Source organism: Triticum urartu, chromosome 1, assembly GCF_003073215.2.
Source record: "Triticum urartu cultivar G1812 chromosome 1, Tu2.1, whole genome shotgun sequence".
NCBI lineage: Eukaryota > Viridiplantae > Streptophyta > Magnoliopsida > Poales > Poaceae > Triticum > Triticum urartu.
Window position 1 is genome coordinate 496,381,849 of NC_053022.1, and position 71,181 is coordinate 496,453,029.

Consider the following 71,181-nt stretch of genomic DNA (forward strand, 5'->3'; position numbering starts at 1 on the left):
TTTATAGCAGAGAATGGTTATATGCTCTCTGCTTATCGAAAAAGGCTTTCACCCCGCTTTATATATAAAGCAAACTGCCAGAGCACAACCACGAAACAAGGTTCAACCCATGCACGCACACGCAGGCACAGAGGCACACACACAAGGTAGCAGACGACACAAGTACGGGGTACTGCTGAGGGCACAACTCAACAAGCCCTACACAACACACACGCCCAGACCCAGCACCGGGTGGGGCAGCCACAACAGGCTAATCAGGCTCTGGCGGAGGCGGTGGAAGCGGCGGAGACAGACGACGCGCCATCGAGCGAAGGTCGGCGATGAAGGTGTTGACGGCGTCCTGGTCGGAAGGGCGGCTAAGCGGCCGCCAGAGCTGCAGGTAACCACACAGTTTAAAGACAACGTCAGTTGCACGTCGAAGGGGAACGCGCTGAATCACAAGCTTATTGCGGACCGTACAAAGAGTCCACGCGAGCGCGCCTACGGTGAGCCACCTAATGTGGTGGACCGAAGGGGGGGTGGCCTCAATCTCCGCGAGGAGGTCGGTGGGGTTAGTGTGGCACCAATGGACGCCCACGGCCTCACGAAAGCAACTCCATAGGAATTGGTGAAGGAAATATGCCCTAGAGGCAATAATAAAGTTATTATTTATTTCCTTATATCATGATAAATGTTTATTATTCATGCTAGAATTGTATTAACCGGAAACATAATACATGTGTGAATACATAGACAAACAGTATGTCACTAGTATGCCTCTACTTGACTAGCTCGTTGAATCAAATATGGTTAAGTTTCCTAGCCATAGACATGAGTTGTCATTTGATTAACGGGATCACATCATTAAAGAATGATGTGATTGACTTGACTTATTCCGTTAGCATAGCACGTGATCGTTTAGTTTGTTGCTATTGCTTTCTTCATGACTTATACATGTTCCTATGACTATGAGATTATGCAACTCCTGTTTACCGGAGGAACACTTTGTGTGCTACCAAATGTCACAACGTAACTGGGTGATTATAAAGGTGCTCTACAGGTGTCTCCGAAGGTACTTGGTGGGTTGGCGTATTTCGAGATTAGGATTTGTCACTCCGATTGTCGGAGAGGTATCTCTGGGCCCACTCGGTAATGCACATCACTATAAGCCTTGCAAGCATTGCAACTAATGAGTTAGTTGCGGGATGATGTGTTACGGAACGAGTAAAGAGACTTGCCGGTAACGAGATTGAACTAGGTATTGAGATACCGACGATCGAATCTCGGGCAAGTAACATACCGATGACAAAGGGAACAACGTATGTTGTTATGCGGTTTGACCGATAAAGATCTTCGTAGAATATGTAGGAGCCAATATGAGCATCCAGGTTCCGCTATTGGTTATTGACCGGAGACGTGTCTCGGTCATGTCTACATAGTTCTCGAACCCGTAGGGTCCGCACGCTTAAGGTTCAATGACGGTTTTATTATGAGTTTATGTGTTTTGATGTACCGAAGGAGTTCGGAGTCCCGGATGAGATCGGGGACATGACGAGGAGTCCCGAAATGGTCGAGACATAAAGATCGATATATTGGACGACTATATTCGGACATCGGAAAGGTTCCGAGTGATTCGGGTATTTTCGGGAGTACCGGGGAGTTACGGGAATTCGTATTGGGTCTTAATGGGCCATACGGGAAAGGAGAGAAAGGCCTCAAAGGGTGGCCGCACCCCTCTCCATGGGCTGGTCCAAATTGGACTAGGGAGGGGGGCGCCCCCTTCCTTCCTTCTCCTTTTCCCTTCCCTTTCCTTCCCTCCTACTCCTACTACATGGAAGGGCTCCTAGTTCTACTAGGAAAAGGGGAGTCCTACTCGTAGGACTCCCCTAGGGCGCGCCATAGAGAGGGCCGACCCTCCCCCTCCTCCACTCCTTTATATACGGGGGCAGGGGGCACCCCAAACACACAACAATTGATCCCTTGGATCTCTTAGCCGTGTGCGGTGCCCCCCCTCCACCATAATCCACCTCGGTTATATCGTAGCGGTGCTTAGGCGAAGCCCTGCGTCGGTAGAACACCATCATCGTCACCACGCCGTCGTGCTGACGAAACTCTCCCTCAACACTTGGCTGGATCGGACTATGAAGGACGTCATCGAGTTGAACGTGTGCAGAACTCGGAGGTGTCGTGCGTTCGGTACTTGATCGGTCGGATCGTGAAGACGTACGACTACATCAACCGCGTTGTGCTAACGCTTCCGCTTTTGGTCTACGAGGGTACGTGGACAACACTCTCCCCTCTCGTTGCTATGCATCACCATGATCTTGCGTGTGCATGGGAATTTTTTTGAAATTACTACGTTCCCCAACAATTGGGCCGTGACACAGACAAAGAATATGTGGTTCGCATCCTCTATTGTACAGCAGAGGGGACACATTCCGTCCCCAGGGCCATTACGTTTGAGCACCTCCACCCCAGAAGGTATCCGACCCCTAATCCATTGCAATAGGAATATCCTTATCTTGAGCGGCAGCTTGATGGCCCAGACAACAGTGAAAGCCGCCGGGGCCGTCGACGGGGCGATGGCCTGGTACAAGGACCGAGTGGAGAAACGGCTCGAGGGCTCAAGGTGCCACGACATGCGATGCGAGACCCTGTCTACGTCGGGGGTGTGGAGGGAGATGCACTCGAGCATCTCATCCCAGGCAACAACATCTGGGGGACCAAAGGGGCGCCAGAACGCGAGGCGCCCAAGGTCCGAGAGAGCGACCTCGACCGAGATCCTAGGCTCCACCGCGGTGGAGAATAAATCCGGGAATCGAGCGGCAAAAGGGGCGTCACCCGCCCAACGATCGAACCAGAACAATGTAGCAGAGCCGGAGCCGATCGAGATGGACGAACCGATGCGAAGGACCGGAAGCAGCTGGATGATGGATTGCCAGAACTGGGACCCTTCGGAGCGCTGGCAAAAGGCTAGCGGCTGGCCCCGAAGGTACTTGTTTATAATGATGTCAAGCCAAAGCCCGCCCTCACCGTTGGCAATCCTCCAGAGCCATCTGGTCAGCAAGGCGATGTTCATGCGTTTGGACGACATGATGCCCAGACCATCCTGATCACATGGCTTGCAGATGTCGGGTCAGCTGACCATATGGTATTTCTTCTTGTCACCCTTGCACTAAGGTTAGTCTGGTTGTCTGTTTTGTTATTAGGAATCGCAGCAATGCACCTGTCAGCTTCGCAATGCAAACGTTGCGATCGATCGGTAGGCTGATCACGGGACCTGAAGTTGGATGTTTGGATTGCGACTAAAATTGGCATGGTCATGATTTTGGATGGTCAGCAAGGAATTGGTTTGCCCATACCCTTTCCCTCGGCGGTTTATTCTTCTTGCAAAAACCAAAACACGGAACAATTAACGTCAGCTTATCAAAGTGTGTTCTTACAGTTCAGAAGAAGAAGAAGAAAAACTATATTACATGCACATCACTATGTGAAGAGCCGGATATTCATTCAATTTGGCTCTGGCCAAAACCTCAAAATGAAATGGAAACATGCCAAAAACGTAAATTGCATAAAAGGCGTGGGGCATGGACAAGACTTACCTGGCGTGCTGCTGCTGGAGTGGGAATCTCATACTGTACTGCACACGCACGCACGCACGCAGCGCCAAAGGAATCCAAAGGGGTTCAGAGTCATGTCCATCATATCCTGGTGAGAAGAGACTGAAGCAGATTCTGCAGTTTTGGGTGTCACTTTCTTCAGCACATGGTCACGGGATCAGACTGTACAAGAATGCATCAGTTACAAGGGGTGTTAGATGAACAGGCACCGGCAGCTGCCGCTCCACTAGGCACAGACCTCTGTCCGGCCTGCGCCGCTCTGCTAGATCGCCACCTTCCAGTACGCACCTGCGGTCACTGCCTTGAGTGGGCTCTGGGAAGGATGGATATGCATCGGCAGCAGCGAGAAATCAGTTCAGAGTTTTACTGATGGTCAGGAAACTTGTGTTCAAGGAGCAATCCAACGGCAGACTGTGCTGCAGAGAAGACGGCCAGGTGGGGCACGCAGGTGCAAGGTGATCTTCTTCATTTCCTATCCTTCTTTCACGATCCACGGCCGCGTTCCTTTCATGGACTCATCTTGTTCTTCTGTATTTCAGTCGGACAATCTCTTCTAGCTTTCAGGGCAATGCAGCTTCATGCAGAGGAGAAATGGGAACAATTGAAGCTAGTCAGTTGAAGGTAGTGTCTCAACAACACATAACTCAAGTTTCCTCTAAATGGTTGATGCAACTCACAAATATACATTGCTATGCTAGCCAAATATTTCACCTGATCACAGTTTTGGGTTGCTCTGAAGCAAGACAATGATATGCACTGACTTTGACTTAGAAAGAAAGAAACATGATTGCCTTAGCTCATGTAGGTAATAACACGGGTCTAATTTGAACATTTATAACATCGTTCAGCACTAATTCAAGCTGTTGCCAACTTCTGCGGGCCCTGACTTGGTTTGCTAACAAAATAATAGATCAAGGCAGCTCTTGTTTTTTCCCAAACAGACACCAAGTCTCTTATGCTATGTGATCACAATTTTTTCTGCAAGTACTGAATTTGACTCGTGCTATTCGTAAGAGCTGTGGAATTTTTCTCCAGCCTAAAAGATCTGTTGTGTCATGTTTTTCTCACGTGTGTGTGCAGGAAAATAATGCCCATCAGGGCCAAAACAATTAAAGCCAGTCAAAAGAATCAGTAGAAATCTTGAAGGGGGAAGAGTGTATGACCCGAACTCAGAAGCAGAAAGAGCAGCAAGATAAATAAAATCAAGCATCGGTACAGAACTAATCTGATGAGCAAGAGAAAAAAGGAAGAGCGAGACCATCAGCGCAAGAGGCCACTAAGTGTAACAGATACAGACCTGATGGGAAAAGGCAAAGGAAGAGATGCCCTACCTGCCATCAGCTATACAGATCAACAAATACCTTTTTGGAACTTGCGTACAAATCATCAACCATTGCAACTCAAGGAACCATGCATGTGCAGGTGCCGAATTTGCAAGGTGTTACGAGGAAATTCAAATCATCAACCATTGCAACTCAAGGAACCATCAGCTGTACACAGTGCAGTAACTGTGAAGCAAATTACCAAACAAAGACAAGAAAATGAATTAGCAAGAACAGCAAGGATGAAGAGGAAACTTGTGTTGAAGGAGCAATTCAACACAAATACTGGTAGTAAGATATGGAATTTTGAGGAGGCAGCTATAAGAAAACAACAAACACTGGGCTGGAGATTGCAAAAATTATGCACTTGCCAACGTTGCCACACGTTCGGGGCAAAATCAAATTATCAACCAGCACAAGTCATGGAATCATCAGCTGTAAACAGTGCAATAATGGCTGACCAGATGATGAAACTAAGACGCCAGGACGACTTAACAAGAACGGCACGAATGAAGAGGAAAGCACGAATTCAACTTAATAAGAGCAGAAAACGTGCCAGAATCAATAATGGTGAAATAGACAGGGTTGACAATTCTAATGCCAGTAAGATATGGAACTTTGGGGGGCCAACATGCATCTGCCAGCACTGCCATGCACTTATGTGGCATGGAGAAAAACTACAATCTTCCAGTAGCACACAACCATCCTTTGGACAATGCTGCAAACAAGGGAAGATTATCTTGCCGCCATTTAAAGAACCACCGCCTTACCTTACAAGTTTATTGACAAGGGGTGGAGGGGAAATATCAGCAAACTACCGAAAAAACATTAGGTCTTACAATTCCATGTTTGCGTTCACATCAATGGGGGGAACTTTGGATAAGGAAATAAACAAAGGGCGTGGACCTTATGTTTTCCGACTGAATGGTCAGAACCGCCACCAGATAGGAACCCTGCTACCTGAAGAAGGAAATAAGCCTCGTTTTCAACAGTTGTATATCTATGACACAAAGAATGAGATCCAGAACAGGATAGAAGCATCAAGGTCTGGTAAACGTGATGCCTCACTAGATGAAAAAATTGTCAGTGGCCTACTAACCATGCTCGACAAGAATAACACATTGGCACAATCGTTCCGGATGGCAAGAGATAGATTTAAAGAAAATGACTACAATAACTTGACTCTAAGGTTACTCGGTGATAGGGATCAAGATGGGAGACAACACAACATGCCATCAACATCAGAAGTTGCCGCGTTGATAGTCAAAGATCCAACCCAAAGATATGGACGTGACATTGTTCTTGAGTACAAAGATAAGAAACCTAAAAGGATATCAGAAATCCATCCAAAATTCATGGCCATGCAATACCCGTTGCTCTTCCCATATGGAGAAGATGGTTATAGACTTGGAATAAAATACAACAAAAGGAAAGGTTTAAGTAACAAGAAATACATCAGCATGCTGGAATACTATGCATATCACCTCCAACAGCGCCCAGGCCAGTCGATGTTAATGCTAACGTGTGGAAATCTGTCAATGCAGTTTGTGGTTGATGTCTTCACATGCATCGAACATAATAGGCTCCACTGGATCAGAGAAAATCAAGGAATTTTACGAACGGAACTTTATGACGGACTACAGGATGCATTCAGAAAAGGAGACACGCGGACAGAACAAGTAGGCAGGAGAATAGTACTCCCAGCAAGTTTTACAGGAAGTCCTCGAAACAAAGAGCAAAACTACCAAGATATGATGGCAATATGCCGTTGGGCTGGACAACCCCAATTGTTCATAACATTCACATGCAACCCTAATTGGCCAGAGATTCGGTTGATGCTAAATGAAGCTGGGAACCAGAAGCCAGCAGAACGTCCTGATATTATAGTTCGAGTGTTCATGCTAAAACTGAAAGAGCTAATGTCTGATATTAGCAGAAAACAGCATTTTGGAAAGACTAAAGCAAGTAAGTATTTGTAAATCATTTCCCGCAAAAAAAGAGTATTCGTGAATCATCACTTATCACTTTATCAGTATCAGATGCTTGCATTTTTTTTTCATGGCCAGTCATTTACTAACACAAATTTTAAAAATGCAGCCGTCTACGCAATAGAATTTCAAAAGAGAGGACTCCCACATGCCCATATTCTAATTTTCCTTGAAAACGGACAAAAAAGTCTCAAGCCCTCACAAATTGATGAAATAATATGCGCTGAGATCCCGGACAATGACAAGGATCCAGAAACATTCAAAGCTGTCAAGAATTTTATGATGCACGGACCATGTGGAGAGGCAAATCCAAAGTCCCCTGCATGGAGAAATATATGTGCACCAAGCGCTTTCCAAAAATATTTTCTGAAGAGACGATCATAGATGAAGACCATTTCCCACGATACAGGAGACGAGACAATGGGCGACAAATAGATAAGGGAGGAGTCAAAATGAACAATGGTTTTGTTGTACCATACAACAAAGATCTGCTGGTGAAATTCCAAGCGCACATAAATGTGGAGTGGTGTAATAAATGCATGTCAATCAAGTACCTCTTTAAGGACATACACAAAGGAGATGACCAAGCAACAGCACTGGTTCAAGAAAAAGTACCATCAAAGACTGATGATGAGATTAAAATGTACCTAAGATGTAGATACATAACAGCGACTGAAGCATGCTGGCGAATATTCAGATTCCCTCTGCAATACCAAGAACCATCTGTTGAGAGGCTAACGTTTCACCAGGAGAACAAGCAACTAGTAATTTTTCCTGACTCCAGAAACCTAGATGAAATCATTAGACACCCAAGATCAGGTGTCACTATGTTTACCGAGTGGATGGAGACGAACAAAAAGCATGAAGATGCCAGAGAATTAACATATTCAGAGTTTCCTACAAAATGGACATGGAATCACACAGAAAAGAAGTGGACACGGAGAAGAGGAGGAAAGAAAATTGGCAGGATCTACAATGCACATCCTGCAAGTGGAGAAAGGTACTATCTTAGAGTTCTCCTCAACACTGCGAAGGGTTGCATGACATTTGAAGACATCAGGACAGTCAACGGAATTGTGCATTCGTCATACAAATCAGCATGTCGTGCGCTAGGATTTCTGAACAATGACAATGAGTGGATTGAATGCATCAAGGAAGCATCCAACTGGGCATCTGGGGTGCAACTACGACAATTGTTTGCAACTATACTGTGCCACTGTGAGGTTACTGACCCAAGGATGTTATGGGAATCCAACTGGGAGGTTCTCTCTAAAGACATACAGCATACACCAAGCTGGATCTTGGACTTTCCAGCCCCCTTCAGTCCTTCACACAAAAGGGAATGCAGTTTAATGGAAATTGAGAAGCAAATGGGACAAGCTGGAAAATCACTAAAGGAATACCCTGGCATGGAGCTACCAAATATGCCCGGGTTACATGAAACTGAGAAAAGGCTTATAAATGAAGAGATGAACTATGACAAAGACAAACTGAAGGGTGAGCACGTGCAAATACTAAAGAATCTAAATTTTGATCAGAAGAAGGCCTTTGATGCAATAATAGAATCAGCTGATCAATCATTAGGGAGAATAATATTTGTGGATGGCCATGGTGGGACAGGTAAGACATACCTTTGGAAAGCTATCACAACAAGGCTAAGATCAGAGGGGAAAATCGTACTTGCAGTGCATCTTCTGGCGTCGCAGCACTTCTGCTTCAAGGAGGTAGAACAGCACACTCAACGTTCAATATTCCAATCAATCTGACAGATCAATCTACATGCTACATCAAACAAGGTTCAGATGTGGCGGATTTATTAATGAGGACGTCACTAATACTGTGGGACGAAGCTCCAATGGCAAACAAACAATGCTTTGAGGCACTTGACAAGAGCCTAAGGGACGTGCTGAGGTTCACAAATGAGAATAGTTGTGCCAAGCCCTTTGGCGGCATGACTGTTGTTCTTGGAGGGGACTTCCGACAAATCCTCCCTGTTGTGCCAAAAGGAGGACGGGAGCACATTATAGATGCATCAATCAAATGTTCATACCTCTGGCAATATTTCGAGGTATTTAATCTGACAAAAAATATGCGGCTCAAATCTCTATCCAGTGATCAAGCAGAGCAGCAGAAGACTGCGGAATTTGCGGAGTGGATACTACAGATTGGCAATGGAGACACATGTTTACTAGATAAAAAGGACTATCTAAGTATCCCCAGTGACCTGCTGCTAGAAAATAGAGATGATCCAAAAACAGAAATCATCCAAAGTACCTATCCTGACCTGCAAGACAATCTCTGCAAACACGAGTTCCTGGAAGAAAGGGCGATACTGTGTCCATTGAACGAGACAGTCAATGAAATCAATGAGTATATTATGAGTCAAATCCAAGGTGACAAGGTGACGTACCTGAGCCATGACAGTGTGAGCACATCGATGAATTACAGCCATGAAATGGAATTGTTGTATACTACAGAGTTTCTAAACAAGTTAAAGCATCCGGGATGTCCAAAACACCTACTTGAGCTCAAAGTTGGTCTGCCAGTGATGCTTCTCCGCAACATCAATCAAAGTGCAGGGCTGTGCAACGGTACTAGAATGATAATCACAAAACTTGGAGAAAGAGTCATCGAAGCGCAGATCATAACTGGAGCACACGTCGGTGCTAAGGTGTGCATCCCTCAGATCATCATGTTGCCATTCGAGCCTAAATGGCCATTTGTTCTAAAAAGAAAGCAATATCCTCTCTCTGTGTGCTTCGCGATGACAATCCACAAGAGCCAGGGACAATCTTTGAACAAGGTCGGCCTCTACTTGCCCAGGCAAGTTTTTGCTCATGGGCAACTCTATGTGGCAGTCTCCAGAGTAACAAACAGGCATGGCCTGAAGATCCTGATCACTGACGACGAAGAGCACGCAAGCAAAGGAAAGGCGAAAAACATAGTGTACAAGGAGATCTTCTAAATGCCTATCTGTAGCAGTGTAGTACTGTTCTATGTAGACTGTAGTAAATAATGTTATGTCAAAATTGGCCGTTCTGCTGTTCCGGCCATTAATAATCTAGTGTTCTAGAGCACGGTTGCAGCGCAACTGATGCCAAGACTCTCAACCGCGGATATGTGCTTTGGTTAATCTCATGTGTTACCATCTATTTGCTCAAATATCTGTTTTCGTCTCATCACTCAGACTGGATTACGGGTCAACAATTCGAGGTTGCGTCCGAGCTCACGCACCTCGAACAGTAGAGAATGGTGCATTGACGCAAAAAAAAGGGGAGGCGGTTGTAGTACCGGCGCATTGAAGTTGATTCGCACGAGGGCGGAGTGGATGGCACGTTGAATGTGAGTCACAGCTCTGGCGGCGGCGGCGAGTTCCGGTGGGCTGCGCCGAGTCAATGGCGGAGCCAGGAACAATAGTAAGCACCGGGCCAGAAACAAATAAATTCAGTAACATGGGAAAATGTGGGCACTTATAGCTACTCAAAAACACATCATAACGTTCCCTTAGTTCTACAACATGAAATAAAATTGACATAAAAACGAATCAATTTGAGTACATACACTGATTAAATCCATCGATTATTTTCAGTTCAATTTCACTAGTTCAGTACAACGTTCGAATGCAGAGGAAAGACAGGGGCTAATCAAATGCATCAATTTGGCAGAAAAAAAATACCCAATCTTGGGCGCAGCCGCGCAGCAGAGAGACAGCAGCAGCACGAGTGCAGAACGGCACGGCGAGTCGGCGACAGGCGACAGCCACAGCACACAACAGCACGGCGGCTACTCTGGGGCTCTGCCGCTCTGCGCTGCAGCTGTGCAGCACGGCGAGCCGGCCGCTGGCCGGGGCGGAGCCTTGAAAGGCAACTCGGCTCGGCAGTAGGGGGTCGGGGCGGAGCAGCCAGTCAGCAGGCGCAGGAGGGAGGGGGACGCGTGGGAAGGCCGGGTGGGACGGAGACCGGAGGGTGGGTGACGGCGGCGCCGGCGCGAGCGTGTGCTCTGGGCATACCGTGCAGCATGCGTGTGGTTCAGGCCTTTTTTGGTTGGGATGGGCTGTGCTGGGCTCAAATCAAACTGCTGGCCAGCAGAAAATATAGGCTGTTCCTATGAGCCGCTCGTTGCGGCGAATTGCCGAGCGGACGCACAGGCGCGACTCCAGCTGGGCCGGCCCATTAGCGTAACACAGTGAAAAATCCCAAAAAAATACTGCAAGCGGGAGGGATCGAACATGGGAGCTCACGTTGCTCCCGCGGCGAGTCTAGCCAACAAGATAGATAAGCTTTCAGGTTTCACTACGGCGCGCGAAGCTAGAAGTTATGTAGATCCGAACATTTTGTCAAATTCCGAACTCTATCATTATTCTGAAAAAGTGTTTTTCTTAAAAAAGCGAACACTTTTCAAATTTGAGCAGGAAAATAAATAGCTCGAATATTTTTTGAATATGCGAAGAATTTTTTGATAAAACGGAACACTTTTCTGAAAATCACGAACATTTTTTAATATGTGAACAATTTTTTGTTAAAGGGAACATTTTTTCAAACTCTGAACAAAAAATTGGAAACGCAAATATTTTGGAATCCGTGAACAATTTTTGAACCAAGAACATTTTTTCAAACTCAGAACAAAAATACGAAAATTAAAACATTTTTAAAAATTTCAAACATTTATTGAAAAACATAATCAGTTTTTATGAAATCAAGAACATTTTTTAAAACTGTTAAATATTCTCAAAAATCAAAAAAGGATCGGTGAAAATAAGCAGAAAACCGAAAAAAAGAAGATGAACATTGTCAAATTCCAGAACAAATTTTGGATACGTGAATTTTTTTTTGAAAATTGAAAAAAAATGGAAACTCCTCAAGAAAATTGGAAAATGTAAACATTTTGAAACATTTGCAAACATTTTTTAAAACTCCCAAACAAATTTAGAAATAGACACATTTTCGAAAATTGCAAACAAATTTTGAAATGGAAACAATGTTTGAACCTACCGAACAAAATTGGAAAGCACACACATTTTCTTGAAATTGTGAATGAATTTTGAAAGAGGAAAAAAATTCAAACTCCTGAACAAAATTCGAAAACGCGAACATTTTAATAAGAATGGAGGATATTTGAAAGGTGAACTTTTTTTCAAATATGCAAAGATTTTTGTAAAAAATGGAGAATTGATTTTTGAATTTGTTAACAAAATATAATAACAGAAACATTTTTAAAATTTCTGAATAACTTTTTGAATTTTTGAACAAAATTTGAAATTCTCAAGAACAAGAAAGAGAAGAAAAATGAAATACAAAGAAAAAGAAAAAAATGAAGTAAAGAAACAGAAATACTGAAAAGGAAATGTTTTTTTTAAAACACAAACATTTTCTGAAACTACGGAAGAAATTTGAAAACGTGAACAATTTTTGCAAACACAAACATTTTTTGAAAAACAAGAAAGTTTTGAAACTCCTAAATTTTTGTAAATGCAAACTTTTTTATAAATTTGAGAAGAAAACTCCGAATATTTTTTGAAATAAAAACGAAAAATAAAGAAGAAGAAACAGAAAAAGGAGAAAAAATAGAAAAAAGAAACAGTAAAAAATAAATTGAAACAGCAAAAAAACGGTTCAGGAAGCTTCTAGAAAGTTCCCAAAACCGAAGAAAGCCGGTTCAGGAATTCCTGGAAGGTTCCCAAAACCGAGATGGCATAGCGGTGGGCGGGCCGGCCCAGGTCATCCCTCGCTGGCGAACCTCTGTGCGAAAGCTCGACAAGACGCAAGGTGCGTCAAGTAGGATTTTCCGGAAATACCCCACACCCTCCTCTCTTCTCTTCGGCGCTGCCCCCACGCGCCCATTTGCGCCCGCCCATGAACGGAGCAAGACGCCCCCTATTTTCTTTTTTAGTTTTGTTTTTTTTCATTCTTTTTCTTGTTTAAATAATTCGGGATTTCAAAAAAGTTCTAAAATTCAAAAAAATGTGAATTTTGAAAAAGTTCGGGGAGCCAAAAAATGTCCTTCAATGCGAATAATGTTCACGAATTTGATAAAAATGTTCGTGAATTTGAATACGGGCGACGCTACGCGTCCGCCGGTCGATGTTTAGATTTTATCCGTCGCCGCGAGGGCCATTGGATACCCGAGCTGATAGCCGTCTGATCTAGTGCCCGCGTTCCGCATGCCCACTCGTTATTCCCGCAACAAATGCTTTGTTGCAGAAACAACACTCCTGTCGCTGGCTCCGACAGAGCTGCGCCCCACGCGACGCCGCGGCCAACCCACCGCAAAATCTGCCCGCCGCCGGCGTGCGGGAGCTACTCCAGCGCATCATATCGTGTGTCAGATGGTTGGACCTGACACAAATTGAGCTCACCGAGGGGCCCTGCTTTGAGCACAGGTGCGACCTCTACTTCGGCATGGCGGCAACGAGCTCCCACGCCGGAAACTCTTTTGCGATTTCTGCAACTGAAGCTATGTTTCTAAAACACGCATCGTGTTGCAATTCTTGGCCTTGTACGCTCTAAGATCGTGTGCTTCTTCAACGCTTTCTGTAACCGGGCATATGTTTCTGAAGCAGGAACCTTGTTGCAGAAAAAAATCTTTGCTTTTTTTCTGAAACAAGACCTGTGTTGTAGAAACTTTCTAAAAATAGACCCTGTTGTTGAAAAAACACTTCACCCCGAATAGTTTTTTATTTCTGAAACAAGGTCTTTGTTGCAAAAAAGGATACACACCTGCTGCTTGTGCAGCCGTCAGCAACCTCAGATCCCGTCGTCATCGCCATCACGGCTGGTCTGCCGCGGTTGCCTAGCCACCGTCGACCACCCAGTCGCCGCCTCTGTCCCAACCGCACGGTGTTCCGCCTCCTCGCTACTGGATCTAACCACCACAGAGCCCCGCAACGAGCGCTCTGTTGCAGAAAGCGTTTCTGAAATAGCAGCTCAGCTGCAGACCCGTGCGCGTGGGTACGGGTGCTATCGGCCGTTGGATCAAAAGACAATCCGACGGACACGGAGCCGACGGACGTGGGCTCGAGATCGGCCGACAGAAGGTAAGCCTTTCCCTTTGAATATTGATGAATATTTTTTATTAGATGAACAAACTTTGATTTGATGAACATTTTTATGAATTTGAGGAACAAATTCTCAATTCTAGAACATTTTTTGAAATTTTTATGAACTTTTAGAAAATGGATTAACATTTTTCAAAATTGTGGTGAACAAATTTAAGATACGATGACTAATTTTGGATCTCACAAACATTCTTGATTTAGATGAACATTTTTTTAATTCAGTGAATAAAATATTCAAAAAAACGAGAAAAAGAAAAAACAAAGAATACAAATAAAATAAAAAGCGAAAGAAAATAAACAAAAACTATAAAACAAAAAGGGGCAATGGAAAAAAGAAAATGAAGAGGGAGAAAAACCCGGCTTAGGAAGGACCTTCCCAAAACCGGACATGATCTACGTGGGTCGGCCCACTTATGCACAACGGGGAGTGGGGCGGGGGTATGCGCGTGGTCGCTTCGCGATAGCATATGCGCCGAACAGGAGCTGCCCCGGCTTGGGCCATGGGTGACCGGGGACCAGCGCTGCCCCGACGACTGAGAAAGTGGTGCCGACCACGATGGGGAAGGAGATGGCTGAGGGCAACTAACTGGAGGTTCCGAGAGTTGCTACAAAACTGGAGGTTTCTAGACTAAAGAAACCTAACTGGAGGCTATCCCTTGCGGGGACCTCCTCCAGGGCTTAGAGCACGCGAAGTGGTGTCTTATCTCCTAGTGAATCTCCTAGTCAATATAGCTCGACTTCACGGGGTGTCTGGTCTGGTAGAGACTGCGCGTTTTGTGTTTCGAGCGCAATGTACTAATTGGAATTTGTAAAGTGCTTGATTGTTCAGTGTCCTTACAGAATACAGAGAGGAGTACATAAATAGGGGAGCCGGGCGCAACCGCGGTAGGACGTGGGGAGAGACGATCGTGCAACGATCGTGCAATCCAAGTGGGAAGCGAGTCCACGCTCTAACACCCCCCGCAGTGTCAGCGGCGGCGTCGACGACGTTGAGACTGGAGCGTATGTCGAGGAAGGCTGCTGTTGGAAGCCCTTTGGTGAAGATGTCGGCAAACTGGGCGGAAGTAGGAACATGCAGAACTCGAACCTCACCTAGAGCTACCTTCTCGCGAACAAAATGGATGTCTATCTCGATGTGCTTAGTTCTACGATGCTGCACGGGATTACATGACATGTACACTGCGGAAATATTGTCACAATAGACAATAGTAGCATGGTGCAGAGGTCGGTGAAGCTCGCTGAGTAGTTGTCGAATCCAAACAGTCTCCGCCACTGTATGAGCGACCGAGCGATACTCAGCCTCCGCAGACGACCTGGAAACAATAAGTTGCCGCTTCGACGACCATGAAATCAGATTATCACCCAAATAAACACAGTATCCCGAGGTAGATCGACGTGTATCTGGGCATCCCGCCCAGTCTGCATCCGAGTAAGCTGTGAGAGAGGTTGGAGAGGATGGAGTGATGGAGAGACCGTGATCAAGAGTACCTTTGAGGTATCGAAGGATGCGGCGGACATGGTTCATATGTGGAAGACGTGGGTCATGCATGTATAAGCATGCTTGTTGAACATCATAGGTGATTTCAGGCCTTGTGAGAGTGATATACTGAAGGGCGCCAGTAATGCTACGATATAGGGTGGCGTCAGGAACGGGTTCTCCGGCGGAAGACAATTTGGCACCGGTCTCAACAGGTGTGCGTGTAGGATGGCATTCCAGCATGCCGGACTTGGAGAGCAGCTCAATAGCATACTGGCGTTGGGAGAGGAAGAGGCCAACGGAAGAGCGTAAGACAGCTATACCAAGAAAGTGGTGAAGATGACCGAGGTCAGTCATGCAGAATTCTTGGCGCAGAGAAGAGATGATGTGAGTGAGAAGAGAGTCGGAGGAGGCCGTCAACACTATGTCATCAACATATAAGAGTAAATATGCAGTGTGGGTGGAAGAGTGGTAGATGAACAGAGAGGAGTCAGAACGTGAGGGAATGAATCTGAGACTCTGGATGAACGAGGCAAACCGTTGAAACCAAGCTCTGGGTGCTTGCTTAAGGCCATACAAGGATTTTTGGAGATGGCAGACGTGATCAAGATAGGAAGAGTGGGAAAACCCAAGCGGCTGCCGGCAGTAAACGTTTTCAGTGAGAGAGCCGTGTAGGAAGGCGTTTTTGACATCGAGTTGGTGAATGGGCCAGGAGGAGGAGACGGCTAAGTTGAGAACTACACGGATGGTGCTAGGTTTGACGACCGGAGAGAATGTCTCATCGAAATCGATGCCGGGTTGCTGGGAATCGCCACGACAAACCCAGCGAGCCTTGTAGCGGGAGAGGGAACCATCCGAATGGAATTTGTGACGAAACACCCATTTCCCATAGACTACGTTGGCACCAGGAGGTCGAGGAATGAGCGACCAGGTGTTATTGAGAAGAAGGGCATCATACTCTTCTTTCATGGCTTGGAACCAGTTTGGATCGAGAAGGGCTGCTTTGTAAGAGGTGGGAATGGGGGAGATAGGAGATGTGGAAGCTGTGAGGTTGAGGCGATCAACAGGTTGGGCAAAGACAGACTTGCTGCGTGTGCGCATGGTGTGGGCGTTACGAGGAATGGGAACGGGAACAGCAGTCGGTGGCATGGAGGGGCCAGCTGAATCAGAAGGAGTCGGGATTGGTGGCGTGGCGGGGCCTGGAGAGCTGGTTGGTGGAGTGGCGGGACCAGGTGAGCTGGTTGGTGGAGTGGCGGGGCCCGGGGAGCTGTGTGGTGGAGTGGCGGGGCCCGGGGAGCTGTGTGGTGGAGTGGCGGGGCCCGGGGAGCTGGGTGGCGGGCGATCCGAGAGATCGCCGTGGCTGGGTTGGTCGGTTGCGGAAGCGGTAGTGGGTGGCGAATCTTGGGCATGCAGTGGGTGAGTAGGGTCCAGATGAACAACGCCATGCACGTCAACAGCGCCATGCACGTCGATCGCTGAAGAGCGTGGTGAAGGGGTGACGGCGCCGGAAATTGGGGCAGAAAAGTTTGGGGTAGCGTGAGTGGCGAAAGGAAAAATGGTTTCATCAAACGTGACGTGGCGAGACAGAATAACACGACCTGTAGGAAGATGGAGGCAGCGATAGCCTTTGTGGGAATCAGAAAAACTGAGCAAGACACAGGGCAAGGAACAAGGTGAGAGTTTGTTATCAGTAGTGGCAGATAAGTTGGGAAAGCATAGACAGCCGAAAATACGAAGATCGACGTAGGTGGGTGGGGCTAGGAAGAGAGACTCATAGGGAGAGAAGCGAGGACAAGTTTTGGTGGGCCGGACATTAAGTAAATATGTGGCATGCCGAAGCGCTTCAACCCAATATTGAGGAGGCATGGATGCGTGGATGAGTAGGGTACGGAGAATGTCGTTGATCGTGCGAAGTGAGCGTTCAGCTTTCCCATTTTGGGGCGAGGTGTAGGGACATGAAAACCGGAGAAGAATGTCGTGGTGAAGAAAAAATTCACGGTTGCGGGTGTTATCGAACTCGCGACCATTATCACATTGCAAGAAGCAAATGGGAAGAGAGAAGTGAGTGAAAACATAACGCTGGAAGTTGACAAACAAGCTGTGAACACCAGATTTCGCTCGTACGGGAAAAGGTCCATATAAAGTGAGAATAATCGTCAAGAACAACAAGATAGTACTTGAAACCGAATACACTAGGGATAGGTGACGTCCACAAGTCACAATGCAACAGTTCAAAAAGGAAAGAGCTACTTGTAGTAGAAGAACTAAAAGGCAGCCTAACATGCTTGCCTAATTGACACGATTGACAAAGAGACGAGTCATGAGAGTCACGACTGTAAGGGACCTAAACGCGTCGAGGAGGGTGGTTGTAGTAGCATGGTTGGGGTGGCCGAGCCGTCGATGCCACAGACTGATGGAGGCGAGCATGGCATGGGGCGAAGGAGTGGAGGCGCCATGGACGGTGTACATATCGCCCGAACTATCAAAGAGCGCCAGCTCCATCCGGGTGCGAAGATCCTTCACAGTCAATCCAAAAGGGTCAAATTCCACAAAAACTTGGTTATCAATAGTGAAACGACGAACTGAGATGAGGTTTTTAATGAGGGCAGGAGCGACTAGAACCTCGCGAAGAAGAAGAGGGGAGTGAGAGGAAGGGATAGAGGAAGTGCCGACACAAGAGACAGGGACAGTGGAACCATTACCAATAGTAATGGAGGGAAAGAGAAGAGAGGGATGAATGGAAGAAAGCGAGCTACTAGATGCAGACATATGCGTAGATGCACAAGAGTCGAAGATCCACTCGTTACCTGCGTCTTGGGTGGTGAGAGAGTTCATGGCGGCGATGAAGGCGGCCTGATCCCAGGCCGGCGCGGTCGAAGATGAAGGAGCAGTAGCAGTAGCGGGTGGCTGAGGTGGCGATGGCGCTGGTGATGCAACGCGCTCCCAGGTTGATGGTGTGGGCACCCCGTAGGGGTACAAGGAGTGCGCCGTTGGCGCCGCCACGGCCTGGTACAGAGGAGCATAGGCGGTGTAGGCCTGCTGTGGTGGACGAGAACCCAGGATCCCAGGAGCGCCGGCGGAAGGGCGAAGGCCGGGCACCCAAGCGTCGGTGTAGGCCGGCGGAGCACCGTACGGGGAGGGTGCGGGCCATGGCATGGGCCAAGCCTGCACGAGCCCCGTCCAGGGATCGTGTGGAGGGCGCCATGTCGAGGGAGACGGTGAGGAAGGCGCAGGAGATGGTGCAGCGGTTGGCGGTGCAGGAGTAGAGCTCGACGAAGAAGACGCCGATCCCTGCTTTGGTGGCCGATAGATCGGGTTTTTGCCCTTGTAGTTGGGGCTGGGGCACCAACCCGGCGGCGGTTGAGGTGCTGGAGGCGCCGGAGAGGAAGCCGCGGACGAACCCGCAGGAGTCGGAGCAGGGCGAGCCGAGGTGTGGAAGAGGCGAGGCGTGCTGGCCTTGCGCGCCTGATTCTGCTCCTCCATCTGGAGCATGGAGCGCGCCTCGGCGAGCGTTGGCAAAGGTCGGAGCATGGGAATCAAGGTCGCCTGCTGGGCGAAGCGGTCGTCGAGGCCACCCATGAGCGCATGAAGGAGGGAATGGTCGGCAACCACCTCACCGAGCTCACGCAGCTCGTCGCCCGATGGCTTTGATGCGTTGGCAGAAAACGTCGATAGGGCGATCACCTTGAGTGATGGTGCGGAGCTCCGTGTTGAGCGCGGAGATGCGAGCGTCGCGGTTGTCCTGAAACAGCCGGCGGAGCTCGAGCCAGATGTCACGGGCGGTGGCACCATCGGTCACCACAAGGTTGAAGAGCTCGGTGGAGATGCGGGTATACAGCCACTGAATAATGGCAAGATCATCCTTGAGCCATCTGGGATTGGCGGGGGCCGGTGGTGTGTCGCCGGGGATGTGATGAAGGAGAGAACAATGGCCAAGATGGATCTCGAAGAGATGCCTCCAATGATAGTAGTTATGGCTGTGGAGATCAAGAACAATGGGGATGAAAGGAGTGATGTCAGTGATCGTATCGCTGAAGGAGAGAGCGGAGGGAATAGCAGCCTAGATGACTGGGGAAGGAGGTGTGGGTTGGCCGACGGTGAGGGGAAGAATAGGTTGGCCGCCGCAGTTTGGAGGTAGGGTTGGCTGGCCGCCGGTGTTGGGTGGTTCGCCTGGATTCTGTTGGGTTACGTAGTAATTTCAAAAAAAATCTACGCACACGCAAGATCATGGTGATGCATAGCAACGAGAGGGGAGAGTGTGATCTACGTACCCTTGTAGATCGACAACGGAAATGTTAGCACAACGTGGTTGATGTAGTCGTACGTCTTCACGGACCGACCGATCAAGCACCGAAACTACGGCACCTCCGAGTTCTAGCACACGTTCAACTCGATGACAATCCCCGGACTCCGGTCCAGCAAAGTGTCGGGGAAGAGTTCTGTCAGCACGACGGCGTGGTGACGATCTTGATGTTCAACCGTCGCAGGGCTTCGCCTAAGCACCGCTACAATATGACCGAGGTGGAATATGGTGAAGGGGGGCACCGCACACGGCTAAGGAACGATCACGAAGATCAACTTGTGTCTCTAGGGGTGCTCCCTGCCTCCGTATATAAAGGATCAAAGGGGGGGTGCGGCCGGCCAGGAGAGGGCGCGCCAGGAGGAGTCCTACTCCCTCCGGGAGTAGGATTCCCCACCCCCCTTTCCTAGTTGGAATAGGATTCAGGAGGGGGAAAGAGGAGAGAGAGAAGGAAGGGGGGCGCCGGCACCCTCTCCTTGTCCTATTCGGACTAGGGGGGAGGGGCGCACGGCCCAGCCCTGGCCACCTCTCCTCTCTTCCACTAAGGCCCACTAAGGCCCATATACCTCCCGGGGGGTTCCGGTAACCTCCCGGTACTCCGGTAAAATCCTGATTTCACCCGGAACACTTCCGATATCCAAATATAGGCTTCCAATATATCAATCTTTATGTCTCGACCATTTCGAGACTCCTCGTCATGTCCGTGATCACATCCGGGACTCCTAACAAACTTCGGTACATCAAAATGCATAAACTCATAATATAACTGTCATCGAAACCTTAAGCGTGGTGCGGACCCTACGGTTCGAGAACAATGTAGACATGACCGAGACATGTCTCCGGTCAATAACCAATAGCGGGACCTGGATGCCCATATTGGCTCCTACATATTTTACGAAGATCTTTATCGGTCAGACCGCATAACAACATACGTTGTTCCCTTTGTCATCGGTATGTTACTTGCCCGGGATTCGATCATCGGTATCCAATACCTAGTTCATCTCGTTACCGGCAAGTCTCTTTACTCGTTCCGTAATACATCATCTCACAACTAACCCATTAGTTGCAATGCTTGCAAGGCTTATGTGATGTGCATTACCGAGAGGGCCCAGAGATACCTCTCCAACAATCGGAGTGACAAATCCTAATCTCGAAATACGCCAACCCAACATGTACCTTTGGAGACACCTGTAGAGCACCTTTATAATCACCCAGTTACGTTGTGACGTTTGGTAGCACACAAAGTGTTCCTCCGGCAAACGGGAGTTGCATAATCTCATAGTCATAGGAACATGTATAAGTCATGAAGAAAGCAATAGCAACATACTAAACGATCGGGTGCTAAGCTAATGGAACTGAAGAAAGCAATAGCAACATACTAAACGATCGGGTGCTAAGCTAATGGAACGGGTCATGTCAATCACATCATTCACCTAATGATGTGATCCCGTTAATCAAATAACAACTCTTTGTCCATGGTTAGGAAACATAACCATCTTTGATTAACGAGCTAGTCTAGTAGAGGCGTACTAGTGACACTCTGTTTGTCTATGTATTCACACATGTATTATGTTTCCGGTTAATACAATTCTAGCATGAATAATAAACATTTATCATGATATAAGGAAATAAATAATAACTTTATTATTGCCTCTAGGGCATATTTCCTTCAGTCTCCCACTTGCACTAGAGTCAATAATCTAGTTCACATCGCCATGTGATTCAACACTAAGAGTTCATATCACCATGTGATTAACACCCATAGTTCACATCGTCATGTGACCTATACCCAAAGGGTTTACTAGAGTCAATAATCTAGTTCATATCATTTATGTGATTAACACCCAAAGAGTACTAAGGTGTGATCATGTTTTGCTTGTGAGATAATTTTAGTCAACGGGTCTGTCACATACGGATCCGTAAGTATTTTGCGAATTCTATGTCTACAATGCTCTGCACGGAGCTACTCTAGCTAATTGTTCCCACTTTCAATATGTATCTAGATCGAGACTTAGAGTCATCCAGATCTGTGTCAAAACTTGTATCGATGTAACTTTTTACGATGAACCTTTTGTCACCTCCATAATCGAGAAATATTTCCTTATTCCACTAAGGATAATTTTGACCAATGTCCAGTGATTTACTCTTAGATCACTATTGTACTCCCTTGCTTAACACAGTGTAGGGTATACAATAGATCTGGTACACATCATGGCATACTTTATAGAACCTATGGCTGAGGCATAGGGAATGACTTTCATTCTCTTTCTATCTTCTGCCGTGGTCGGGCTTTGAGTCTTACTCAATTTCATACCTTGTAGCATAGCCAAGAACTCTTTCTTTGACTGTTTCATTTTTGAACTACTTCAAAATATTGTCAAGGTATGTATTCATTAAAAAACTTATCAAGCGTCTTGATCTATCTCTATAGATTTTGATGATTAATATGTAAGCAGCTTCACCGAGGTCTTTCTTTGAAAAACTTCTTTAAAAACACTCCTTTATGCTTTGCAGAATAATTCTACATTATTTCCGATCAACAATATGTCATTCACATATGCTTATCAGAAATGATGTAGTGCTCCCACTCACTTTCTTGTAAATACAGGCTTCACCGCAAGTCTGTATAAAACTATATGCTTTGATCAACTTATCAAAACGTATATTCCAACTCCGAGATGCTTGCACCAGTCCATAGATGGATCGCTGGAGCTTGCATATTTTGTTAGCACCTTTAGATTGACAAAACCTTCTGATTGCATCATATACAACTCTTCTTTAAATCCATCAAGGAATGTAGTTTTGTTTATCCATTTGCCAGATTTCATAAAAATGCGGCAATTACTAACATGATTTGGACAGACTTAAGTATCGCTACGAGTGAGAAAATTTCATCGTAATCAACACCTTGAACTTTGTCAAAAACCTTTTTCGACAAGTCTAGCTTTGTAGATAGTAACACTACTATCAGCGTTCGTCTTCCTCTTGAAGATCCATTTATTTTCTATGGCTTGCCGATCATCGGGCAAATCCATCAAAGTCCATACTTTGTTCTCATACATGGATCATATCTCAGATTTCATGGCCTCAAACCATTTCACGGAATCTGGGCTCATCATCACTTCCTCATAGTTCGCAAGTTCGTCATGGTCTAGTAACATGACTTCCAGAACAGGATTACCATACCACTCTGGTGCGGATCTCACTCTGGTTTACCTACGAGATTTGGTAGTAACTTGATCTGAACTTACATGATCATCATCATTAGCTTCCTCGCTAATTGGTGTAGTAGTCACAAGAACATATTTCTATGATGAACTACTTTCCAATAAGGGAGAAGGTACAATTACCTTATCAAGTTTTCTACTTTCCTCCCACTCACTTCTTTCGAGAGAAACTCCTTCTCTAGAAAGTTTCCGAATTTAGCAACAAAAGTCTTGCCTTCGGATCTGTGATAGAAGGTGTATCCAATAGTTTCCTTTGGATATCCTATGAAGACGCACTTCTCCGATTTAGGTTTGAGCTTATCAAGTTGAAACTTTTTCACATAAGCATTGAAACCTCAAACTTTAAGAAACGACAGCTTAGGTTTCTTGCTAAACCATAGTTCATACGTGTCATCTCAAACGGATTTAGATGGTGCCCTATTTAACGTGAATGTAGCTGTCTCTAATGCATAACCCCAAACAATAGCGGTAAATCTGTAAGAGACATCATAGATCGCACCATATCAAATAAAGTACGATTACGATGTTCGAACACACCCATTACACTGTGGTGTTCCAGGTGGCGTGAGTAGTGAAACTATTTCACACTGTTTTAACTGAAGACCAAACTCGTAATTCAAATACTCTTCTCCACGATCAGATCGTAGAAACTTTATTTTTCTTGTTACGATGATTTTCCACTTCACTCTGAAATTCATTGAACTTTTCAAATGTTTTAGACTTATGTTTCATCAAGTAGATATACTCACATCTGCTCAAATTATCTGTGAAGGTCAGAAAATAACGATACCTGCCGCGAGCCTCAACACTCATCGGATCACATACATCAGTATGTATTATTTCCAATAAGTCAGTTGCTTGCTCCATTGTTCCGGAGAACGGGGTCTTAGTCATCTTGCCCATAAGACATGGTTCGCAAGCATCAAGTGATTCCAAAATCCCATCAGCATGGAGTTTCTTCATGCGCTTTACACCAATATGACCTAAACGGCAGTGCCACAAATAAGTTGCACTATCATTATTAACTTTGCATCTTTTGTCTTCAATATTATGAATATGTGTATCACTATGATCGAGATCCAATGAACCATTTTCATTGGGTGTGTAACCATATAAGGTTTTATTCATGTAAACAGAACAACAATTATTCTCTAACTTAAATGAATAACCGTATTGCAATAAACATGATCAAATCATATTCATGCTCAACGCAAACACCAAATAACACTTATTTAGGTTCAACACTAATCCCGAAAGTATAGGGAGTGTGCGATGATGATCATATCAATCTTGGAACTACTTCCAACACACATCGTCACTTCACCCTTAACTAGTTTCTGTTCATTCTGCAACTCCCGTTTCGAGTTACTACTCTTAGCAACTGAACCAGTATCAAATACCGAGGGGTTGCTACGAACACTAGTAAAATACACATTAATAATCTGTATATCAAATATACCTTTGTTCACTTTGCCATCCTTCTTATCCGCCAAATACTTGGGGCAGTTCCGCGTCCAGTGACCAGTCCCTTTGGAGTAGAAGCACTTAGTCTCAGGCTTAGGACCATACTTGGGCTTCTTCACTTGAGCAGTAACTTGCTTGTCGTTCTTCTTGAAGTTCCCCTTCTTCCCTTTGCCCTTTTATTGAAACTAGTGGTCTTGTCTACCATCAACACTTGATGCTCTTTCTTGATTTCTACCTTCATCGATTTCATCATCATGAAAAGCTCGGGAGTCGTTTTCGTCATCCCTTGCATACTATAGTTCATCACGAAGTTCTACTAACTTGGTGATGGTGACTAGAGAATTCTGTCAATCACTATCTTATCTGGAAGATTAACTCCCACTTGATTCAAGCGATTGTAGTACCCAGACAGTCTGAGCACACGCTCACTAGTTGAGCGATTCTCCTCCATCTTTTGGCTATAGAACTTGTTGGAGACTTCATATCTCTCAACTCGGGTATTTGCTTGAAATATTAACTTCAACTCCTGGAACATCTCATATGGTCCATGACGTTCAAAACGTCTTTTGAAGTCCCGATTCTAAGCCGTTAAGCATGGTGCACTAAACTATTAAGTAGTCATCATATTGAGCTAGCCAAACGTTCATAACGTCTGCATCTGCTCCTGCAATAGGTCTGTCACCTAGCGGTGCATCAAGGACATAATTTTTCTGTGTAGCAATGAGGATAAACCTCGGATCACGGATCCAATCCGCATCATTGCTACTAACATATTTCAACACAATTTTCTCTAGGAACATATCAAAATAAACACAGGAAAGCAACAATGCGAGCTATTGATCTACAACATGATTTGCAAAATACTACCGGGACTAAGTTCATGATAAATTTAAGTTCAATTAATCATATTACTTAAGAACTCCCACTTAGATAGAAATCCCTCTAATCCTCTAAGTGATCACGTGATCCAAATCAACTAAACCATGTCCGATCATCACGTGAGATGGAGTAGTTTCATTGGTGAACATCACTATGTTGATCATATCTACTATATGATTCACGCTCGACCTTTCGGTCTCCGTGTTCCGAGGCCATATCTGTATATGCTTGGCTCGTCAAGTATAACCTGAGTATTCCGCGTGTGCAACTGTTTTGCACCCGTTGTATTTGAACGTAGAGCCTATCACACCCGATCATCACGTGGTGTCTCAGCACGAAGAACTTTTGCAACGGTGCATACTCAGGGAGAACACTTCTTGATAATTAGTGAGAGATCATCTTATAATGCTACCGTCAATCAAAGCAAGATAAGATGCATAAAAGATAAACATCACATGCAATCAATATAAATGATATGATATGGCCATCATCATCTTGTGCTTGTGATCTCCATCTTCGAAGCACCGTCGTGATCACCATCGTCACCGGCGCGACACCTTGATCACCATCGTAGCATCGTTGTCGTCTTGCCAATCTTATGCTTCCACGACTATCGCTACCGCTTAGTGATAAAGTAAAGCATTACAGCGCGATTGCATTGCATACAATAAAGCGACAACCATATGGCTTCTGCCAGTTGCCGATAACTTGGTTACAAAACATGATCATCTCATACAATAAAATTTAAGCATCATGTCTTGACCATATCACATCACAACATGCCCTGCAAAAACAAGTTAGACGTCCTCTACTTTGTTTGTTGCAAGTTTTACGTGGCTGCTACGGGCTTAAGAAAGAACCAATCTTACCTATGCATCAAAACCACAACGATAGTTTGTCAAGTTGGTGATGTTTTAACCTTCGCAAGGACCGGGCGTAGCCACACTCGGTTCAACTAAAGTTGGAGAAACTGACACCCGCCAGCCACCTGTGTGCAAAGCACGGCGGTAGAACCAGTCTCGCGTAAGCGTACGCGTAATGTCGGTCCGGGCCGCTTCATCTAACAATACCGCTGAACCAAAGTATGACATGCTGGTAAGCAGTATGACTTATATCACCCACAACTCACTTGTGTTCTACTCGTGCATATAACATCAACACATAAAACCTAGGCTCGGATGCCACTGTTGGGTTACGTAGTAATTTCAAAAAAATTCCTACGCACACGCAAGATCATGGTGATGCATAGCAACGAGAGGGGAGAGTGTGATCTACGTACCCTTGTAGATCGACAACGGAAGCGTTAGCACAACGTGGTTGATGTAGTCGTACGTCTTCACGGCCCGACCGATCAAGCACCGAAACTACGGCACCTCCGAATTCTAGCACACGTTCAACTCGATGACGATCCCCGGACTCCGATCCAGCAAAGTGTCGGGGAAGAGTTCCGTCAGCACGACGGCATGGTGACGATCTTGATGTTCAACCGTCGCAGGGCTTCGCCTAAGCACCGCTACAATATGACCGAGGTGGAATATGATGGAGGGGGGCACCGCACACGGCTAAGGAACGATCACGAAGATCAACTTGTGTCTCTAGGGGTGCTCCCTGCCTCCGTATATAAAGGATCAAAGGGGGGGTGCGGCCGGCCAGGAGAGGGCGCGCCAGGAGGAGTCCTACTCCCTCCGGGAGTAGGATTCCCCACCCCCCTTTCCTAGTTGGAATAGGATTCAGGAGGGGGGAAAGAGGAGAGAGAGAAGGAAGGGGGGCGCCGGCCCCCTCTCCTTGTCCTATTCGGGGGGAGGGGCGCACGGCCCAGCCCTGGCCACCTCTCCTCTCTTCCACTAAGGCCCACTAAGGCCCATATACCTCCCGGGGGGTTCCGGTAACCTCCCGGTACTCCGGTAAAATCCCGATTTCACCCGGAACACTTCGATATCCAAATATAGGCTTCCAATATATCAATCTTTATGTCTCGACCATTTCGAGACTCCTCGTTATGTCCGTGATCACATCCAGGACTCTGAACAAACTTTGGTACATCAAAATGCATAAACTCATAATATAACTGTCATCTAAACCTTAAGCGTGCAGACCCTACGGGTTCGAGAACAATGTAGACATGACCGAGACATGTCTCCATTCAATAACCAATAGCGGAACCTAGGATGCTCATATTGGCTCCTACATATTCTACGAAGATCTTTTATCGGTCAGACCGCATAACAACATACGTTGTTCCCTTTGTCATCGGTATGTTACTTGCCCGAGATTCGATCGTCGGTATCTCAATACCTAGTTCAATCTCGTTACCGGCAAGTCTCTTTACTCGTTCCGTAATACATCATGTCACAACTAACTCATTAGTTGCAATGCTTGCAAGGCTTATGTGATGTGCATTACCGAGAGGGCCCAGAGATACCTCTCCGACAATCAGAGTGACAAATCCTAATCTCGAAATACGCCAACCCAACATGTACCTTTGGAGACACCTGTAGAGCACCTTTATAATCACCCAGTTACGTTGTGACGTTTGGTAGCACACAAAGTGTTCCTCCGGCAAACGGGAGTTGCATAATCTCATAGTCATAGGAACATGTATAAGTCATGAAGAAAACAATAGCAACATACTAAACGATCGGGTGCTAAGCTAATGGAACGGGTCATGTCAATCAGATCATTCACCTAATGATGTGATCCCGTTAATCAAATAACAACTCTTTGTCCATGGTTAGGAAACATAACCATCTTTGATTAACGAGCTAGTCTAGTAGAGGCGTACTAGTGATACTCTGTTTGTCTATGTATTCACACATGTATTATGTTTCCGGTTAATACAATTCTAGCATGAATAATAAACATTTATCATGATATAAGGAAATAAATAATAACTTTATTATTGCCTCTAGGGCATATTTCCTTCAGATTCGTCATGGCGATCGTGGGAGGGGAGGGATGGATCGGATATCTGATACCATGTAAAGTGCTTGATTGTTCAGTGTCCTTACAGAATACAGAGAGGAGTACATAAATAGGGGACCGGGTGCAACCGCGGCAGGACGTGGGGAGAGACGATCGTGCAACGATCGTGCAATCCAAGTGGGAAGCGAGTCCACGCTGTAAAGTGCTTGATTGTTGAGTGTCCTTACAGAATACAGAGAGGAGTACATAAATAGGGGAGCCGGGCGCAACCGCGGCAGGACGTGGTGAGAGACGATCGTGCAACGATCGTGCAATCCAAGTGGGAAGCGAGTCCACGCTCTAACATAATTGCCTCCGGCCTTGCATACTCCATACTGAATGTCCCAAGTGCATTGTGCATAGAGATATCAAGCCAGGAAATGTAATGCTAGACACGGACTTCAATGCCAAACTGTCTGACTTTGGGCTGGTGACACAAGTCAACCATACCCAAACCTCACGCACAAGGATGAATATAATTGGGAGTCGATCATACATCGGCCCGGCATATATTGAGACCGGAAAGGCATGCAGGCAATCCGACGTCTACAGCTTAGGCGTGATGTTGCTCGAGATTGTCAGCGGTGAAAAACCAACCATACAGACTAATGAGAAGAACAACCTTATTGAGAAGGTCCTGAAATGTCAAGCGAACAATACAATTCTCGATGCAGCTGACAAAGGGCTGAGGGGCCAATTTGACGGGGGACTCAAAAGTGTGTTGGAGATCGGGCTCATGTGTGTGCGCCGTCCACACATCGGAAGAGTGAGTGATTTCTTGATGCAACTGCTACTTTCATTGTCCACTTCAAACCCCACCATCCCTTCCGGAGCAAATGGGGGGGGGGGACCAACTAGCTCCAACACGTACCCTGCACATTCACCGGCTGATGAAGAAGCCGGTGATTCACCACTTCTAGTCTAGCCTCGATATGAGGTACCCCCTCCAACGAAGGCCTGCCAAATGAAGTTCGTAATTTTCAAAGAAAATGAATGAAGTGAGGTTCACCATGGAAGATACTTCCCCACTCTTGTTAACTATATGATGCATCCGTCCATTCACCCATCATGTATGCATGTAGTATTACCTCTTTCTTTATGTGTGGTACAGTAACAAACATATATATGATGTGAAAATGTATTCAATGATGAATCCAATAGTGTTGATTTGGTATTATAGATGTCGATGATTTTTTCTATACTTTGTTTTAAAATTTATGTAGTTCAACTTAAGACACAATACTAATATGCAAAGTAAATCCGTAAAAAAAACATGCTAAGTAAATTGAAACGGCCGGGTGCGAAAAATATCCATTTTCAAATCCTACCGATTTCACTAACCAAACCAAGGAAGCAGCGCACCGGATTTGCGCTGGCAATGTCTTTGATACATGTGCAAAATCGTCGTTAAAGCAATTTGTGTATGCATACAATACATACATACAACGAAACAAACGCAGCATACATATTGCAGCCAGGACTTCGCGTATGCAGAGCATTCGCATCCAATCCAATATTACAGCAAAACCAGTAGGAGTACATCACCAAATCAAGAAACATGGCACCATTTCCTCACCGGAGGACAACACTTCACCGGTCCCCAGATCGGCCGATCGATCGACGCATCAGATCAGAGAAGCTCGCCGATCACTTGTTGTTCATGAGCACCTTGACGAGCTCCTTGCACTGGACGCGGCCCTCGCCGCGGGGGTCGGCCTTGCGGACCAGCTCGTCGGCCTCCTCCTCCGTGAGCCGGTCGCCGTGGGTGAGCATCACCTGCCGCAGCTGCTCCGCGGGGATGACGCCGCTCCCGTCGTCGTCGAACGCGTCGAGGCACTGGGCCAGTCCCTTGGCCGATACGCCGGCGTTGGCCTTGCGCGCGGCCACGGCCAGGAACGTGGGGAGGTCGATGGCGACGGCGCCGGCGCCGCCCGCGCCGGCGTCCTCGAGGAAGCCCCGCGCCTCGGCCTCGTCCACGTTCTGGCCCAGCGAGCGGAGCGCCGTGACCAGCTCGCCGGCGGCGATGCGGCCGTCCTTGTCGCCGTCGAACAGGTCGAACACCTCCTTGCACTCGTCCGCCTGCTCCTGGGTCAGCTTGGCCGCCATGGCGGGCAGAGACCAGAGAGAGCCGAGCTGCTGGAGGGAGAGGGAAAGAAATGGACTGATTGATTGCCCTAATTGCTGTCCGGGCTGCTCGTCACGATGAAGCAACTTTAGCGAAGGTCGCTTTTCTTTCCTTTTGACAGGTCAAAAATCAAGAGAGATCGTAGGCAATGACAACTTTCCCTCTCTCGTTATTCTCCGAAGCAAATCGCTGCACATGACAGATGACACCAATGTTGAACTCTGCCAATTTTGGCATTTTTATGGTGAAGATATTTTTTTCAAAACGGAAAAAGATGTATTATGATAAAAATATCAACGGCTTATGCTTTGATGAAAACAACGGACAGGTTGAAAAGGGAAAAGGAATAGTTCAACGAGCTGGCGCCAATCAACTATGTGCCCAACAATTGATCATCATAGCATAGCATGATTACCACTTCCATGCCATATTGTTGGCACACAAGAGCGACGTGCCATCCACCACATTTGGTTTCGTTCAATCATAAGATGGTACAAGTTGCAAAACACCAGAGAGTACAGCGGGGAATCGCGGCGCCAGGAGCTGGATCTCGAGCTAACCAGGCCCCATCATATGGATCCCTGTTTAGATTCCGACAAATGCAGCTGTTGGTTTTGCTGTCGACTTGAGTTCTGTTCCGTCGTCCAACAACTGTACAAGACAATTTGCACCAGCGCAGTTCAGAAATCACAGCTACCACCGAAGTTCCAGAAGGTCCAAGCATGCCAAATGGAATCCATACAATGTACTCCGGCCAGCATTTTGGAGCTGAACACAAACCAAGCAGACACGCAAACTGCAGCGCAAAAACCGAGATTTGCACAACGCCCCTAAATTCCATGATAAGACGAACAAGATAAGTGCCACAACCAAAAGAAACCAGGTAGTAATTCCGATGCTGCTGCCCCAAGACTACACCGATAACCCGACCAGCTACCCAACAGGCAACAGTATCCTTAAAAAACATAGCACAAAATACAACCTTGCGAGTCTGTCTGGCATTCCAATCCACTTGAATTTTAAGCTTATTTCGTGGGAGGGACCCCTGTCCCGCCGCCACCTCACTTGGCCATCATGACCTTGACGAACTCCTCGTAGTTGATCTGGCCGTCGCCGTCCACGTCCGCCTCCCGGATCATCTCGTCCACCTCCTCGTCCGTCAGCTTCTCCCCGAGGTTGGTCATCACGTGGCGCAGCTCCGCCGCCGAGATGAAGCCGTTCTGGTCCTTGTCGAACACGCGGAACGCCTCCTTGAGCTCCTCCTCCGAGTCCGTGTCCTTCATCTTCCTCGCCATCAGGTTCAGGAACTCGGGGAAGTCGATGGTGCCGTTGCCGTCCGCGTCAACCTCGTTGATCATGTCCTGCAGCTCCGCCTCCGTGGGGTTCTGCCCGAGGGACCGCATCACGGTTCCAAGCTCCTTGGTGGTGATGCAACCTGCACAAAATTCAGCAAGCATTCGTTATCTAGCGCTACGAAATAAAATAAGAGCAAGTTTACTAGGGATTTAAGATTGGTCTGTTCGCCGCATATAAAATACCCAATGTGTTCTTGTTGTCCTAACAACACATGATATGTCATAATACCTCCAATCAGCATGTTGGCCACTTACACGCACCTATATATTGTTACTATAAGGAGCTGCAAGTTGGAACAGCTGGGAATCGTAAACAAACATGGCTTTAAACAAGCACTGTATTGCAGGATAAGCAGTACGGATTAAATATTATAGGCCGGCTGGGTAACATGAAGGGAACAATAAGTTAGGTTAACTTGCCAAACGCTTTCCTATAGTGTCGCTGACGTTCATTTCAACATACTGAATTCTAGAAATCAATTTATGAATCATGCATCAGCTGAAGAAATGATGGACCGCCAGGCAGAAGCCTTAAGAAAGCAGTGCTTAGGTTTAGCATCAACTTGGATTGCATCCTATCAAGTAAATAAAATGTAGTTCTTGCTGCCCATTTAACATATGAAATCAAAAGTCAACCTTACAATTCTACAAGTCATCATGTGTACAATTAGATATGACACAGATCACAGACTAGACCAACTTGCATCTAAAGCCGTGCTGAAACATAGTCCTTCAATGTAGCACAAGCAAGGAAATAACTATTAAATGATGCAGAAATGAGCTATGACACTACTAGAAAAGAGGAATCTACAAATCAAGTGTTGGTCTTAGACTACACAGTTAAGACTAGATCTCCAACTTCCAGGCTACCAGAAGCTAGATCATGCTGCTACTGTCACCAAAAAGTCTCTTCAGTGTCGCGTTATAAAAGGAGAGCTAAACAGGATGAGAAATCCTGACTAAATCCTTGGCATCATCTACTACAGTACTCCAATTCTCCATCTAGTCCACTCGTTGGTGCGTTCCACACTATAATTGTAACAAAACAGATGCTCATTGGCCTAGATAAATTTACATCAGTGTATGACAACAACCTGATTCTCATCTCTGTCACTAGAAATTCCGAAACACTCTACAGCTCTAAACACCCTAAATGCAACCAGTCGCTGCTGCCCCCGAATTGTTCCTCCCACGGGAGCACCCCCAAGTCCTACAGCCACAAATCGGAACACAGTAACAAGACAACCCGCCCGCACTCGGCCACAGAACAAACAACTGGCCCGAGCAAACGACCCCATCCATCAGATGCAAGCATCCATCCCGCGCAGGCGCACGCCCAGAGCAACACGAAAGGCCTAAAGAGACCACCCAGCCCAGGCATCACCGACCGGATCTAGAGACAAAACCCAATTCGGCCGGATCGAGGTCGGGCGGCGCCCGAGCCCGATCCGGCCGGCCGCGAGAGACAGGGGAGAGAGGGGAGAGGGGGGGTTACCGTCGCCATCCTTGTCGAAGAGGCTGAAGGCCTCCTTGAACTCGGCGATCTGCTCGTCGGTGAGCTGGTCCGCCATGGGGGAGGCTTCGAGAAGGTGCGCACGGGAGACACGGGGGCGGCTGCGCGAAGGGGAATAATAAACGGGGCGCGGTGGGCGGCGTTGGCGATGGTGCCCTGTCCGTGGGCTGGGTTTTATAGACCGCTAGCGATTAACGAGGGGGAAGGTTTGCTGGAACCGCCGGTTTTGTATCCGGTTCCCCTTTCCTTTCCTTTTTTCCTTTTTCCTTTTTCCTTTCTTGGATCCTTGGCAATCTAGGGTTCCATTCATACTCGATTGTGCACCAATGGTTTCCATGTTTTATTCTTGTGTGGATTTAGGATTCTATACTTAAGACTCCATTGAGTTCTGGGGTGTCTTTTGCTAGTGGCACACCGATGCAGATTAATAAAGACTAAGCCATGAGAGATGAGAGCAGCGGCCGCTACTGTGAACAATTGATATACTTCCTCTGTTTCTTTATATAAGTTGTATTTGTTTTTGATAAAATTTCAGAATGTAAGATGCATTTTTCCTAATTCCTCATGATTCCTCTGTTAGCACTCCATAAAAAAGAAAAGTATTTCTCTCCTAATTGTATGTATCTCTCCTTGTAGCAAAATAAGGAAATTATCTCTCTGTCGATTGCACGTATCTCTTACTTTCTTGGAGTAAGTGATTTACTTGCTTCCAACCAAAAAATTTGCCAAGGGTAATTTCGTCATAACATGTCTATAATTAGATGCAGTGGTCATCGTGCCAAAAAAATACACCTTACATAAAGGAACGGAGGGCGTACCCCTTCACTCCTGCCCTCTTTCGGACTCTATTTTAAGGTTTTTTGCCTCTCATCGGCGCCACCGGCGGTTCGCCTCGTCAATCTCCTATGGCCTTGGACCATGGAGGCACGGTGGATCCCGGCCCTTGCAGGCGGGATGGCTACATTTGTATGTGCTTTTCAAAGTTTGTTAGGGTTTTGTGTCATGCTCAAGAAGACGAGACGGCGGCGGCTTCTTGAAGATGGAATGAGATTCTTCCCACCTAGCCTCGCCCTAGTGATGCTTCAAACGTCGTCGGAAAACATGTGGAGGGGTGTCTCCGACAGATCTCGTGGGCCCCGGTCGGTGTTTGTCTTCGGGAGATCAGCCTGGATCCGGTCTTTCTCTATATCGATGTATCTGCAGGTTGGATCCTTTCGATCTATTATGATGCGCTGATCCTATGAGGTCTTAGCACGACGACTTTTCGACTGTCTACTACAACAATGTTTGTCCGGCTCCGACGAGGAAGGGGCGATGACGGCGGTGCGTTTTCAGCTCGCTCAGTGCTTGTAGTCCTCGCTAGGTGGTCTACGGACCTAGATGTATGAGTATGGGTTTGAAATTGTGTGGCTCGTTAGATACGAGTCTGCTCCCGCCTAGTCTAGGATCAGTTTCCCTTTTCATTCTACAGATTTTGCCGGTCCCTTTTCTTCCTTTTTCTCTTGCGGGGAGACTGACATAAAAAATCAACTCATTGCGGTCCGTTGGTTTTTTCCTCCCCAAAGTCACAACAAAGTCGCCGTACTAAATGGGATGATGTGCTTGGGTATTTATTAATCTCAGAAACCTTGCGAGGAGGGAAGAGGCGGACGAGTCAAGGCGGTGGAGGTGGCAAGCCGGACCAGGTCACCGCGCCGTCACCGTCGGATCAGACATCAGTCCATCGCGCACAGGAGCCGGTCCAAGGCCAAGTTCAGGTCAAGACTGACCTCAAACACGTCCTCGTCGTTATTTTTTCGTTCCTGACGTGGCAATCAATGCGGTGTTTCGAGCCGAAAGCGATGCGTCCTTCTTTCATCTGTGCTGTCCGTCTGAGCCCATCAAGCATATGGGCATTTTCCCATTAAAAAAAAGCATATGGGCGTTTTCGCGTCTCGCGACGAAAAGGCCCGTGGGCTTCCTTCGAAACCGTCACAGAGAGCTGAGAGAAGAAAAGAGGGAGGACTATTCTGGCCTCTAAAATACCATGAAGAAGAAAAAAAACTGGCCTCTAAAAAAAGGGTTGAGATCCTCTGCAGTACCGTATGGTACTGTAGTGTGGATAACATGTGGGGCCAGGTCTCACCTGGCAGTGACTGTACAACATCGTACAGTACTGCAGAGGATCCTAACCCCTTAAAAAATGAGGGTAATGGAATGGAACGGAATGTTTTTCGTTGCTGGCAGAATCGGAGCTTTGTCGAAAGCAGTTTGTTTCTTGTTAGAGCAGCAAAGTATTCACCCCCTGCCCCCTCTCCCTTTTTTTTTTCCTTTTGTCTCTCTTAGAAATGTCTTTTTTTGTTATAAAATTTATTAATTCGTCCAGGTCGAACTTCACATGCTCCCTGCCCTAGTAGTTCAGAAAAGAAAAGAATTTACTCCCATCGTCACAAATAGAAGAAGCTGAGGCCGTGCAATGTGATGGGGTAAGTTTACCGCTTTGTCTGGGTTTCAGAAGATCTTCCACGGGATTAAAGCTCCAACCGTGCCTGTCGCTGTTGAGCCTTTTGACAAATGCGGCTAAGCTTTGTGATGGCGAGACGCTATCATTCTTCCCTGGCGGTCTCTTTTTAACAAAGGTGCATGTTATCTGATCTGTGTCTTCATATCATATGTGTTTGGATGGAATTCTTTTCTTCCAGTGTCTTACTCCTGGTTACCTACGCCTCCCAAAAACACATTGGCGTCTCAACTTTGTCCATCCTACTGAACTGCTCACATCTGTTAGAATAAATTCGAGGCATACCATTGATCATATGAGAATTAAGCAATCACACAAACACGACACTAAAATTTGTTGACGAGGTTCACTGATATGGCTACATCCCGGGACTTGACTACGAGCGCTCCTCACCATGACACCGTCACAATACCGCACACCGGCCACCCGAGCGCCGGCACACGCCGCCGGCTCCCCCTTGCGCACCTGTGCTATTATGTTGGCATATGTTACATCGTGTGTCTACCCCCGCTATATATAAGAGGCCTAGGATATAAGTGTCCTAATTGAACACGACTTCACACCCTATGTAAACACAATACAACTCATAGTCCAACTGTAACCTACCTTGTACACTATATTCGACACAACTCCAACAAACTCCACCTTGGCGAATATTCTCCACCACCTTAAATTCATCAATGCGTCAAACTTTCATGTACATTGGACTTGAGTTTATCCCATGAGTACCGTTGCTACTCCAAAGACTCCATATGACTCCACCTGCAACTTTGTAGTCCCTCCTTTTCTTGACCACAGTCAACACTCGAGCAAAATTAAGTTCCTTGTTACTCTAGTTTGTGCTTCCAACTTTCAGAGTATCCGTCCAACGCCATCACACACTGATCACTGACCTGCGTGAAAATGAATAACTCACATATTGGGTGTCACACATAAGAGTTATCTGAACTCAACATCACCGCTCCTTTCTTGACCGCCTGTCTGAAACTTGAAGGAATTTCACCGTTTCTTGTCGTCATCCTGAGTCAAATTCGTAGTTGTCTCACCACATGTATGACCACCAGAGCCCTGGCCCGTCTCCATGCCCCGTGCATACCGCACGCCTCGCCGCTATTACCGCGTCAAGCCTCCGCTGTCCCGGTCGAGTCTCAAGGGTCGCGAACCCACACCACTCAACCCCCACTACAGAGTACCACCGATCATCACCGACCGGTGACGAGTTTCACGCTTCTATCAGACCACTAGGCTCCAGTCCGAATTGCGTGTCACTCGCTTTTTCCCGCTGAATAGGCTTCAACTCTCTGTGCACTTACGTCGTAGCCCCTCAATCCAGCTCCACCTTCAACATGACTCCATGGTAGATAATCCGTCCACCCCTGCGCCTCATCGACTTCAAGCTCCGTGTATACACCACCTTGAGTCAACCCTGCGTCATAGCCTTGTCGAAGCCACACAAGCCCTCAGGCCCGCGCCACGTGTTTTCACGCCCCAGAAGTCGGTCACCATCAGCATCACGCTCCTATGTCGTCTTTGCCGATCCCACCACCGTCTTCTGTATCAACCGACTCATGTCGATCCGTCAGACTATCTAGTCCGACCCAGCCGAACTCGTTCGACTGTATGACACGCTCGAGGCTCCCAAATCATCTTCCGCGAATTTCCATCCATCACACATAATTCTATCTTAGCTGGCATGACTTCCCGCAACGCCCTCAAGCATCTCTGTTATGCCAACAAATTTTTCATCCTTATCTGCCATAACACAAGGTTTTCAGTTCCGTGACTTCTCCACCTCAAACCTAATACCCGTTGGCGCCATGGTTCTTTATACGGCTGACCCTGCGAAAAATTATATAAGCTTTCCACGCGATGCCCCAAGCACACGGACAAAACCTCTGCATGCTACTATAGCAAAACCAAGAGAATTAAAATCTTTGCCTTCACGTGGTAACTCTCGTCTCAGCTCAACTTTCTATGCTAGCAATTGTCTTGTCAACGCTCCTGCTAATTTCAACGGATGCATATCCCTTGATGGATTTATTTCCCCGATTGATTTGCCTGCCTAATTCCGTGTCATTGGAGACTTGGTCCCCCTTTTTTTTCCAAAACAAATCTTGGTCGCTGTAGCTCAGCGTTGTACGCGTTCGTGTCTCCATCGGAGTCCAGTCCGCCTCCGCGTACGTGCGCGCACACACCCGCCTGACTACGGCCCTCGCCAGCGCTCCAAGCGCCGCCTACCAGCCTGCCTGGCCACACACGAGCAGCGCAGCGCGCACCGCTGTATGCGCGATCCAGCCGCTGGATTGCTTTAGTTCCTGACACGAGTTCCCGTTGATTTCTGTGCTGCCCGTCGAGTCCGATCTCTTCCGAGCTTGTTGCTTGCAATCGCTCGACCATAGCTTAAATCAAACTGATCTCTTCTGCGTCTTCTACTCTTCCTCTAGATCAATACCACGGCCTCAAATCGAACCTTACTCATGATACCACTTGTTAGAATAAATTCGAGACATACCGTTAATCATCCGAGGACCAAGCAATCACACAAGCACGACACCGAAATTTGTTAATGAGATTCACCGATATTGCTACATCCCCGGGGCCTGACTACGGACGCTCCTCCCCGTGACACCGTTACAATACCGCACTCCGGCGTGCCCATGCTATTATGTTGGCATATGTTACATCGTGTGTCTACCCCCGCTATATATGAGAGGCCTAGGATACAAGTGTCCTAATTAAACACGACTCCAGACCCTATGTAAACACAATATACCTCATAGTCCAACTATAACCTACCTTGTACACTATATTCGACACAACTCCAACAACACCTACCAGTTCACTCAAAAAGTTTTAAGACGAAAAAAAAATGCAGACAACAACATATTCCAACATAAACAAGTCGACAAGACCTCACTGGAAATATCGACATAACAGATCAGACGACAAGACCAGACATTTTCACAACACTCCCTCTTGTTTCATTTCGCCGGAGTTCAGGCGGTTCAAACCCCACGCCACAAGAACAGTTCACTCACTCAAGAAAGAAAGAAGGAAGGAAGGAAGAAAAGAGAAACGGATGATTACGGAATCCCCCTTATGTACATTGTCAAACTACACTCTTATTCACTCCCATCAGTCCTAATCAGCCACCGTTGCTTTCTTTCATCTTCCACCAGCGGCACCGGTCACCTCCTCACCAGCGGTTTGTAGAGCACGAAGTTCACGTACTTCGACTGGAACCGGTGGGTGAGTCCGAGGGCGAGCAGAGACTGCGCCCCCCACCCTTTCTCGATGAACAGATGGTTGAGGACGACATGCTGCGGCTTCGGCTTTGGAGCGAGTTCGTCGGAGTGATCGATGCCACCAAGGGCAGTCATGAGAAGCTGAGGTGGAAGAGCGGGCGGATCCTGCTTGGTAAGCTCCTCATCGGTTGGGAACTCCATGTTGTAGCTGTGCTCAGGCGATGGGGGCGCGTCGAACTCCGCCACGCTGTCAAGACTATCTGGGATATACTCCTAATCAAAACAGAGAAGAGATGCTTTCAGATAAAATCAAGAACCTACATTCTGGAATATCATTTTAGAGAAGGCCGGAGCGAAATGCTGAAACAGACAGATATAATCCTTACTGACATGGACATCAAGGAGGTTGGCCACCTGCCCTCTTTCATCAGTCACATGAGGTAGTTCGGACACATATCTCGGCACCCCATCAACAATCATCCTGTAATGATATATTCCAGATGGCAGAACCAACAACACGGCGTGATCTTTCCCAGACCTCTCTAACACCTTCCTGAGAGTACTCATAAGGATATTTGGTATTTTAGCATGTCGTCTTCAGAATTGGATAAAACATTCGAGTAACAGATCAGGTAAAGGGTAAACCTTGATGTCCAGTTATCCCATGATCCTTCCACAAACACCTCGTTTCCTCCTTGACTCCATGTAATCAAAGTTGGAATTTCAACCTCCGGGGGGTTATTGTTGGTGGATTCATCCGAGCCATTCATCCATGAATGGTTAAAAGCAGGTGAAAATTCATTCGGTATCTGCATCGGAGCTACTGGAACCTGTCAGGTGAAGTTAACCGTCAGTACAAGCAGGACCATCAATATTGTTCATAGATGTGACTTGAACCCCCCCTCCAAAAAAAACGAGTTAGCAACATCCTACAAAAGATGGCCAAAGGTCAATGCACATATCTCACAGTACTATCTGAAAGGTCAATAAAGCACATGATTTTGCATAGGTCAAAAGTAATTCAGTAAGAATAAACTGGATGCTTTAGCATGTCCATTCTAAAGGAAAAGAAAGAACATTGGCTGCCATTTATACACAATAACATGAGGCTTATTTTCCTTCCAACTGGTATCTTCACCTTTCAATGAATTGAATTGGAGCAGCATTGTCTTACAAGAGAGAAGGGAGCTGAAGGCAGGAAAGCAAGTTCGACGCGCTAGCAGGAAGCCCGTTGTTCACCATCGATCGCGACAATGAACTTCAGGGCAAAAACCTACTTCTCGACCTACTACCGTATTGCAGCCAAAGTTTGATCAAGCCAATAGCAAATCTGCCATACAGCAAAAGGATTACAACGTTCCAGAGCAGCTTAATACAGTAATACAGGGGCCAAATGCTTTTCTTCTTTACGGAGTATGAACTGTTGCTGATCAAATAAGGTGCAAGCTAATGTGCAAAATATGCTCCTATTTTAAGGCAAGAATCATATTGGGCCACACAGCATCAAAGACAATATCCAGTAGGTAAGTGAATCAACAATAAAAGCACCACCATAAATCATTGTATTTGAAATTCAAAACCATATATGATGGTAATACAGATCATGTATTCTTTTGTGTACCTTACCAAGTGCTACAGAATTCAGTTTGAAATAGTATGTACTACTATTGAACGTCCCATTACACTTAAGCAGTAGTGAATAATGTTCTTGCTCTCAGTTTGGTCGAGGATTCCATTTCCAGTTATAGTTCCAAATTACATTTAAGCAGTACTGAACAAAGATTTTGCTATCAGTTTGTTCAAGGATTCCATTTCCAATTATAGTGCCAACCGTGAAATGCGTTTTGCTTATCATGATGCCCCACATATGTTTTCTTGAATGTGGACTGTCCCTGTATCAGGACCAAGAGTAAAAAAATTGGTCTACGATGTTGCTTAGCACACAGTATAGTTTAAACAAATAAGACAAACTGCCCAGAAAAGAAGATCAAGTTGTAACGGTTTGTCGCACACCACGTAATGTTCGAGGAAAATTAAAGATATTATCTAGTATCTAATGCTATGCAGAATGCGTGAAAGGAAGGATGACCAACTCGCCCACTGCACCAAACCAAATCCATTTGCAGAATCCAGGTGCAACCAAACGAAATCTACCAACGCGTCTTCATCAAAACTACGTTCTTCCACATGCATGTTCTAGCTATAACATAAACAAGAGCCTACTCTTGGAGAATACCAGGAACAAACTACAAGTTGCAGTTAAGCCGTGGATCTCTGAGTTAAAACATGTGCCATTGGCCATCCTTACAACTCAAGTTGCCATTTCAAGCTTAAACAGCGGGTGGAAATAATCTACTCATTTAATGACTGAAGCAACCGCTAAGAACAATTAGCAGGACTAAATTTACTACAATTAATGCTAATTTAGTAATTCCGGCGCAAGTAACTAATTTAGTAATTTTACCCGTAAAAAAACAACTTGGTAATTTTGATAGGAACGGAACAGGACTCGGTGCACTTGATAGCAACAACCGTATGACGGAAGAAAAGAAAACATCAAGAAGGCCAGATGAGGGTTTCTTCCCTCTTTACCATTTCGGGCAGGGCAAAATCATCATCACCTGCGGCGCGAAGACGTAGGGGACCGGAGAGGGAGCTCCCGCATCACGGCGTCCGGCGGCGCCGCGGCCTCCGCGGAGCTCCCGCCGACGGGGGCCACGGCCACCTGCTCCATCGGCGCCGCCGTGTGGCCGTTCTCCACCGCCCTGGCGCTCGCGTTCCCCATGCCCAGATCGCCGCCGCCCGCAGCTGCTCACCCCCTCCCGCACCGCCCAGCCAGGCAGCACCGCCGTCCCTCGAACGCCGCCCCGAGCAGGTAGCCGAGGGCGAAACCAGCGGACTCTGGAGATCGCTCGCGCGCGCGTGCTGAGTTCAGCGGACTCTGAGGCAGCCACCGGCCGCTTCGCCGGAGGAAGGGGGCAAGGACATATAGGATGGCCAGGCACGTGCCCCGCACGCCGTCTCCCCTCGCGCGCCACGTGAATCATCCCCGATTTTCCTCGGCCGTTGGATCTGGCGGTTCGAGACATCCCGACCGCACATGTATAGACGGTAAACGTTTTCGCTAATGGGTTTTGGATCAAGGGCGGTGTAAGAAGTCAACATTTGTGACTCGGCGATGTTATCTGTCAAAGCTTTTCGTGTTTGGATAGCGACCCAAAGAAATGCATGCTTCTAATGAATAAGAGTTAATGAAATGTAAACGCGAGGCTTCGGCGGAGGAAGGGGAGGATAAGATGGCGCGATACGTGCCCTGCATGCCGCCTCCTGTTGTGCGTCAGGGCCATTATCTCTCGATTTATCTTCGCTGTTGGATCCGGCAGTCCGGGTCATCTCGACCGCATAGATGGGCTGCATGGGCTATAACCGATGTGGTGACGTGCTAGGCGGTGTAAGAAGTCAACATTTGCGAACCGGCGATGTTTCTGTCAAAGATTTTAGTGTTTGGATAGCGATGGAAATAAATACATCTTTCTAATGGATAAGAGTTAATGAAATGTAAATGTGTAGCTTCACCGAAAGAAGGGGAGGATAAGATGGCACGACATGTACCCCGCATGCCACCGTCTCTCGCGTGTCATGCCACCGTCTCTTCACCGTTGGATTCGAAGGTCCAAGTCATCCTGGTAGCATATGTGTGCCGCATCGACTATAGCGATAGTATGATGATGCCTTCCTAAGCATGGATTTGGATCAATGGTCGTGTAGGTAAGAAGTCAAAAGAGAAAAGTTCACATTACAATCGTGAACTAACCACTCGGTTTAATATTCAACCCTGAACTTAAAAATTGGTCGAACACCCAAAAAAACACGGCTCGGGAATTACCCCCTCCCTCCGGGTTTAACACGGTCAAGCGGTTTTGACCATGTTGACTGCCTTGTCAGTGTAGCCATGTCACCTTTACCATTGGAGTCACCTCAATGTAGCGATGGCATTTTGCCAGCTCCATTAACGACAGCTTCCATGTGCCCAACACGGTGGTGCCTGCCCCGACCGTACTATGAGGACATGGGCGGGGAGTGCTAGACGACGACCTTCTACAAGGAAGCGCAGAGGGGGTACTGCCTACCAACGGTGGGTTGGCTGCAACAGCTTGCTTTGACAAGCTACGTCGACATCCACACGACACGTAGGTAGTGCGGGTGACAATGACCCTTCAACCACACAAGGGAGGTACAGGTGCAACGCCCACTCGTCGGTCACTGGTGGCAGACGAAGTCAGGGGCTGCTGCTGCTGTGTGGGTGAGGTGGTCGGGGTCGGGGGAACAGCGAAATGAGAGAGAGAGAGAGAGAGAGAGAGAGAGAGAGAGGAGCCAACCTTATTCTTTAGAACTGCTAGCCCTAGGCTTAGTTAGCGTATCTTGGTGACTTGGCATTACACAGTCCATCAACACGGTAAAAAACGCTTGACTAAGTCAAAACTGAAAGGAGGGTTGATTCCTAAACCATATGGTTAGTTTGGTATATAGGTTGACTGTTTTTAAAGTTCAGGATTGCAAATTAAACTGAGTGATTAGTTTAGGGTTGTAATGTGGGTTTTTGTCAAGTCAAGACGTGTGACTCGATGATGTCGTCTGTCATTTTTCATGTTCGTGATATAACATTGCTATAAGAGAGTAAAACACATAGAGAGCCTTTTTGCAGTTATTCAACAACTTGAAACAAAACCTGACGCAAACAATGCCTCCACTCCCATAAAAAGCTTAGGGGTCCTCTGCCTCCCATCAGCACTGCCACTGGTCCTCCTCGTCTCCGGGTAGCCTTAGGGGCCACGGGGGTGCGGTGGATTCTAGCCCTTGTTGGAGGAAGGACTATGTGTTTTAGACGGTTCTTTGAGTTTTTTTAGGGTTTGTGTCTTGATCAGGAAGGCGCAGAGGACGACGACTCTCTGAAGATGGAATAAGGTTTTCCCGGCCTAGCCCCCGTTATGGCGATGCGTCTAGCATCGTTGGTAGGCATGTGGAGGTGCGTCTTCGGTGAATCTCTCTTTGGTAGATATGCTTGGATGTTGAATCTGGTCGTCGTTCGTCTATATTCGTGTGTCTTCAAGTTGGATCCTTCAGATCTACGCCACTCTTTATCAATGACGATTGTTGTTCTGGTGCGTTGGTCCTATGGGGACGTTAGCACGGCGATTTTCTGATTGTCTGCTACAACAAGTTTTGTCCGGCTCCGACGAAGGAGGAGCGATGATGGCGACGCATCTTCGGCTCGCTTCAGTGCTCGTAGTCGTCGCTAGGTGGTCTAGGGATCTGAGCCGGATGTAATTTATTATTTCTGGTGTTCTTTGTGGTAACATGATTGAAGACGAATAACGGACGTTTCTTTTCAACACGACGAGAAATGCATGCGCCTGACGCACGCATAAAGAGCTGAGGTTTGAGATGCGATAGTAGCAGACGTGGCTCGCTATCGTGTTCGTGTAGTGACCGCGCTCCAGCCGATGACAAAGAAGGGTCACGCAGGAGCACACCGCCACGGCCGGAAGAGAGTGAGCATTTCGCACGCATGCAAAAGAAGATTTGTCTCCGTCTATGCGCACGAGCTATATATACGCCTCTTTAGTCACGATGAAAATGCGACGTGAATCTTTTTTTTTGGAAGAATAAAAATAAAAGAATGCAGCACGATGCCAAAATGCTTGTGTGGAAAGCGGTGTGAGGATAACTATTATCGCGACAGTCGATGAAGAAAGAGCAGAAGGGAATGAAGTGTCACAGAAGCAAGCCATTCTGTAAGCAAAAAATATCGGTCTCTCCTAGCAATGGAAACCATGTGATTTGACAGCGTAGAGCAAGGGAGATCTGGCAACTAAGTTTGTTTACTCTATCTTCTTCCTGAAGTAATTGTTATTTTATTTATTTATTTACTCTGAGTTACTAGCAACAAGGGAAGGGCGAGACCGAGATGATAAAATAAACCGATCGAATGTGGTGGCGGTCATGATTAGTAGGAACGGGACGTCGATGGACGGGTGGGTGGGGATGGGTAGGCCCGTGCTTATCCAATCCGATCCGAGCTCGCTTTCGAAGCTTTGTTTGGTCCGTTTTGGGCGATCGGATGCGGATCGATCCTCTGCGGCGCATGCCCGTGTGCCGCTCCCCCGGCTTCTGTAGAAGAGAGTTGCAGCGCTCAGGAGCTGCAGCGGAGTGTGCCAGTGCGGGAGCGCCAGTGGTGTCAGACTGTCAGCGTGCTGGTAGGTGGTGGCGCCGCAGCGCAGCCCATGCCTGTGCCTGGCATCGATCGATCGATCCTTATCCTGCAGCTTGCACGTACGGACGGACGCATGTTGTTGCGCCAAACAATGTGTTGGATTTGGCCGGTGGTGGTGACTGCTGGCGGCTGCCATGGTGCGCAGGCCGGTCGTGCCGTGCGTGGGACTCGCGCTAGTCACGCACACCTACGTCTACGTCGTGGCGTCGGCGAGCAGGGCGATGCCCCCGTGTGTAGGTTACTTGAAAATGATTTGGGCGCCGGTGCGCGGCAGTGGCACCGAGCCGACGATGCAATCAAGGCAAACTTGGAACGAGCCCAAGACAGACGGTTATGGCTGTTCTAATTCGTGGGCGTGTGGCCATGCAGTACATTGCGTGGAGTTAGACGATCCGTGCATGCGTGCGACGGGACCATGGCCGGAGACAGAAGAGAAAATTAGCTAGGCTTGTTCTAATCCGGTTGGATAAGCCCGAGCCTCGGCTCCTCGACCGGTCGGTCGGTCTCGGCAGATGGCCCACGCATGTCACTGCACGACCATATGCATAGTTTGCCTATCCTCTACGACCGCCAGGCCAGGGGTGCGTAAAAAGCATCCGGGAGCTGGCCGTTCGCGGACTGGCCTCTTCAGGTCCATGGATCGTTCGTTCGTTCGTCGAATTTGACCCGTGATCGGCGATCAGCGACCGGACCGAAAAGCGGAAGACCTCCAGCCAAGCACGCCCAAGGCAGTACGCAACGCAGCGAATAGACTCACTCGATCAAAGCGGCGACTTGCTGCGATTCCGTTACGGAAAGTAAGTAGTAGTAATTCATCCTGTTGAATCATTGACGGCAACGTGCGATCAAACAATGTCTGGAGCTGGTTGTTGGTGAGGGTAAATGCTGGCAACAGCAATGGTGGGTTTCGGGCTGTTCGAACGTCCTTCGACTAGCCATAATGGATAGTAACATAGAATAGTAACATATGTGTGGTGTTACTCATATTACTACTAACTAGTTATGTTACTATATGCTTTTCTTTATTTATTTATTGCTTGCCATACCATTTATTCCGTCCAAATATGTGTGATGTTATTATCTATATTACTTTCATTGTGGGTAGTCTCAACTGCACATGACGCCTCTCTGCCTTTTTATCCCAGAGCACCCAATCCTCACCGGCAGACTTCAGGTTCGGTCGGTGTCGACGGGCACGCCGGGGCTGCACCGTGGTCGAGGTCGTCGCTTCCGCGCCTTGCTGGGTCGACCACAAGGCTCTCTGACAGCGTGTCTCTTGTCTTCGGTTTGCAGCGCGTCGTCGTCAGACAGGCCCTCTGACAGCGTGTTTGAGAGCTTGCTGGGTCGTGGTGAAGTTGGTTCTGGCCCGCCTACAGCTAGGTTCGGCTCGCCCAAAGCTTGAGCTCGGCAACGTTGGTGAGCTGATTCACACTAGACATGCCCTGAACGTTCAGCCGCGTGAGGCTTTTGGGAGTTCGGAGTTAGCACCAACTTTTTTTTTTGGCTTAGTTTGATATTTTCGCGATTCAGAAAAATGCCGTGACAACTTCACTCTTTGGAAAAATGCCGCTGCAACTTTGCAAAGCTTCTGATGTCATTATGCAAAATTCTGGACCAAAATACCCATGTCTCTTTTCTTGCTCTTCTCCCCTTAAACTTTTTCCACATCAAATTTTATGACTCGGCTGTTTCACAACAGACATGCCCTTGTGCAGGCGGCGAAGCCCCTCTAAATCCGGCGAGCCCACCCATTCTTCTTTTGCCGCTGCAAATTTTTGGCTGTTCAAAGAACCTCACACACAACTAGAATCTCAATCAAGACTTCTTCCCTTTGTGCTAGCCGGGAACTAATGTATAAATATATCGACCTATGTTTGCAAGTTGGCATATAAATTCCATTGCTCAGAGCATCTCCAACAAGCGCGCTAAACAGGCGCGCCGTAAATGTACCCATTTTAGCACGCGCAACCCGGCGGATGGCTTCAGCGGGCGCGCAATAACCGCACGCGCGATATGAGTAGTTGGGCGCGCGGCAGGAAGCGCTACCTCGCACGGTGTATTTGCGGCGCCCGCTTCCGCGCGCGGCACACTCGAGCGCTCTGTCTTCTCCCCCTTCAAAGCCCCGCGCGCGCCGGCGCCGACGACCCGCACCCATGGACCCACGCGCCGGCACCCCGCTCACCCCGTCCTATAGCCGCGACCCCCCCCCCCCCCCCCCCCCCCCCCCCCCCCCCCCCCCCCCCCCCCCCCCCCCCCCCCGGCCGCCGCCGCCGCGCTAAATACAACCAAGCGCTAGGAGATGCGTCCTCCTGGAACTCCGACGACGGGCGGTTCCTTGACGCCTACGCTCCGACGTCGGAGGAGGACATCACTGAGACAGAGTCCGAGTCGGACGAGTAGTAGTAGGAGAACTATCTACGAAACCAAATATGTAATAGGAGAACTATCTACGAAACCAAATATGTAGTAGGAGAACTATCTACGAAACCAAATATGTAGTAGAAAAAATTGAAATATAGCGCGCCTGCTGAAGCGGCGTGGGCGCGCTTTAATTGGCGGCGGCCGCTGGAGTCAGCGCACCGCTGCGTGCAAAAGCTGGCTAACCCGGCACTGTATCGCGAATTTTAACGCGTGGCGCGTTGCGTGGCTGTTGGAGATGCTCTCACAACATTGCACACAGACAGAGTGGTTTCTCTTGCAGCACATGGATGTTGGTTGATCTCGTAAAACTTTGCGTAAATCAGATGCTCAATTGCTTCTATCGATCACTTAAAAGAAGCTAGATTCTTTTTTTTTTGAGAACTCTTAAAAAAGAAGCTAGATGATGCGCTGACAGATGCAGACGAGAAGCAAGCCCACATCAACAAGATATGCAAAATTAATAAGCTCCGTGTTGGGGATACCCCGGGGATCCTATTTGGCGCGCATGTCGCTGGTTAGGGATAGCACACCCCTTGCTTTCCGCTGCGTACATTTGGGCCGGTCCAACTACCATGTTTTTGGTTTTTTCTTTTTTCTCCTTTTCATTATCGTTTTTATTTTATTTTCCTTTTTCTTTCTTTTCCTTTTTTGTGAACATTTTTTTATATTATGAAATATTTTGGAAATCATGAGCATTGTTTTTGAAATTATGAACACTGTTCAAATTAGTGATTTAAAAAAAATATTTTACATACATTTTTCGAAATTGTGAAAATATTTATGAAACTTGTGAATTTTTTTAAATCAATCGAATTTAGAAAAAAAATTGGAACAGTTTTTAGAAATTCGCAAACATTTCCTAACTTTTGCGAACATTTTATGAATTCATGAACAATGTTTCAAATTCACTAACATTCTTTCAATACATGAACATTCTTTACATACATTTTATGAAATCGTGAACATTTTTTAAATACACAAACATTTTTTACAATTTTCTGAACATCTTTCGAATTTGCGAATAATTTTTACAAATTCGTGATCATTTTTTTTAAGTTGCGAACATTGTATACATATGCGTCGTGTTTTGCGGGTTTAGTTAGTTGGCCATAGTTTCTCTTGATGTTCTAGAACATGTAGTTCGCACATATGTAATAGTCATTGGAGTTACATGTCTGGTCATCTATATATTTTGGTCAAATGCATAGTAATTTCTTTTCTATTGTACTGAACACCCATGTCTTTCATATATATCATTAACTATTTTTTTACTTTGTTCCTTCATTTGTGATGATAGATAAGATTTGCATTATTTGAAACAGAAATGGTAATTTGTATACACATATTCTCCCCTAGCTAACTCCTTCAACCCACACATCATTTTCTTAAAATCTCGGTGCTTCGCCACCTGTACTTTATCAGTTAAACTTTGGGCATGCTTTGCAATAATGAATATCTAGCGCCTTTTTACTATAGCAAAAACGGCGTGCATTTTTTTTCCTTCTGTTTGACTTGTTGGTTTTTGGCCACCCACCTTTGGATACTCTTTATGTCCTGTAACCGTTGGTGCATTATCAGCATTGCTATCAGCGAGATGTTTGTCTGGTTAGATATACATTCAGGCCAAGGAATATAAAATTGAGGGATATGGGCTAAAATCGTATGCCATGTAGTTGAGCATGACGGCAGATATGGACCAAGCATGTTGTGCTATTAGAAATAGGATTGACGATCCATACCAGCCCACAATACTAAATACTTCTTTTACTCACAAAAGATCAAAAAGAGATGGTGCTTGCAAATGGTTTGCTGTCAATAGTTTTTGTTCTTTCAGAAGTGCACATCTGCAAGTTAATGTCTGGCATGAATGCTCAGCTCATATGCCTGTATCGAAGCAACTCAACTCCATGATTATTTTTGAAGAGTTTTTGAGTAAACGGAAGGAATACCTTTGTCAGAAGTAGTATAGTTTCTTAGGGCCCCGCTATAAAATGTCTAAAAGCTCAGAACTTGTGTTTTTAAATCAGAGCAATTGACCTTTGTACTAGTTATGTTTTTTTTCCTCAAACACGCTCTTTGACTCTGAATCACACTAGCATCGAAAGCTTGTGTTACCAAAGTACCCCCAAAAAATACCGTGTACTATTATTCGTGGATTGGAACATTGTTTAGTGCTCCATTCTTAGAATAGGTGTGTCCCCCAATATGGCAAATAATACAACCAACCATGTGAATGCATGGTTGTCCAGTATCAAGCTGATCGGTCAACAAAAATGGTGCTGCCAACATCCTAGACTTATGGCACAGAGGTCGGGCCAATATAAGCTAAGCAAATTCCAGAACTATACTGGACAAAAATGTACAACTATAGCTTCAGGGCCCATGCATTGCATTCTTAGAGTTTTATAAGATACATCGTACTGCAGACTTTAATATTTAGCATTAAGTCGATTCAATGGTAAATATGGATTGGCTCGGAGTTTAATTCGACGACAACTTGGTATTTCTAGTAGACTGATATACGTAGATTTATCATGTAATTAATCCTGATTAATATGTAGTTATTGATCCGCTGAAAACGTGTGAACTACCCAAAGTGCCCTTAAACCCCAAATACGTACACTACAAGAATTTTGTTGTGGTATTGCGTAATTTGGGTTGTCGGATTATAAAATAAACGTCCAAAAATGATTTGATGTATTGTAAAAGGACTCTTACTTTTGTGTGAATGTAAAAATACTCTTGCGTTTGCATGTATATGTAAGCGTGCTCTGTCTCTTGCTACATGTTTCGACTCGAGGCTTACAAACACCCTCCTACTTACAAAGATATGTACAACAAAATATGATAATGACAACAACACGTCATGATTTCATACCTTGTAATGCTTCAGCCACAGTTGACTTTGCTTTGTACTCTGCTTAACAATCAATAAGAATGATTGTGTGCATCAGAATGATGCAGGGTCGGGGGTTTCAATCTCCTTTAAAACACACACACACACAATGAATGCAGTCAACTCAAGCACCCAAAGCAAAGAAACTCGCTGAATAGATTCGAGAGTAGTGACTCAAGCACCCAAAGCGGCACGGGAAGCATATATGTAACTCATCCCATCGATGGCAACAGCCAGAAACAAGCCCACAACGATCGATCTCGGCTTGTACACAACACATACATAAATTAGCCTGCCTGCTCTCTGGCACTGGCACACAGCTAAATTAACCTCGCTCACGAATCCACCTAAGTCGTGCATGCATGAACCGGCGCCACCCGATTCTCTGGCTGCATGCTAGTAGTAGGAGTAGGAGTACCCAGTTTATTCTTCACTCCGGCGGGCAGCCAACGCCGTGCATCGGCCTAGCAGTTGCTGCCCAGCCGCGGGTTGTCGGCGAGGCTGGAATTGATGTTCTTGAAGGGACCATCCGTCGGAATCGGGCCGCACAGATCGTTGTTTGACAGATTACTGCAAGCAAAACAATGGAGATGAAGATCACTGGATTAATTGATCGTCGAGAGAGAAGAGAACAACTGAGAAAATCGTCCTACGTACACGCTCGTCTGGTCGGACAGCCCATCCAGCTCGCTGGGGATCGGGCCGGTCAAGCGGTTCTGTTGAAGGTGCCTGCCAAATCATCATGCAAATGTTCAGACATCAGAGCCAAACTTGTTTTATCATGAGAATTCAATTTTTTTTGTTTTTGTTTTATCATGAAACTTGTTTACCAGACTTCAGACTTCAAATCCAATATTGTACTACGAGGCAATTCGATGCTTGAAAAGCAAAAACAAAAAACATGAAGAGAAGAAGAAGAAAAAAAAAACTGGAGATCATGGACTCACAGCTGTTTCAGAGACTTGAGTTTCGCGAGCGATGCAGGTATCTGCCCCGAGAGGCTGTTGTTGTGCAGGTGCATGGTGTTCAGGTTCTCCAAGTTGCCCAGCTCTTCAGGGATCGTTCCTTGGATATTGGTGTACGAAATCCACCTGTTCATTAGATGCCATAAGAGTTAATAGTACATTTTGATCCATCAACCGCGTCAACGGAACAATCGCTACGGGCAGAAACAGATGGGTTAGAGAGAGAGGCTCACAGTTTGGTTAGCTGGTCCAGCTTGCCCAGCTCCGGCGACAGAGGTCCAGTCAGGTTCACAAAGCCGATTACTCTGACAGAACAAAGAAACCCGTATTGAAAATCGGATGAAGTATACGACGGAACGGAAGCAGTATGGAAGGGAAGAAGGATCGGTGTGGCCTCACTCACATCTCGGTGACGCGGTTGGCCACGCGGTCGCAGGTGACCTGGGTCCACTCGCAGGGGTTCACCTCCAGGATCCAGGAACGCAGCGCGCCGTCAGGGTCCTGTAGGCCGCCCCGCAGGGCCAAGAGCGCGTCACGGTCGCTGTACAGGCCAGCCTCCGCGGGCGCCAGCAGCATGCTCGTCGCGACCGCCACGAAGATGGTCACCGCCAGGGGCACTCGGGCAACGGCCGCATTGGGCGCCATGGGGACTGGGGCGGGGAGGTGGTCTGAGGGGAGTGTGGGACGAGCACGGCCGGTGTTGTGACTTGTGAACTTGCGAGCTGTGCTTTGGTTTGATGGGGGGCGGGGGGTTTATAGGGGAAGGAAGGTGCTGGCGACGGGGTGGTGGTAGTACGCGTGTGAACTCCTACTCCGCCTCCTTGTCAACACTGTGGCATGGGAAATCAAATGCTACGTGCAGCCCAAAATGGTTAAGTTTTGGACAATGGCAGCTGGCCACCTTTGAAATGCTACGAAATGGTGAACTTTTTGGACAATGGCAGTTGGCCACCTTTTCCTCCGGAAACACCGGTTTAATTTGGACTTATCATCGTTGTTAGAGTAATATGTCCGGTCATATATAACTGTTGCCATTTTGATCGCATCCATTATGCAATATGCATAGTAGTTTTTTGACAGTTATTGAAGTGTACTCTGTGAAGTCATGCACTCATTTTGCTCCGTATGCATGGCTTCATATATAACCTCAAAAATCTTGGACAATAGTCGATAGCAAAATATTTCTGTTGTGTGAGTCATATGTGAACATGGCATCTTACAACGCATCTGAAGCTGTGAAGCAATGTATATATTCTTGTCCATGTATATATTCGTGGAGTTATATCCCTGTCCATGTATATATTTTGGTGAAATACTCCATCCATTCGTAAATATAAGTCTTTTTAGATATTTTAATATAGACTGCATGCGGAGCAAAATGAGTGAATCTACAGTCTAAAGTATATCTATATACATCCGTATGTAGTCCATATTAAAATCTTTAAAAGATACATATATTTAGGAATGGAGGGAGTACATAGTAATTTCTTTTTCTACAGTACCGAACATCTATGTTTTTATGGGTATTATTAACTAAAATAACTACTCCATCCGTTCTTATTTACTCCGCGTATTAGCTTTGGTTAAAGTCAAGCTTTGTCAAGTTTACTAAATTTATAGACAAAAATATTAACATATACAATAACAATTCAATGCCATTAGATTCATTATTGAATGTACTTTCACATCATATAAATTTGTTATGATACTATTTATATTCGTTTCTATAAACTTGGTCAAACTTTAAGAAATTTGACTTCAGTCAACTCTAATATGCAGAGTAAATAAAAATGAAGGGAGTACATAGTTTCTTCATGTGTGATGAGATAAGATTTACATTATTCTTTCCTAGCTAACTTTTTCAACCCACACATCATCCTCTTAAAATCTCGATGCTTGGCCACCTGTAGTTGGTGGTAAAACTTTGTGCATGCTTCGCTATTATGAATATCTAGCGGTTTTTTCACTCTAGAGAAAATTCTAATTTTCTTTTCTGTTTGACTTATTGGTACTTGGCCACCCACCTTTGGATACTCTTGATGTCCTGTAACCGCGGGTGCATTTATAGCATGGCTAAGTGAGATGTTTGTCTGCTAAGATATACATTTATGCCATAAGCAGAGTGATTTTCTTTCTATGGATTCTAAAATTGGGGGACATGGGCTATGCCATGTATTTGAGCGTGGTGGAGGGACTGAGGGACATACCATGAATTTGTGCTATTTAAACAGAATTGACAATCCATGACAGTCGACCATACAAAATACTTCCTCCGCCTAAAATTAGATGACGCTCAAACGGAGTCTAAGAAAGAAGATTTTTGCAAAAGCTTAGCTGTTAATAATTTCATTCTTCAGTTCCAGAAGTGCACATCTGCAAGTTATTACTTGGAATGAACGCCTCATATGCCTATATCAAAGCATCTGACCTGTTAGAAGCAGTTTGTAGGGCCTGCTATAAAATGTTAAAACGCTCAGAACTTGTGTATTTTTTGAAAATCCAAGCAATTTACCAATTACCAGCTATGGTTCTTTCCTAAATCAGGCTCCTTGATTGTGAGCCGCACTAGCATTGAAAGCTTGTGTTCCGCTCAACATGGCAATATTCTCAAAGTACCAAAAAATACCATGTATTATTACTCCATGGATGGAACATTGTTCAGTGCTCCATACATAGCACAAGAATACCTCCCAAAATGGCAAATAATACAACCATCCTTGTGAATGCAGAGTTGTCCAGTAGTCAAGCTGATCGGTCGATAAAAATGGTTAGACCTATGGCACATGGGTCGGGCCGATATTAGCTAAGCAGATTCCAGGACTGAACTGAACAATAATGTATAGCTACCCGATATCTTCGTTTAGCTACAGGGCCAATGCATTGCGTTTGCGTGTATGTGCAGGCGTGCTCTGTCTCTTGCTACATGTTTCAACTCGGGACTTTAGAATCATCCACCTAATTACAAAGATTTGTATAAAATTATATTACAATTACAAAACAACACTTCGTGGTTGAATGGAGCGTTCTCTCTGGCGTGCAAATGTACCATTGAAGATGCTATTACCGCATGGAAAGCTTGCATCAGGAGCACTTGAGACAGACCAAAACAAGGAATTTCGGCACCTAGCTACCATCGGCCCTTGTAGGTTATGTGGCCGGGACATTGAGGGTTCGTTCAATGATCTTATTGCTTGCCCTCAAGCAAGAAGTGTCTGGCAAGTCATGCGTACAATTTGGCCTTTGCCTCACCTGTCATAGTTTTGGTATTATATAACTTTTATATTTGCCGACATGATTTTTGTGCGCGTGCATTGTGGTTGGTTGTATGCATCATAACTACGTAGAAATCGAGTATGTGCTCGTTATATTTGTATCCTCTTGATGCTTTATTTTGAGCCAATAAAATTCATCTTTTTCAAAAATGTATATGAGTTGTGTTGCATAATTGCTGCTTGATCCTTTTTGTTTTGTCGTGCCTTATTGGAACACTGTTGATGATAATCACGGCTCAATATTTACAAAGGGACGAGAAGAAGTGGCTCTGTGAGAACACCCGGAAGGAGACCACGAAGTCAGACCGCGAGCATGAGCCGAGACATAAGCAACCAACCAACCGGCAATCCCGAGTCGTTGTCCTTCGACCGCTCGCTCCCCTCCTCGCCGTCGTCCAGACACCCGCTCCGATCCCCTCTCTGTCTTGGACTAGTTCTCACCCCACGACTGTTGTCCCCCTGCCCCCTGGCATGCCCGACTCTCCTACTCCCCTTTCATCGTCGATCACCCGTTCTCCCGTGGCGACACGACCCTCCCCTCCCACCGGCACGAACTCATGTGGGTTGTGGGACATAGGCAAGCTCCACCCCGAGCCCGAGGACCCGAGGCATCAGGCACTCTTTTTAGGAGGAGCATAGGGTGAGGGACCTCCTATATGCCGCTCTTAGCAGCAAAGTGCTGACGTTTCACATAGGGGCAGCTAACCTAGGCCAGCCCATTTGAAGTGGCACCCGAATGCACGTTCGCGAGATGAAAAAACTCAAAAAAATAAGAGCGCGCTTGCGCCACAACTCAAACCCGCGACTTTGTAGTGATTGGCGCGTTGTGCTACCCACTGCGACTGAGAACCTCTCATGTTAGATTTGTAGTACGACACTTAAAGAAACATAAGACAGCGCTTAAACAACAATTCACAAAAAATCCCAAAAACTATAGCCCGTGTAAGGGGTCAAATCGAGGATCTCCTGCAACTGAATTTTTCAAAATTACAAACATTTTCTTCAAAACGAGAACATTTCTTGAATTTGCAAATAATTTTTGAAAAAGATGAAGAGTTTGATGATGAGAACAAATTTGGAAAAGGTGAGATTCTTATTTGAATTTGTGAAGAAAATTTATAAAATTTTGAACATTTTTTGAAATTCCCGAATAGTTTTTGAATTTGTGAACAAAATTTAAAATATGAACATTTTTTGAATTTGCTAACAAAATTTGAAAACATTTTTTAATTGTGAACATAATTGAAAAATGCAAACATTTTTGAATTTGTGAATAAATTTTAAAACATGAAATTTTTAAAATTTGTGAACAAAATTTGAAAATGGAAAATTTTTAAATGACGAACATATTCTGAATTTTAGAACAAAATTTTAAAGTCCAAAAATTTTTGGAAACACGAACAATATTTTAATACATGAACAAAAGATTTGTAAAACATGACCATTCTTTGAAATTCCAGATGATTTTTTAAATAATGCGAACTTTATTTGAGTTTATGAACAATTTTTGAAAACATGACCACTTTTTAAATTTTGAAAGTTTTTAAAATAAAAAACATTTGAATTTCTGAACAATTTTCAAAACATGAACTTCTTAAAAAGTGAAATAAACTGGAAAAACTAAATGAAACGAAAAAGAGAAAAGAAAGAAAAAAGGAAAAGAAGAAAAAGAAACAGAAATGAAAACGAAAAAAGAAAAAGAAATAAAGGAAAAACAGTGAAAAATCAAAAAGAAACAGGAACACCTGTAAAAGAAACAAAGACCAGCTGGGTAGGTGTGGTTTAATCGGCCGGCCATTTCTAGTGCTGCGGGGTTCCTGCTGTGCTTTGCGTCGACAGTTCGACGCAAGGAGCGGCGGATAGGGCTTGCAAGGGGTGAGGACACGAAGGTGGAGTGTTGGGCATTCGGTGTGGACACTATTTAATTTGCTGGGCCATTCACAAATATTACGTCGTACAAAAAATTTCCTACAATTCGGGGTCTGCCACTGAGGTCCACCAATGGACTCGGCCAGATTTTATGAAAAGCTATAGCAAAGCTAAACCTCATCTAGCATTTTCCTTAAAATCATGGAAAGGTAAAGAGAAAATAAGAATAAAATCATGTATTATATCATATATTATATATCACATGTACGTGGTATACACATATTCATACATAAATAAATTGAGCATTGATCGGGCATCCTAATTCAGTAACTAAGCTTTGCATCAACGCATCGCTGCAGTAAAGGGAGGAAAACAGTTGAGCTTCTTTGGGTCCCTTTATCAATTTTAAGTTGTGATTGTCATCAACAATGTTCCAATAAGGCACGGGAGAAACAAAAAGGATCAAGCAGCAATTATGCAACGCAGCTCATATACTTTCTTTCTCAAAAAAAAGATAAATTATATTGGCCCAAAATAAAGCATGAAGAATATAAAAATATAAAAATCACATATCCGACTTCTGCATAGTTAGAATACACACAACCAACCACAACGCACGCACACACAAAAGCATACCGGCAAATATAAAAGTCATATAAGACCAAAGCTTGAAAGTTATGTGCAGGCGAGAGAAAAAAAGCCAAAGCTATTAGATCCGTGGTCGACAAACTACAATAATGGCCGCATCAATCATCTCATGACACTACACAGGCGACAAGGTTTTTCAACAGCGACGCTTTCAGGAAAGGAGTGAAACTCAAGCGTCGTCCTCATCGGATGTAACCACCAAGGTCAGAATTTAGGTTTTCACCCTAATCAATCCGAGCATATCCGAGAAATGCCTTCAGCAAGGTAACGACGTAAAAGAAACATCGTCATTGGCAGGTATAACTAGCTTGGGTTAGACCTAGGTTTTCACCTCGAAGCTCGAAACTGGATGCTTGAAACATCAAAATTACTTTTCCGTGATACCAACAGCTGCATGTGATGTGATTGCTGCTGCTATCCATCCAATTCAAAGTGATTATCCATAATTTACATCTCACCACGAAAGTCAATCACTGAATCTTGAGAGATGAACACTCCTGAAGATCGTTCAATGGCCATAGTTGTCGTGGAGGCGTAGGGGCCTAACCGCAGCTGTACATCTGCCCGGCTCCTCCGTCACAGTCGTGTGCCTCCATGCTGTTGGGAGCCGCCTCTCACGCCACTCCAGCCATGGCACAGCGCCCCCACCAACCGCTTACAGATCGGCGCCCCTATTGGTCACCGAGCCCCACGGCCCAACAAGACGCAGCGCTGCTGCGAGAGAGCGCCTCGCCGCCGCTGTCGGCCATGCGGGCTTCACTAGGTGGCGTCCTTCGCCGACAGCGTGGCAGGAGTAAGAAGGTGAGGGCGCTGACGGCGCTAGGTTGAAGACGTGCTCATGTCGCCCCTGGTAGGACGACACGTGGCTAAGCGTTTTTCTCGGATCGTCTCGAAGGTTGGTTGGTTGACACGGCTAGGCCGGCCAGCTACTATAACTTGGGAACCCCCCGCAGCTCGTATACTACAGGGAGTATTACCAACCTCTCTGCTTCTGTCAGTAAAGGCGAAAGTCTTCAATCCTTGAGAGAAAGCAAATATATATAGTGTTAACATGTGTAAGGTCTGGGTTTTGTATGCCATACATGTAGTGTGTCTTTCCCTCTGTATTTACCTGCATTTTAGGAGACAAGACACCGGTTGCATCCTTTATACCTATATATATGTGCCTAGTGCACGATTAATCATTTATCGATGCACCAAATCATTCTCTATATGATATTTATCGCAAGTCGATCTCCCCGCTTTCGCTAACCCTAGCTCTAGCCGCCGCCTGGGGCCGCCGTCGCCGCCCACGCCGCCACCGCTACCCACCTCCCCGCCACACCGCCCTCCAGCCGTGCCGCCCTCTCCACCCCACCGCGCGCGCCCTCCCGTCGCGTCGCCCGATCCACCTCGCCGTGCCGCCCCCCTTCACCACCTCTTCGCCACCATGTTGTCCAACACCTCCACCTACTTCAACCCCTTCGCTGTCGACCTTGCGGAAATCCGCAACATCAACGTCCATGCCCGCGTTCCCGTCATCCTCGACGCCTCCAACTTCACATACTTTGCGTGGAAGACGTACTTCACGCTGCTCTTCCGCGAGAACAACCTCGTGGATCATGTGGATGACACCGTTTACTCCCGCGCCATGGTGGATGACACTGAGTGGACCGCGATCGACGCCACCATCATCAGGTGGTTCTTCACCACCATCTCCAAGGACCTCTTTCACAAGGTCGCGAGTGCGGATGACGCCGCCCGCGCCTTGTTGGTCAAGTTGAACGGCCTTTTCACCGACAACAAGCTTCAGCGCCGCGTTTTTTTACAGCAGAATTTTTTTGACTGTCACCAGGATGAACAGTCCATTGATGACTACTGTCGCCGTCTGAAGACGTTGGCGGATGAGCTCCGTGACATTAGCGCCAAGGTTTATGACGACCTCCTCCTCAGGACGCCCACTGCCAGCCTCAACGAGGACTTCGGCAACGCTACCTCCAACTTCACCTTGATGCTGGAGCCCTCCTTCCCTAAGTTTGTGGGGTACTTGCGGTTGGAGGAGCGCCGGATGAAGGGGGTCAAGAAGCGTGTGCAGCATCACGCCCTCGCCGCCGGCACCTCCCATGGCGCCCCACCACCGGCCGCCCCACCAGCGCCGCGCCAACAGCCGCCGCCCCCCGCGCCTCCGGGGTACTTCCCCCTACCGCCCATGCCCCCCGCCCCTCCCGCTGCCCCCCAGCAGCCAGGTGGCGGGCGCCGCTGCAACCGCCGCGGGGGCGGCATCAAGCAGCAACAGGCGCCGGGGGGGATGGGGGGCTCGTCCGCAACAGCAGCAAGTCAACCCTTCATGGACGTACGTCACCAACCCGTGGACCGGCGTTGTCCACGCATACTCGATGCCGGTCCCTCAGGCTCCCGCTCCGGGCATCCTTGGACCTCGTCCAGCGAGCCACCAGACCCTCTTCGCCGCGCAGAACGCCGCTCCTACAGCGGCTACGGTGCCACGCCTCAGCTCCCGCCCGCCTACGGAGGGTTTTACCCTTCTCAGGTGCCATCGCCGTGGGACCCGGCCCTTCTCGCCGCCCTACACTCCATCCCGTCACCGAGTTCCTACGGTGGCGGTGGTGACTGGTACATGGACTCGGGCGCCACCGCTCACACGACTGCTCATCCCGGTAACCTCACGTCTGCCACTGTTGTTCATACTCCCACTCTGTCGGAGGAAATAGTCATGGGTAGCCTAGCCGGCTTCCCCTGGCCCTTCTGAAAAAATTACGAGCCCGTCCGGCTCTCAAGGATCCAAGACATGGGGCCACCTTCCCCATGCTGGCTGTCATCCAGACCGGCTTTCGGAAGGCGGCCCGACTTTAGCCCTCATGAAGAAAGCCACGGGAGGGCCAACTTCGGGAAGCCGGCCGTGAGAAGGCCGACTCCAAGAAGCCGGCTCCCATAAAGCGGTCGAGACCGTACCCTCAAAGTTTTCACCCACCTAATGGCGGTGCGACGGGGCGTGGCTACAGTGAAGCCTGCCACCCCCGAATCCCGGAGCACGCCTGGCATAGCGTGCCGTACGGAGTAGGCGTGACCCGTCCGACGCGGCACTGTTGCCATGTTGACCTTGGTGTCACCCACGACGGGCCTCCAGCGTGGCCCACGGACGGTGGGCCCCTTCGTGCAGAGAGACACCCGAAGGCGGCCATGCCTCCCCCCAGTCGGCCCAAGACAGAGCCGGCTCCCCGCAGCCGGCTTGCCGCCTCCCTCGAAGGAGACGCCCCATTAAGGAGACAAGACGCGGTGAGGCTACAGCGATCGCCCGACGGGCAGCGGCATTGTAGCCGCGCCTACCACGACGAAGCCCACGTCACCAAGACAGAGCAACAGTAACCAGCCGCCGATCAGGCCCTGGACAGTGGGGCATGTCTGTCGACCAAGGGGCCGGCAGCCGGCGGGACCCACCAGTCGGCGGGCCCCAGCAGTCGGCGCAGGAGCCGGCGAGCGCAGTCGCAGACGGCTGGGCCCCGCGCCCAGTCGGATTACCATTGTACCCCCGGGGGTAGGCCTATATAAACCCCTCGGGGCATCCATGCAAAGGGTTCGACCCCCTGCTAATCCTAGACACCACACAAGGAGAAGAAGCGGGCTAGCCGTGCCTTTCTTCCTCCTCCCACCAAACAGCTCTAGGAGCATTTGTAGCTACTTGTCCATCTAGTGATCATGCGGAGACCCCGCAGAGCAGCAGTAGGGGTGTTATCTCCACGGAGAGCCCCGAAGCTGGGTAAGATCCGCCGGCGTGCATGTCTTCGCCTCATCCCGTTTCCAGGCACCGGCGATGTCTTACTGGCTCCCACAATGATAAGTCACCCGTTGGCATATGTCGCACCTACCACCCGACATTTGGCACCCACCATGGGGCCAGGTGCACCGTCGTCCAGAGACCTGTTCTGGACGGGAACCCTTTTCCTCCCTCGCGAGCGTAGCCAGCCCGGCACGCCCGATGGCGCTTGCCACGACGCGCTGCAAGGCGTCACCAACGCCTGCGCAGCAAGCAGCCTCACTGATCTCCTCGACAAGACCCTCATCTCCGACGGGCTCGCCTCCGATGCGGGCACCGACCACCTCGCCAACCTTCTTGGCCAGCTCCATGTCTCCAGCTAGCCCGCTGTGGACCTGGAGTCGGTTGGCTCCACCGATCCGATGCCTGTCGACTCCGACACGGCCTCCTATGACGCCTTCCCCACCAACGTCACGATCTACAACGACCCGCTTCCCCGAGCCGGTGGCTGCGACGCTGTCACCACCGAAGTGATGGTTGTCGGCCACGGCGGCCCGGCCGACGAGAGCGCCCACGACGCCCCGCACGCGGCGGCCCACGACTTGTCCACCCCCCCTCCCGGCTAACGCCGACGATGAAGCACTGGAGGCACGCCACCTCGCCCTCCTCGCAGAGGGCCGGAGGCTGGCTTCCGTGAGACGCCTCACTGAGGCCTACCAGCGCGAAGCTGATCGCGCCGCCTTCGGCACGCCGGCCCCGGGCGGGCCAAGCCGGGCCGGCCTTGTCAAGCAACGCGGCGCCGTCATCGCCGACACGCTGGGAGTTGACCGCCCGGTCTATGCCACTCCGCTCGAGAACTTGCGTGCCGCCCAGGCGGCCGTAGACGAGTTGGACGGCTTGGAGGCCGAAGACCTCCCCCACATGACCCGGCGCATCCAGCAACTGATTGACGCAGCCGCGCAGCGACATGAAGCCGACGCCCACGCGGAAAGCCCTCCCCCGCGCCGAGATCACGGCGCGGCATCCCGGACACCGACTACGAGCAACACCCGCGCGTGACGCGAGAAAGAGCCGGCTGCCAGCCGCAGCCGGACCCGAATCTCCATCGAGCGAGACGCGGACGACCATCCCCGAGCCATGGAATGGCGGGGCAACCCGCCTCTGCCTCCATCCCGTGGAGAGAGATATCCCACCCCGCCGCCAGTGGCGCACCCGACTCTCAGTCGGCGAGAACGACGCCCGCCATCGGATCGACCGCCTGGCGCGATCCCTGGCGTTGGAAGAAGAAGACGATGTCGGCCCGCCTTGTTTCGGCCCCCGCATCCGCGACGAGCCCTTCCCCAAAGGGTTCTCGCTCCCAAGAGACACGCCCAAGTACAACGGCTCCGTGAAGCCGGAAGATTGGTTGATCGACTACTCCACGGCGGTTAGCATAGCCAACGGCAACCGGCGCGTTGCCGTGAAGTACGTGCCCCTCATGCTGCAAGGCACGGCGTGGACCTGGCTCAACAGCCTCAAACCACGCAGCATCAACAGCTGGCTAGATTTCACCGAAGCTTTCATCCGCATCTTCACTAGCACCTACAAACGGGCTCCAAACCCAGACAGCTCTCCTTGTGCGTACAAGGCCCCGCCGAGTCCACTCGCGACTACTTCACGCGTTGGGCCGAGCTCCGCAACTCTTGCGAAGGGGTGCACGAGGTGCAAGCCATAGAATACTTCACAGCCGGATGCCGAGAAGGCACCCTCCTCAAGCACAAGCTCCTCTGCGACGAGCCGACTACCCTCGACGAGCTTCTGGACATAGCGGACAAGTACGCCACCACCGACTCCTCGATGAAGACCGAGCTTCGGGTAGACGCGTCCGGAAAAGTACTCAACCCGGCGCCCAAGACGCCGGCTGGGGATTTCGGCCGACGCCCACACTCGAACGACCACAAACGCAAGGGCCCCGCGCCGCCTCCCACCAGTCGGCAGGTGGCCACAGTTGAAGACGTGCCGCCTGAAGGGCGACCCGCGCCCAAGAAACCCAAGGGCGGCCGGCCGGCTTGGCAGCCGGCCTTCTCCTACGAGCAAACTCTCAACGCCCCCTGCAAGTTCCACAGCGGCGCGAAGCCGTCCAACCACACAACCCGGAAGTGCCATTGGCTCACCCGAATCTCTAAAGGCGAGGGGCTCGTGCCGCCTCCGCCTGCTGGCCCTCCGCCTCCGGCCGCTCGGCCCGCAGTCGGAGCCGTGCACGACGAATTCCCCGACAAGCAAGCAACCTACATCGTCTTTACAAGCCAGCCCGAAGACCGGCGCAGCAAGCGCTGAGAGCACTAGGAAGTCAGCGTGGTCGCTGCCAACCCCGCCGGACACATGCATTGGTCAGAAAAGCCCATCAGCTGGAGCCGGGCCGACCATCCAGAGGTGATGCCGTCTCCCGGCTCTTATGCCTTGGTCCTGGAAGCCACCCTCGCGACGGACAGGCGCGCCGCCCGCTTCTCCCGTGTGTTGATAGACGGCGGGAGTAGCATCAACATCCTGTACCGTGACACCCTGGAGAAGCTAAACGTCAAGACGAAGCAGCTCATGCCTACTCGGACAGTGTTTCATGGCATCGTACCCGGCCTGTCCTGCGCCCCCATTGGCAAAATCAAGATTGATGTACTTTTTGGGGACAAGGAGCATTTCCGCCGGGAAGCGATCTGGTTTGAAGTGGTGGACCTGGAGAGCCCTTACCATGCATTGCTTGGCCGACCTGCCTTGCCCAAATTCATGGCAGTTCCCCACTATGCATACCTCAAGATGAAGATACCAAGCACCAAACGCGTCATCACCGTAGCCGGCGATTACAAGAAGTCCTCTGAGTGCGCGGCAGCCAGCAGCCGGCTGGCCGAGTCCCTTGTGATTGCCGAAGAAAAGAAGATGTTGGACCGAGTCGTGGCCATAGCCGGCAAGCAGTCGGCCGTGTCCCCCGACCCCAAGGGGCATGATGCTCAAGGATCTTTCCAGCTGGCCAAGGAGACGAAGAAGATACCTCTTGACCCAGAGCACCCAGAGAGGTTTGCCGTCATCGGGGCGAACCTGAACAGCAAATAGGAAGGCGAGCTCGCCGATTTCCTCCGTGAGAATCGGGACATCTTCGCATGGTCCCCCAAGGACATGTCGGGTGTTCCGAGGAAATTCGCCGAGCACAAACTACACGTCCGAGAAGACGCAAAGCCAGTCAAACAACCCCTTCGCCGACTGTCGGAGGAGAAACGCAGGATTGTAGGTGAGGAGATAGCCCGGCTTCTGGCAGCCGGCTTCATTATGGAACTTTTCTTTCCAGAGTGGCTCGCCAACCCGGTCCTCGTGCTAAAGAAGAACAACAAGTGGCGCATGTGTATAGACTACACAAGCCTCAACAAGGCCTGCCCCAAAGATCCCTTTGCCCTGCCAAGGATTGACCAAGTGATAGACTCCACAGCCGGATGCGAGCTGTTGAGCTTCTTGGATGCTTACTCAGGATATCACCAGATAAAGCTGGATCCGGACGACCGCCTGAAGACCGCCTTCATCACGCCATTTGGAGCCTTCTGCTACGTGACTATGACATTCGGCTTGAGAAATGCCGGTGCCACTTTTCAGCATTGCATGCAGAAGTGCCTCCTCAAGCAACTTGGCAGAAACGCTCACGTCTACGTGGACGACATCGTGGTGAAGACGGAGAAGCACGGTACCTTGCTGGGAGACCTCAAGGAAATGTTTGAGAACCTACGCTGGTTCCAAATCAAGCTCAACCCCGAGAAATGCGTGTTCGGAGTGCCAGCCGGCCAGCTCCTAGGCTTCCTGGTCTCTGAACGCGGCATCGAATGCAACCCGGTGAAGATCAAGGCCATCGAGAGAATGGCAATCCCCACCAAGCTTCGAGACATCCAAAAGTTCACCGGATGCTTGGCCTCCTTGAACCGCTTCATCAGCCGGCTCGGAGAGAAAGCTCTCGCCCTCTACCGCCTCATGAAGAAGAGCACTCACTTCGAGTGGAACGACCAGGCCGACCAAGCTTTTCGCGAGCTGAAGAAGATGCTGGCCACGCCGCCCGTCTTGGCGGCGCCGACTGAGAAAGAGCCCATGCTCCTTTACATTGCCGCAACCAGCCGGGTGGTCAGCACCGTCATCGTAGTCCAACGCCCAGAAGAAGGCCGAGCCCAGCCGGTCCAGAGGTCGGTGTATTATTTGAGCGAGGTGCTGTCCGCCTCAAAGTAGAACTACCCGCACTACCAGAAGATGTGTTACGGTGTATACTTCACCGCCAAGAAGCTGAAGCCCTACTTTCAAGAGCATCCCATTACGGTCGTATGCACCGCCCCGCTGGCCGAGATCATAGGCAGCCGGGACGCATCCGGCCGGGTGGCGAAATGGGCCATCGAGTTGGCCCCTTACACGATCTTCTACCAGCCCCGCACCGCCATCAAGTCCCAAGCACTGGCCGACTTCCTCGTCGACTGGGCCGAGACCCAGTACCTGCCGCCGGCTCCCGACTCCACCCATTGGCGCATGCACTTCGACGGGTCCAAAATGCGCACCGGCTTGGGGGCCGGCGTCGTCCTTACCTCCCCCAAAGGCGACAAGCTCAGATACACGCTACAGATCCACTTTGCCGCCTCCAACAACGTGGCCGAGTACGAGGCGCTCATACACGGGCTCCGGCTTGCCAAAGAACTCGGCATTCGCCGGATCCTATGTTATGGCGACTCGGACCTGGTGGTCCAGCAATCATCCGGCGACTGGGACGCCAAGGACGCAAACATGGCGAGCTACCGCTTCCTGGTCCAACAACTTAGCGGATACTTTGAAGGATGCGAGTTCCTCCATGTACCGCGAGCCGACAACGAGCCAGCCGATGCCCTGGCTCGAATAGGCTCTACTCGGCAAGCAATACCAACCGGCGTCGCTCTACAACGCCTCCTCAAGCCATCTATCAAGCCGTCTCTAGAGTCCGACTCCATCTTCGTGCCGCCTGACCCCGATGCGGCCGGGTCCGGCTCGAAGAACCAAGCAGGCGACCCCGAGACTCCCGTAGCCAGCCCGGGGACTTCGGCAACCGGCTCGGGGACTGCCACACCCGGCTCGGGGACTACGGTAGCCGGCCTGGGGACTGCACCAGCACAACAGCCGGCGGCCGACTCCAGCATTTTACCACCCAGCCCGCCCACCCTGGTGGCAGTAGCCACATTGGCAGTAGGAGAAGTCGCGGCTCCGTCATGGGCTCAGTCCATCCTCAGCTTCCTAGTAAACCAAAATCTGCCGGCTGACGAAACAGAGGCAAGACAAGTCCAACGTCGAGCCGGAGCATACACAATCGTCAACAGAGAACTTGTCAAACGCAGTGTCACTGGAGTCCTCCAACGGTGCGTCGAGCAAGAGAAGGGCATTGCAATCCTCAGAGATATTCACCAAGGAGAATGCGGCCACCATGCGGCTTCAAGATCACTCGTCGCCAAAGCTTTCCGCCATGGTTTCTTCTGGCCGACTGCTTTGGATGACGCCAAAGAATTAGTTAAATATTGCAAGGGGTGCCAACTCTTCAGCTCCAAGCAACACATGCCGGCTTCGGCACTCAAGACCATTCCCCTCACCTGGCCCTTCGCCGTTTGGGGACTGGACATGGTGGGCCCATTCAAGATGGCGCGCGGCGGCATGACGCATTTGCTCGTCGCCGTGGACAAATTTCACCAAGTGGATTGAGGCAAGGCCGATCAAAAAGCTGAATGGGCCGACTGCTGTGACATTCATCGCAGACATAACAACTCGGTACGGCGTGCCACACAGCATCATCACCGACAATGGCACGAATTTTGCCAAAGGAGCCTTGGCACGTTTCTGCGCAGCCCAAGGTATTCGGCTGGACTTAGCGTCCGTCTCCCACCCGCAGTCAAACGGCCAGGTCGAGCGAGCCAACGGCCTCATCCTCTCCGGCATCAAGCCCCGACTGGTCGTACCACTGGAGCGTTCAGCCGGCTGTTGGCTCGACGAGCTGCCGGCTGTCCTCTGGAGTCTGCGCACTACACCAAACAAGTCAACCGGCTTCACCCCTTTCTTCCTTGTGTATGGTGCCGAGGCGGTCATTCCAACTGACATCGGGTTCGACTCGCCTCGAGTAACCATGTACACGGAAGCGGAGGCCAAGGAAGCACGAGAAGACGGCGTCGACCTGCTGGAAGAAAGCCGGCTGTTAGCCCTCAGCCGGTCTACCATCTACCAGCAGGGTTTGCGCCGTTACCATAGCCGGAAGGTCAGGCCAAGATCTTTCCAAGAGGGCGATCTTGTGCTCCGGTTGATCCAGCGAACAGCCGGCCAGCACAAGCTCTCGGCCCCTTGGGAAGGCCCCTTCATCATCAGTAGAGCTCTAGGAAACGACTCCTACTATCTGATCGACGCACAGAAGCCGAAGGCACGAAAGAGAGACGACTCCGGCAAGGAGTCGGAACGACCATGGAACGCCAACCTCCTTCGAAGATTTTACAGTTGAAATGCAGTATGTATCACGCTAACTTTTGTATTAAATACGAGACAATAGGCCCCCCGAGGAGGGCTCGGGGACTGCCATCTTTTATCTATGAGTGAAAAGTATCATGCTTATGACCTTGTCATTTCATTTACTTGTTCCGTCCGGCACCGGGTTCGACTAGTCGGCTCGGGGACTGGCCGACTGGAGTTATATTAGAAGTCCTACCCGCAGTCAGACAAGTAGTGTGCCGGCTCCCAAGCCTTCTCTTGCCAAAAGTCGCAGTTCGAAGAACCGGCTGTCCGGCTGGCAAGAGTTAAAGGCAGGAACGGGCGCAAACACGAAAAACGGCTAAGGGACTAACGGACTAATATAACAAAAGCCGGTTTTTCTCCCACCGCCGACTGGCTACCAGAGTAGCCGGCCGGCCGGTTTCCATTCACTTCACTTCAATCCAAGAAAGCTCGAGTACTTGCCTCCCCAAAGAGGGAAGGCGGCAAAGGAAAAGGCCTAAGGATAAAAAGCATACGCGAATGGAAACCAAACATGCACATAACAATATTTACATAAAAGACCTCCGAGAGGCCAGCATTCAACATAGTTTGGATACACCCCTAGTGGGTGGAACTGCGAAAACTTAATGAAGATTGTTCAAAAGACAACAAGCAGGAAAAATAAGGACGGCAGGTCAAGCTGGCGGAGCGACCGACGAGCCGGGCTGGTTGGCGGAGACGGTTGTGCCGGCTGAAGGAGCGGCCGGCTGGCGAACCTCGGCTTGGTCACCGCCTCCCGCAGAGGGCGCGCTTCCACGCGCCTCGTTGCTGGAGGCACGGTCGGCTTGAGGTCGGCCGGTTGTTCCACCAGCCGGATCGACGTCTTCGCCGCCTTCCTCTTCGTCATCCTCGCCCTCGTCGCTGGAGGCGATCTCCTCTGCCGAGTCCTCGCCCACTACCGAGTCCAGCCCGAACCACTCCTCCGGCTGGGCAACACCGTCATCATCGATTTCGGGTGCAAAAACGTTGATGTCGGTGCACTCGGCGATCGTCGAAGCCCGCTGGGCGATAGCCGGCCTCACCTCCTCCAGCTCCGCGTCGGCCTCCATCCGCCAAGTGCGCAGCTGGTCCAGGATCAGCCCTGGGTACCAAGCCCGAACGAACTCCAACGTTCGCCCGGCTCCGAGGCGGGCCGCCGACGCCTTCCAAGCCTCAAAGCGACCGACTGTGACCTCTAGCCAGTCGGCAGTCCGGCTTGGGGTGCGGGGGATCGTCTCGCCGGGCCAGAGGGCGGCCAACACTTGCGCCCCGGCGCGTTGGAGCCGGCGAAGCATCCGATGAGCTGGCTGCAACCGCGCCTGGACAGCCAAGAGCTGCTCCTCAAGCGTCCGGTTCGCATCCGGCGCGATGTTGGCCCCCGCCTGACGGCGCGCCTCGCGATGGGCCTCGATGCTTTGGGCGGCGAAGGCGGAGTAGCCGGGGAAGTAGTCTGCACAAAAAAAATGAGCAGCAGCACAAGTTAAGCCAAAAACCCAGGCGGCAAGGGGCAGGAGAGGAGCGAGGAAGGCGGCTTACCGTCGATCAAGTCCTCGATGCGGCCGAAGCCTTCATCCAGTGCTCGCCGGGTCTCAGCCCAGCTCGCCGCCTCGGTCTCAAACTCTGCCTTCAGGGCGGCCTCGCTATCCTGCACTTTCTGCAGGGCCGCCTTGTGGCTCTTCTCTTGGTCAGCCAGCTGCTTGGCCAGGCGGTCACGCTCCTGGACCAAGGCAGCGTACTCGGCATCCTTGGTATGAAGAGCGGCCCGCGCTTCGCCGAGCTCCTTCCTCAAGTCGGCGTTGGCCCCTGAAAGCACGAAAAGAAAGAAAAACCAATAAGGAAAAAGTCGTCAAGAAAGATCTGACCCGACTGCTCAGCAGTCGGCCCGAATCTCGGGGACTAAACCCAGTGGGTGCGCTGATGCGCCCCCACAGGAGACAGACAAGATCAAGTACTTACTTCGGCTGTCGGCCAGGTCGTCGGTCCTCCGGCTCAACTCCCGAGCCTGGGAGTTGAAGGCGGCAGCACGGGAGTTGTGATATTCCTGGAAGTTCAGACAAGAAGCAAAAATAAGGTAGCCGTCAAGAAAGATCTGACCCGACTACGAAGCAGTCGGCCCGAATCTCGGGGACTACACCCAGTGGGTGCGCTGACGCGCCCCCACGGAAGAAATCAAGAGATCGAAGCGGCTAAGAATGAAGGACTCACCCGGATAACGGCTCGCGTTGACAGGAACTCCTGGGTGAGCTGTTGCAGTAGGGCGGCCTGAGCTTGAAGCCGGCTCCGGACCCCTTGAGCCACCACATTCAGCTCCCCAGTCCCCCTGCTGGGAGTCCACTCGGACGTGGCAGTGCTGGCCGCCTCTAGATCTTCCGCCAACTGGCCTGCGCCCGCGACTCGGCGCGACTCCGGCGGAGCGGCGCCTCCCCCTGCGCGCCGGCCCGTCACCGGCTGCACCTCGAGGCCGGCTCTGTCCTCTGGCTCACCCCCGACCGGCTCCTCTGGCACCGCTGACGATTGGCCGCCTTGGCCCGCTCCGGTTGGCGCTGCTGGCGGCGCTCTCCTCGAGAATGCCACGGGGTCCTCCCCCCTCTCGATCAGCGGCGGGTCGTGGACGATCTCCTCCGCCAAGGGCAATGGGGTGACGGGGGCCACGGCTCGGAGGGGAATGGCGAGCAGCGGAGGCTGGTTGCGCGAACCCTCCACCTCCGTCTCCGCGGTCGTCGCCTCCGCCTGGGCCTTGGCTGCCGCATCGGCCTGCTCCCTCACCGCCTGGGCCGCCGCTTTCTCCGCCGCCTCGCGCTCCTCCCGCGCTTCACGGGCGTTCCGCTCTGTGGCCTCCCTGAGGTCGGCGCGGGGGTCCACGCGGCGGGAGCTTGAAGAACCTCCAGTCGGCCCAACTACGGAGCCGCCCGGACCATGCTCAAGGGAAAGCGGTGCCCTGTCCAGCAAGCGGAAGAAGTTAAGAAGAATGCTCGAACAAGAAGAGAATGATGAAGAGCATGCGACAAGGCAATTCACGACTTACGCTGAGACCGCCTGAGGCTGCTTCACCGCCTTGCGGAAGCGGGCCGCTTTCGCAGCTGCCTCGTCTCGCTTGGTCGCCGCGGTGGAGGCTTTGGACTTCTTCGGCCGACTGTCGAAGAGGCCTGAAGCGGCCCGGCGCTTCTGTGCACCACCACCGGCAGCCGACGCGATGGACGAGCCCGCGCCCTGATGGTCGGCCGCCGGCTGGCGACGCGGGGCGACTTCGGCTTCAGCATCATCCGGCCAGTCCTCGAAGCTCGCGGTGAGCCTTGAGCCCCCGGGCTCGGCGTCGTCCCCCACGACGGCGTCTTCCATGGCGGCCGCCCCCAAGTCCGGATCGTCGACGTCGTCCGCCGTGCGGTCGGGGGCATACTGGCGTTCTATCCCTGCTGTCCCGGTCGTCGGTGGGAGAAGGGGGTTCTGTTAAGAAGAACCGACTGATTAGAAGCCGGCCATCATAAAGCCGGCAACCAACGAAAAGAAGAAAGAAAGGAAAGCTTACCACGGGCGGAGGGTTGGCGCGAGAATACGGCGCCTTGCCGTAT

At 49.0% G+C, this 71,181-nt stretch overlaps 5 protein-coding genes and 1 pseudogene across 5 annotated transcripts; 2 read left to right on the forward strand and 4 right to left on the reverse strand.

The window, feature by feature from the left end:
- Positions 1–2,278: 2,278 nt before the first annotated feature.
- LOC125522286 lies at positions 2,279–7,301 on the forward strand. Its single transcript, XM_048687362.1, has 4 exons — positions 2,279–4,054; positions 4,139–4,220; positions 4,680–6,886; positions 7,019–7,301. The coding sequence occupies exons 3-4, from the start codon at positions 4,828–4,830 to the stop codon at positions 7,291–7,293; spliced, it is 2,334 nt and encodes a 777-aa protein (XP_048543319.1). The 5' UTR covers positions 2,279–4,054; positions 4,139–4,220; positions 4,680–4,827; the 3' UTR covers positions 7,294–7,301.
- Positions 7,302–8,606: 1,305 nt separating this feature from the next.
- LOC125522295 (ATP-dependent DNA helicase PIF1-like) lies at positions 8,607–10,054 on the forward strand. The gene has a single exon (XM_048687371.1). The coding sequence runs from the start codon at positions 8,729–8,731 to the stop codon at positions 9,872–9,874; it is 1,146 nt and encodes a 381-aa protein (XP_048543328.1). The 5' UTR covers positions 8,607–8,728; the 3' UTR covers positions 9,875–10,054.
- A 19,527-nt stretch (positions 10,055–29,581) lies between these two features.
- Positions 29,582–30,533, reverse strand: LOC125522353 (probable calcium-binding protein CML9). Its single transcript, XM_048687418.1, has one exon. It carries the CDS (start codon positions 30,375–30,377, stop codon positions 29,919–29,921), a length of 459 nt encoding a protein of 152 aa, XP_048543375.1. The 5' UTR covers positions 30,378–30,533; the 3' UTR covers positions 29,582–29,918.
- Positions 30,534–31,212: 679 nt separating this feature from the next.
- Positions 31,213–33,461, reverse strand: LOC125522372 (calmodulin-2). The gene is made up of 2 exons (XM_048687435.1): positions 33,247–33,461; positions 31,213–31,831 (listed from the first exon to the last, which is right to left on the reverse strand). The coding sequence occupies exons 1-2, from the start codon at positions 33,320–33,322 to the stop codon at positions 31,458–31,460; spliced, it is 450 nt and encodes a 149-aa protein (XP_048543392.1). The 5' UTR covers positions 33,323–33,461; the 3' UTR covers positions 31,213–31,457.
- A 5,261-nt stretch (positions 33,462–38,722) lies between these two features.
- Positions 38,723–41,973, reverse strand: LOC125522318 (annotated as a pseudogene).
- An 8,769-nt stretch (positions 41,974–50,742) lies between these two features.
- Positions 50,743–52,314, reverse strand: LOC125536533 (leucine-rich repeat protein 1-like). Its single transcript, XM_048699768.1, has 5 exons — positions 51,969–52,314; positions 51,799–51,870; positions 51,548–51,691; positions 51,258–51,329; positions 50,743–51,170 (listed from the first exon to the last, which is right to left on the reverse strand). The coding sequence occupies exons 1-5, from the start codon at positions 52,208–52,210 to the stop codon at positions 51,065–51,067; spliced, it is 636 nt and encodes a 211-aa protein (XP_048555725.1). The 5' UTR covers positions 52,211–52,314; the 3' UTR covers positions 50,743–51,064.
- Positions 52,315–71,181: the final 18,867 nt, after the last annotated feature.

Bases quoted from the DNA above. Each gene is read 5' to 3' on its own strand.
- LOC125536533 (XM_048699768.1), bottom strand. From the start codon at position 52,210: ATGGCGCCCAATGCGGCCGTTGCCCGAGTGCCCCTGGCGGTGACCATC. The intron at 51,871-51,968 runs GTGAGTGAGGCC...TTGTTCTGTCAG, and splicing joins GCCAACCGCGTCACCGAGAT to AGTAATCGGCTTTGTGAACC. The intron at 51,692-51,798 runs GTGAGCCTCTCT...TCTAATGAACAG, and splicing joins CTGGACCAGCTAACCAAACT to GTGGATTTCGTACACCAATA.
- LOC125522286 (XM_048687362.1), top strand. From the start codon at position 4,828: ATGAGCAAGAGAAAAAAGGAAGAGCGAGACCATCAGCGCAAGAGGCCA. The intron at 6,887-7,018 runs GTAAGTATTTGT...TTAAAAATGCAG, and splicing joins TTTTGGAAAGACTAAAGCAA to CCGTCTACGCAATAGAATTT.
- LOC125522353 (XM_048687418.1), bottom strand. From the start codon at position 30,377: ATGGCGGCCAAGCTGACCCAGGAGCAGGCGGACGAGTGCAAGGAGGTG.
- LOC125522372 (XM_048687435.1), bottom strand. From the start codon at position 33,322: ATGGCGGACCAGCTCACCGACGAGCAGATCGCCGAGTTCAAGGAGGCC. The intron at 31,832-33,246 runs GTAACCCCCCCT...AATTTTGTGCAG, and splicing joins CTTCGACAAGGATGGCGACG to GTTGCATCACCACCAAGGAG.
- LOC125522295 (XM_048687371.1), top strand. From the start codon at position 8,729: ATGAGGACGTCACTAATACTGTGGGACGAAGCTCCAATGGCAAACAAA.